Source organism: Eutrigla gurnardus (genome assembly GCF_963514095.1).
Source record: "Eutrigla gurnardus genome assembly, chromosome: 7".
In the NCBI taxonomy this organism is placed as follows: Eukaryota; Metazoa; Chordata; class Actinopteri; order Perciformes; family Triglidae; genus Eutrigla; species Eutrigla gurnardus.
Window position 1 is genome coordinate 18,911,836 of NC_139921.1, and position 72,089 is coordinate 18,983,924.

At 41.7% G+C, this 72,089-nt stretch overlaps 2 protein-coding genes across 3 annotated transcripts; one reads left to right on the forward strand and one right to left on the reverse strand.

Annotated features, from left to right (window-relative positions):
* Window positions 1–1,945: 1,945 nt before the first annotated feature.
* itpka (inositol-trisphosphate 3-kinase A) lies at window positions 1,946–9,882 on the forward strand. The gene is made up of 7 exons (XM_084014237.1): window positions 1,946–2,589; window positions 6,388–6,484; window positions 6,656–6,869; window positions 7,847–8,051; window positions 8,273–8,374; window positions 8,770–8,841; window positions 8,986–9,882. Exons 1-7 carry the CDS (start codon window positions 2,350–2,352, stop codon window positions 9,247–9,249), a joined length of 1,194 nt encoding a protein of 397 aa, XP_083870363.1. The 5' UTR covers window positions 1,946–2,349; the 3' UTR covers window positions 9,250–9,882.
* A 99-nt stretch (window positions 9,883–9,981) lies between these two features.
* On the reverse strand, window positions 9,982–53,546 carry ltk (leukocyte receptor tyrosine kinase). 2 transcript variants are annotated; one of them, XM_084014233.1, is made up of 29 exons: window positions 53,346–53,546; window positions 35,237–35,335; window positions 34,150–34,299; window positions 33,624–33,852; window positions 32,146–32,285; window positions 30,997–31,134; window positions 29,885–30,034; window positions 28,536–28,636; window positions 28,243–28,403; window positions 27,975–28,069; window positions 26,783–26,854; window positions 26,306–26,480; window positions 25,250–25,400; window positions 24,960–25,088; window positions 24,544–24,700; window positions 22,113–22,298; window positions 21,656–21,754; window positions 20,221–20,385; window positions 19,944–20,054; window positions 16,720–16,906; window positions 16,500–16,590; window positions 15,978–16,042; window positions 15,136–15,265; window positions 14,956–15,053; window positions 14,644–14,736; window positions 14,419–14,520; window positions 13,437–13,571; window positions 13,117–13,207; window positions 9,982–12,994 (listed from the first exon to the last, which is right to left on the reverse strand). In XM_084014233.1, exons 1-29 carry the CDS (start codon window positions 53,395–53,397, stop codon window positions 11,957–11,959), a joined length of 4,590 nt encoding a protein of 1,529 aa, XP_083870359.1. In that variant the 5' UTR covers window positions 53,398–53,546; the 3' UTR covers window positions 9,982–11,956. The 2 variants fall into 2 exon arrangements, with proteins under 2 accessions (XP_083870359.1, XP_083870358.1); XM_084014232.1 differs by having other exon boundaries at window positions 19,944–20,057.
* Between the last annotated feature and the right edge of the window lie 18,543 nt (window positions 53,547–72,089).

A 72,089-nucleotide genomic window follows, 5' to 3' on the forward strand; every position in this document is an offset into this window, starting at 1 on the left:
GTGTAGTGGGTGTATTTTAACGTTTCTTCATGGAGCAAATAAATCAACTAACAGATTCCCATTCACATTGAAAACCAGATAAAAGGTATAACAATACAAATATTGAAATAAGTCTATTCTAGTCTGTAAAAGTATATAGGCATTGTAATGAATACTTTAAAACAATGAGTTGTGTCAATTAATAATGGATGGATGTGTGTTAATAAACAAACCTGTTTTCAAACAAGAGGGGGTTTAAGAGAATGTGGCAACCTCAGTTTATACACCACAGAGAGCATGAAGAGAGATGGGGAAAGGGAAGGGCAACTCTGATGGAGATGGAGATGGAGACTGTGTGTGTGTGTGTGTGTGTGTGTGTGTGTGTGTGTGTGTGTGTGTGTGTGTGTGTGTGTGTGTGGTGATTTGTATATATTTAGACTCCTTAACTTAAAGAGTAGGCTACAAGGCTTTTAAGGTAATATACAGGATATACTTGGGACTTGACTCATTTCATATAATGTTCTGTTAAGATCACTCTTTTAAAAAAACACTCAACTGGTACAGGCTCGTGCAAAACCACGTTTTAAACTGTTGTTTTTAAAGGTGCTTTATAAATAACGTTTTTATTTTTATTATTATTATGATGATGATGATTATTATTATTATTATTATTATTATTATTATTATTATTATTATTATTATTATTATTATTATTATGTCAGTGTATGGTGGTGGTGTGCATCAAATAGGGGCAGCATATTCCTTAAATGCACTTAAAACAAGTGTTTTAATGAGGGCGTCTGATGTGCTTAATACATGCTTCTCTGGCTTCTTCTGAATAATTAAAAGAGAAGCTCAAATTCTGTAGGGACGAACCCCCAAGTGGGGAAATGGAGCCGCCTCCTGGCCCCCTTTGGTATTACAATAGAAATCTACAGTTAAGTCACCGATGAAAATGAGGGGGTATACGACTGTGTTCAACATAAATGCGCATGATATTCTTTCTACATAGAACACATATCTCACGTTTGCATATACTTAATATGCAATAATATGCTAATTTCATGACTTCTCTTCCTTCATTTGATAATTACTTGATCATTGATTATAACCCGAACCTTTACCCGCCCCTCTGCTGTAGGAGAAAGGTTTGTGTAGCTGATGTAATGTGCTCATCACAACAAAGTGATTCTGCTCCCCTTCTCTCCACCTGTCTCTCTCCTTCTGCATGAACATGTGTTTGCTCGTCTCTCTCTCTCTCTTGTCAATCTAAGTGCAGCATAGAGAAGACGAAGACTTGATTGATTTTCGGATCGTTTTGCTAACGTCAATAAACGTCGAGCTTCTTTTAGCAGGGACTTGAGTTCTCCTATTCTTTTTGTTACCCATGGGTATCTTTGCGTCTTTCTGCCCCACCGTTTTGTTATTAAAATAATCAAATATAATAGGCAATACATACAGTCACGGTGCAGTGATAATTTGGGAGTTACTAAAAGTCAATTAGAGGCACAGGAGAGTAACGGAGTGTTTGATACAACACGCCCTCTCGTGGCCATTTAGGGGCGCAACATCTCTTAGTAACAGTAACAGTAGGCCACCTGGTTCCTAATCAGTTCACTTAAAACTAACTCACATTAACAGCCGAACTATTCAAGTTCTCATTTAAATAAACCAAACGTCCACCTTTGCTGCTAGATTTCAATAATAATCCTATAAAATGTCCAAATCTGGTATTTCCTTTTGAAATCACGCACATCGGCAGCACTGATCATAAACATATAGACTCCAACTGAGCGCTGCACGTCTTTTCCACCTCGCCTCTACAGGAGGAGAAGGAAAGTGTGTCATTGTTAGAAAAACTGAAGCTGTCAGCTGGTTTGATTTTGGGGTCAGGAAGCGAGGAAGCCAATGCGGAAGATAACAAGCCTCGCACAGACGTGTGAGTGCGCCGGCGCGCTCGTGTCAACCGCGTAGAAGCGCGAGCCACGCCACCAGCAGAGAGGGGTTCCCCTTTCCGCGCGCGCGGAGCAGAGAGGCTGACGGAGGCTCTTTTTAAACTCGGACAACAGACAAAGAGGAAGTACCGCAGAGGGCTGAGTGAACAGCACGGAACTCCAACTGAACTTAGTTCGAGTTTAGCGACCAGATTTGAAGTTTAAAGCGAGTCGGCGTGGCGCCTCTCCCGGTGCGCCCTCACGACGGATCTACGTCTCCAGTGCCCAAAGAGTGCAGGGGGGGAAGAGCTCCAAGGACCTGGTGCGTTTTCTGGGACCGGAATAAACGCTGGGAAGGGGTTCCCACATTTGCGATGATCTCATTTAGACAGCCGCTCGAATCGCCCCGTCGTACGCAAGCGGAGCCCCGACTGTGATGGATGCGCCCCGGGTACCGCAGGTCACCATCACCCCGGAGGGGGGCGGCTCCTCCCGGGAGATGCAGCAGGAGGACTGGGATGATGCTGCGGACGGCGCCCTGCGCAGGAAACTGTCCAACTCGTCCATCTCCTCCACGGGCTCCTCGGCTGTGGAGTCCGAGGACGATTTACTGAGCGACAACGAGAGCAAAAGCAAAGGCCTCATCACTCTGGAGCACCTGGTGGACGCTGGGGAGGTGAGTCCAGGTTGGATTACAGTGTAAAGAACCATTCAAAAACAATACTCCTGTATCCATTACTGTGCATGACGAATAGACTGCAGCGTGTGGCTTCGTAGATGGAGCATCCTCAAGTTCTTTATCGTCTATGAACAACAATTACATTGAAGCAGTCATTGGAAATTCTTAGTTTTCAGACTCCCTCAAACAATCCTCATGCAAATATGTATCAAGAAGAAAATCACACGATTAAAAAATGAGAATCAAAGACGTTGCGCACTTCACAGGAATAGTATAATGTATATAAAGTATAATAATATCTTTTTATAATTATACTATTCCTGTGATTACAGTGACAGTTTTACAGAATAAAGTGCAACTTAAACAGGTTTTGCAGTAAATGCATTAGATGTCTTTGCGTAATGAGAGTTGTCTGTTTAGACGTTTACTGACCAAAACAGTTGCTCTACCCTCCTGCGTATCTTTCCCAACCTGCGCCTGTGGTCAGGCTGCCCAGTTACAGTAAAGAGCTGATGTTTTGGAAACAAGAAACAGCCAAGCACAGCAATTAGCAAACTACTTCCTCACAGAGGATCACTGGGATCTGTGCCCTCAGAGAGGATCCGATTACACCGTTTCATTTTGAAGGTATTTTTCTAGTTTCTCTGCACTTATGTAGTTTCAGATCTGTGAGATTTCAGTTTTCCAGATGATTAGATGATTTCCAGTAGTGATTAGATTCATGCTACTTTCCCCTCGTTGCTAAAGATCATGTGCAAAAAACAATCCCAGCCAGAGAGCCCAGGATGATCTTGGATGAAATTTGATTGAAATCACATTATCCGTCCTTATGTTTAATGACTTATCAGCTCCTTATTGATTCCAGGCGCCTCTTAAACCTACGTGGAGAAGTTGTGTTTAATTCACTGCGTATTCAACAATAGTAAACATGAATTTGTGGCGTGTTTAATGTCAGATGACGCTGTGGAACTGTAAGTCCTGACCTTTCTCACTGCACGGCCCTCCTTCAGCACACAGGCTGGTGTTAAAGGATCGGCCGTTACTTCAATAGACGCTGAGGGTGGAAATTTGTTTGACATTCTTGGCTGATAAAGCTTTCTGCTTGTGGCTGATGACGCCTCAGTCTCAGTGGACGTGTTTGTGTGTGAAAAGAGTCCAGTTTTATACCTTTCAGAAGCAGAAACTCTCATATGATCGTATAGATTTGAACCTGCATTTGCACCAAAGGAAATAAGTGTGATTAGTGAGCCCTGCCTTTTGGTTCTAACAACATAATCTGCCTTTTGTCTAAACTGTCACCCCATTAGAAGGTATTTATATTGCCTCTCTTTGCCTTCTCCATACAAGGACTGTAGCTGTCACTTTATTTCAAACACACTGAATACACACTGCCCGTTAAACCAGTGTGTTTATGTGCGAGTGCTTGTTTGAGGCTCAGCATGAAGTTTTTCCCCAAATAAAATTCACTTTGAGCTCTTTATTGGCCCTTTAAGGCATCATAATGTCAAAAGGAAATATATTTTTTTCTTCTTCATGTCACCTCTGAAAATAGCCACTCTGCTGCTTCTGCCCCCTCGGCCCACACACCCGCCAATGTGACATTGTGTAATGTTGTTCTGTGGTCAGTAGCCAGTGTGAGCCTTGGTCCTTTGACATTTAACAAAGAACAACTTCAGGAAGTCAAAAACACGTGCGTATCGTCACTTAGCTTTTGGTTGCTGCGTGTGTAATAAAGTGCACAGCAAAGTGCCTTTTTTTTTTTTAATCCAAATGCAGCAGAGGAGAGACAGGTGGACAGACAGGCTCTCCGTGGTGACATGATTCATATGATCAGCAGCAGTTAACGTCTCCAGCGGCACTTGAAGGCGACGATGCAGCGTGACAAACAAGGCATGAGTAACAGTGGCTGGCTGAGTGACTCACCTCGTCTCACTCCTTGGAACTGAATGGATGGAAACGGGTGGAGTTTGCTGTCGGGGGGTCTGTGTATAAAAGGACAGGGCTTAGATTGTTGAAGAAAACCAAGCGGAAAGCAAACATTAGCCTGATAGATCCCTTTCATCTGTGGGAGTAAACAACACGGTATATCTTTGTATAAACTTCTACAAGCGGTGCAAAGTAACTCTAAGTTCTCTGCTTCAGTACAATTTGAGGTACTTCTATTTTATTTTTGTATTTCCTTCTGCTTACCTACGATTGCAAATAAGATTTTACACATAAAATACATATAATAAGCTTATTAAACCAGTGTTTCCCAAACATTATGGCTCGTAATGCCTCATAAATAAACAGTGTCAGCTGTCTGAGTAGAGACGAGGTCAAATTATGCAAAATTCCACCATGGATGATGAGTATTGATGCACTCAGTTTATACAGTAAGCAGACCTGTTATTTCTAGTTCTTAATTGAGTGTGAAAGCAATATTATCAGTGCAAACTCTTGTGGCTGGCCGGGACCGTGTTTTTGCGTGAATTAAATGACGTGAAATAATGTGTCAAATGTAAATATTGGATGAAGAGCTGCGGAGGGTCATCGTGTTTACATCAAAACTCAAGTTGAGATGACAGTTTCCATCCTCTCTGAGTGTGAGGTTCAGACTTTACACCGCAGACTTGTGTGTGATAAATACACACCATTTGATTTGATTGTTTTAATTCAAACATCATCAGCTGGTAACAAGTATTCAGTAGGAAGGCGTAATGGCGTCTCCGATGGTGTTAAAGACTGGATGAACAAATGCCCGCCTGTGGAAGTCTGGCACCTTCACAGTGTGATATTATCAGTAAACACATTACAGTAAGTGAAGCATATCGCCTGACATTTAAGTGTTTCACTAGCACGAGTCCCTGTTTCATTTCCTGTTTCAATCAGAACGCACAGAATAAAATAACCTCTCCAAAGGACAAAAACGCTACATTTTCTCCTCAACGCTCCGGGATCTAATATGCATTCAGTGTATTTTCCTTATGATTTATATGTGAGACGATGGTTCAGAAATATGATCCTTCTCCGTGTTAAAGTGAGTGTTGTTGGAGATGCGGCCGGTTTTTCTGGGAGGGAATAAAACAGTCAGTTCTCCACAAGTGTGAAGAAATGCTGCGTCTCTGTGAAATACGCAAGCTGTCACTGTGTGTGTGTGTGTGTGTGTGTGTGTGTGTGTGTGTGTGTGTGTGTGTGTGTGTGTGTGTGTGTGTGTGAGACAGGCAGAGAAAGGAGGACAAAGCGAGGGTGGTATGAGAAGTCCTTAAACAAACAACCACAGAAAATTAAACGTTTCTGCCAAGAAAAGATAATTCACGCGTCAATAATCATTTTTTTATTGTTGTCGTTCAGGATTCAGTTCATACTTTGATTTGTTGCAAACATTCATACGGCGGCAAATAAAAGTTGAATCGAGATCGTTCAGATTTTCCAATTTTCCAACAGATGATGTTTTATTCAGCGTGACATTCTGAAAATATCAGCAACGCAAGCAGAAAACGTCTTGAGCTGTAAATTGATATTAGCTAGTCCATTTGTTTCTGTCTACGTCTCAAAGCCCAATCCGCCATCACAACACGCTGGAGATGCTGAATAGAGATGTCGAGGGCAGATACGATGTTTCCACAGAAATGGCATTTAACTGACCTAGATTGGTTTCACGCAGGCCTGGCATCAGATTGACTGGGTATCAGGCCATGGTCAGCACTTCTTCCTGTTCTCAGATCATTTATGTGAACAGATCAACAGAGCGATCTGTGGCCTCGGTTCTATTCTGTTCTCTTATGTTGGGTTTTTCCCCGTCGTCTTCTCCAGAGCAAGCCGTGGTGGAAGCTGAAGACGATCGTCCACTGGCCCTTCAGCGTTACTCAGAGGAGGAAACTCAACTGGGTTCAGCTCGCCGGCCATAAAGGTATGACCTGCTCCGATCAGTGGTTTCCTTTCACACCACCTTCCTGCCACAAACACAGAAATATAACCTTGGCCGAGCTGCATGTTCTTATGAGGGTGTATCTTTAAATCCCTCATCCTTCCTGTTTGTGAATGCGTGAAATCCAAAGCGTTGGCCTTCATCTCATCTCAGGTAACTTCAAGGCGGCAGACGAGGGCAACATCCTGAAGAAGTTCTCGGAAAACGAGGTGCGTTGTTTCGAGGAGCTGAGGGAAGACGCCCTGCTCCCGTTTGTGCCTTGTTACCACGGCACCGTGGAAAAAGATGGAGAGTCTTTCCTTCATATGACCGACCTGCTGGCTAACTTTGACCTTCCCAACGTCATGGACTGCAAGATGGGAGTAAGGTAATCACGCGAGGATTTCATTTGATTCCTTATCATCGATATTTCGTCATCGATTTTTGTAATTAGACCCAGATTTTTAGTCCCCATACAACTGTTGTTTATTTCCGCTATGTCAGATAATGTCCTTGTTTGTTTCCGTATGGGATGTGTATGTTGATACTTCACGCTCATGTTGTGTTGAATGGGCTAACAGGACGTGCAGCCTGGTGACAGTATGTGTTGTTGCTCTACAAGGGAACACCTGTTGTTACTGCAGGCTATATGCTTGGCTTCCTGTCACAGCGGGCGGGATGCTTCACTGTGCACACACACACACACACACACACACACACACACACACACGTCCATATGCATGAATGCACATATGCATTTATACATGCGCATGCACGTACAGGCGTGCAGGTGTCTGGTCGGTTCAACCTACACATGTGCACTGAACGTACAGACAACAGCGAATCGTTTTGCGTATCTGTCTGTATTTCTGAGCTACGTGCACACACACACACACACACACACACACACACACACGCACACACACACACTCAGGGTGTCCCTGGAGTCTCCCCCTTCATCATAAACATTCACAACCACAGAGTCGCAAACCGCTAAGCTGCACTCAGACTTTCACACAGTTGAACGCTGCTTGCTTGCTGGAGTCTCCTCTCAGCTTCCCTCCTCCACACAGAGGAAGTGCGGCTCGCAAAGAGAAACTGAAATTCACATCTTTTCGCACATAACCCGTCTGACACGAATGCAACAAGTGTGCATGGGCTGCTGCGCTGTAGCAGAATGTAGCACTTACACTGTATATACAATATGATCCTGGGTAGCAGAAACCCCTTTGTAAGCACCCATGCTGATGTAAGACAAACCCTGAAGTTAAACAACCATTTGCTTACATGAAGAGGACACTTTTGACAGCTTTGTGTAAACATGCAATGACCGCACCTGAAGGCGCTCGCTCCCGCCTGTTTCAGGACGTACTTGGAGGAGGAGCTCGTTCGGGCGCGGGAGCGGCCCAAGCCGAGGGAAGACCTGTACAAGAAGATGATGGAGGTGGACAGCGAAGGCCCGACTTCCCAGGAGCATTCCCAACGGGGCGTCACCAAACCTCGCTACATGCAGTGGAGGGAGACCATGAGCTCCACCAACACCCTGGGCTTCAGGATAGAAGGGATCAAGGTAGAGGGAGGGATATGGACGATATGCCAATACACTTACACAGTTGAACAATACACTAAAAAAAGGAGAATTGCACATGAGAAATCATTTGAAGGAAGTAAAACAGCTAAAAGAAGAGTGAAAATTGGAATTTAAGTCAATTAAATGAGGCAGGTTTAAAGAATGCACTTAAATTCACAGGTCAAAATAAATGTTATTGTGTGATATCCCCCTCCTTTCAGAAATGTGACGGGACATGTCGGACCGACTTCAAGAAAACCCGATCGAAGCAGGACGTCGTCCAGGTGTTGAGGGACTTTGTCGGACCGAACGTCAACATCATAGTATGTTCGCTTCTGTCCACATATTTGCTTTTCATTCGTGCGTGGAAGGACACACACAAAACATACTTTACTGTGCAAATACACGAGGCAGTATCTTTCATATCCGCGTTCAGTGTTTGGACAAATGTCTGGTATTTTGCATGCTCTATCCTTCCTTGGAATACAAAAAGCTTTGTGTTTGAGCCGCACATAGCAAATAGTAACTGCAATTAAGGCTGTTTGAGTGGGAGGTTCCCAAATAGACGCTGAGTCGGCAGTCACTTGTGTAACAACTGTAAGTTTCTAATTCGTGGATTGTGATTTAAGTAGATTTGAAATTAAATGCTGGGATTTGGGTGATGTTAGTATTTTACGATCCACCCGTCACGTTGTTTTTTTTCTTTCTTGAAACACAGACTTCTTACCTGAGCAGACTGGCGGAGATCCGGCAGGCCCTGAACACATCGCAGTTCTTCAAGCAGCACGAGGTGATGACGATCTACACACAAGAAAAACACACTTTTCTGTAACTTATGTGAGAGATGGAACAAAATTTATCAAATTGTTATTCATGCACGGATGAATCGAAGCAGACAAAGGAAACAGCTAACATGAAACCCTTCATTTTGTAGGTCATCGGCAGCTCTCTCCTCTTTATCCATGACCACACTGGCAACGCACAGGTCTGGATCATTGACTTTGGCAAGACCACAGCGTTACCAGAGGGCCAGACATTAAACCACGACATTCCCTGGCAGGAGGGAAACCGGGAGGATGGCTACCTCTGGGGGCTGGAAAACCTCATCCACACACTGGAGTCCGTCAGCAATGAAGGCACCAGCGACCGCTCAGTTACCAAAGGAAAGAATCAAACTACCGACACAGATGATCAGTGACATTCGACTTGTAGATTGGTGAAGGAAACGCAAACTATTTTAATGGACATCACAGGGAGACCTTCGGGGAGGGTTTCTTGTGTCGATCTGCTTTGGGTGCTGGATAATAAATGTGATTTTGTGTAACTGAAGAAGAGTTTTATGAAGCCACTGACGGTGATACTGAACAGAGAGAAGCAGAATTAATTTGTCATAAGTTACTGAATGAGTGAACAAATTAATTGACACTAATTCAACTTCCTCCAAAATGAACAGAAGTGAAAGTGTAGGGATTCTGCATTTTTGTTTCAGAGTAACGTGTGAAGGAAACGCAACAAGGAGACTCCACCGACTTCCTTATTACCGCCCAGCCCTGATGTTATCAGCCAAGTGTAATATTCTGTGTATGGAGATCAAAGACATAACTACAACACATAACGTACTGTCAACATAGTACAGCATACTGTATAATGATTACCTGTGTCACCTTTAGGACAAACTCTTATTGTACATACATTTATATTTGCATCACTGATTTTATTCCTGTAATCAAACATGTAATTCTTTTCATTTCTTTGTTAAAGCGCCGTTTTTTTTGTTGTGCAAATGAAATGAGTGAAAATGTGCATGGAATTAAAAGGGGGACGTAGTTTACATTTTTTTTAAACTTGAATAGTTAAAATACATTTGTGGTATGTTAAAATGCATTGACTGAGTTCACCCCGTGCAACTGACCACACTAACGCAAATACGATCAATATATGTTGATTTATTTGGGGCACAGTTAGGTTAGAGGGACGTGTGAAAGACAGTATATTGCATAGAAGGTCTTTGCATTTTTGGTTGATAACATCCTCAGCTACATAAAGAATACAGGGGGAAAAAAACAACCTTTTCAATGGGTGTGAAATAAAATACACCAGGCCATAAAAAAATACATATACAACGTGAGCAAGACACGGATGATGTTTTCTTTCTCTGTAAAAGAAATTCCACAACAGCCATTATTTCTCAATGGCTCTTTCTATAATGAGTCTTTGGGGGGAAAAAAAGTCAGCATTTCTAAAAGATGTTATTTCCAAATGGACTTCTCAACCAAAATCATACTCACTAATATCAGCATAACAACATACAGTAAAGCCTGTAGAACCCTTAGATAAGTGTAACTATTCATTCAACATACTAAAAAATAAACTATCCACATGTTTAGGCTCAAAAACGACGGACATGTATCGGATAAAACTACCAAATCGATTAAATAAGAATAACCTGAAAACATTAATACTGAATAGATCTCTTAACGATTGAATCTTTGATTAAATGTATTAACTGAGATACCTGCAGCAGCATGTTTGGTATATCAGCTCTCAATACCTCCCCCTGCTGAGTAAACATAGGTACTACTAGCGCTACACCAGTAGACACTGTTGTATTTAATGGCAGTGATCAACTACAAATACAGATCCATCATTAACATAAATGAATACAAATAAATGATAAAACAGCTACAATGGGTTAGTCAAGTGAACGGAGTGTAAGTGAGTACAAAAATAGCTAATATTTTCACAGCTGCTTGGTCATCAAATTCAACACGCTTATACATTTATTTATGAGACCTCCCGCAGTCCAGTTACATACTGTGATATGGGGAAAGAAAAATGTCAAAAATATATGCAAAGCCAAATCAAGATATATGTGGTTTGGCAAAAAAAAAAAAAAATCTCAGCACAGACCATACAGTGATTTTCACACGGGCTAATCACTAGAAACGATTTTAGCCAACCATAAGTGGACTGTTTTTAAGGGAAATATATGTGTATCTTTCTTTCAGATTTAGATGAGAAAAATCAATAGAAAATTTAAGTTAACAGCCGGTGAGCTTATCTGCCTGCTTGCATCGCTAAAGCTCACCAATAAACAGATTTTCAGAGTCAGAGTCTTCGTGAGTGTGAGGTTTCCTGGAAATGAGCTGTGACTCCGTGAACACCAGACCAATACTAGCAGCATGGACTGGGAAGAGGTCAAGGTCAGCGACCTTGTTGTCACGTGGCTGAAATTGCATTCTTAAAGCTTAATCCACCTCCATGCTGCACATGTGTTTTCACATTATTTGGGTCGAAAGCCAATCAGTAGTGTAGCACGTACCGTTAATTGCTAAAGGGTGCATATGATTACAAATTAAACTGCTTTGGTAACTCTTTATCTTTTACTGAATTTCAAACATTTAAAATGAACAATTCTAAAATAAAAAAAACATACGCTTGGCGATTCTCTTCCCACAGGCTCAATATTTCCAGCTTGTTATGGTCCTACTGTACACAGATGACTACAAGTCCCACAAATTGTTTGCGATAATGCAACATATGCTACTTCCAAATCTTCTGAAAACCAAAAAAAAGGTAGAAAAGGAGTCAAACGACAGCAGTGATTTCGTGTGGAGTGTCGTCCAGTGTTTCCAGCTTCAGTGTTTCAGCTACCGGTGTACCAGAGGGCCCAGGACGGAGCCCTGAGGCCAGCGTCGGCTCTCTGTATCACAGTGCAGAATAGTGTTTGTGTTTTTCCAGCATTCCAGGAGCTCTAATAATACGATGACGTGGCACTCTGTAACTGAGCCTCCGTCGTCATGCTTGTTGTTCCAATAATCCAGCCTCAGGTCGTGAGAAAAAGGGGCTTCGGGTGACATTCGATTCTCGTATCGATCAAAATCCCTGTTACAGTGAGCCGCTTCTTAGATGGGAGTCACACTGAGGTCTTCAGACAGAGAAAAGCCTGAGTCTCTGTCGCGCGTGGGTTTCTCGGCTTTGGCGTGTCTCCTCACGTCCTCGTGTCCGTAGCTGGCGTGGCGTTTCAGCAGCAGCTTGGGCATACAAGACGAGGAGCTATGTAGGCCCAAGGCCAGGCCCAGGCTGGTCCCCGAGGAGACGCTAGGGGCAGAGCTGGTGTTTGTGACAGCATTTGGGGCTTTTGGCATGACCAAGGGTAGGCTCTCTGCCTCGTAGCTTTGCTCATCATAGGCATAGTTGACGTTGCCACAGGGGAAACTCTGGAGCTTAGCGAGGTCCATACCCGTTTTTGTGGCGCCACCTGTCGTCTTATGGGAGGATGTGCTCAGGGCAGTTTGAGACGGGCAGGACGGGGATGAGGTTGAGGAAGTGCAGAGGCTGGAAGGGCTGTTGATGCCGTCGCACCCAGCCTCACTGCTTTCTCCTGGCTGTTGTTGGCCCGTCGTTCCTGCGGTGGAGGTGGAAGCAGCAGAGCTCGACAGTGGCATGGACTGAGTGTGAGCAAGTGTTTTCTTCCCCCGGAAGTTTTCCAAAACCCAGGAACCGTACGTGGGGTTCCACAGGTTCTTTGTCTTGTTCTTCAGCCTCTGGCTCCCTGAGGAGGAGCTGTTCCTGGAGCAAGGTCGGTGATGAGGAGGCTCCGGGTGGAGCCAGTGGCCTCCCGCTGACGAGCAAGGGGCAGGAACAGACTCGGCCCAGGACGGCTCCAAGGCCTCGCGGCACGATGTCACCTCGTGGTGGACAGGTTGGGTCCTCTGGGGGAGTAGACGGGGTTTAGTGGGCTGTGGAGGGAGAGGGGAGGGAACAAGGCTCAGAGAGGAGAGACCCGGCTGTGAGGAGGGAGCCTGGGAAACGGGATGGGAAACCAGGAGCGGAGTGAGGCTGCTGGAGGTGTGGTCAGAGGGACGGATTATCGTGCCGCCATCGTCCTCTGCGGTGGGGGTATATTCCACTGGTAGGGGTGTGTTGATCACATCAGGGTCCTGATGGAGGGTAGTGAAGGGGAAAGGGAATCAAATAAACAGAATGAAGGAAGGAAAAGTAAATATTACACTTATTTAAACACAAATGGCAAAGTTATGTAGACGTGAGCCGTAGAGTTTACCTGAGAGCAGTAGTTAATTCTCTCCAGGATACTGGAGAAGTTGGGTCGATGCTCGGGACAGTGCTGCCAACACTGGGTCATGATCCGATAGCTACATGCAAACCAGCAGACACAAAGCTCAGTTATGGTGTTTAAGCTGCACTTTTATATACAATCTCAATGCTATTAGACGAATGATATTTATCATTTAACACATCAATCGTCACCGCGTGCTGATCACTTTTATGAGAGAAAAGAACCCGAGAAAAGGTGCAGAAATTCAATCAATTCCATGTATTTACTGTATATTATATATATATATATTTCCAGCCAGTACTCACACAGGCCCCGGGCAGCTCTTGGGAGGATCCATCCTGCCTCCGCTGGTGACAAACTCCAGCACCTCTTGGTTGGTTTTACACGGATACGGCATGAAACCCAGAGAGAGGATCTCCCACAGCAGCACTCCGAATGACCTGCAGGGGGAGAGACAGATCAACAACTGAGCCACGGACTTGGTCGTGTTCCTCAGACTGAGGACACCAGAATACATCTGAAGGCCCTGCCTCTCTTTATAACATTCGTAAAAACATGTACGGTATAAAAATGCCGTCTCACATTAACACTCTAATTGCATGAATTAAGTTCAAGCCTTTTATGAACGTGATCTGTACAAAAACATTTCTTCTCGTCTCCAAAACAGAAATGTTGACGTTGTTTGGCCTATGGTGGATGTTAAACCTCTTTTGTCATCGTAATAAAGCGGTTTGGACACGCGTCACTGCCTTCTTTTTGCAAGTGGCTTGGTGATCTTGAATACAGATGCCGAAGCTGTCTTTTAAACTGACGTCAGTCTCTCCAGCTGTGTAGTGCTGACTTCACCGATGCTTTTTGGATTAGCTGCAATCAGGTGCTGGGAAATAATTTGGCTGTGACGTACACAACAAAACAAATCTTCAATGCAAACCTATTTGTGACAGTTCAAAGTAACTCCGAGCTAAAAGGTCTTAAACCAAGAAAAAAGGGAACTGTGACTGAAAACAGTTCCTCTTTGTGGATTCATAACTACTATTGTGTACAGCAGAGATCTTCAACAGGGGGCTTCAACACGGCTTGTATACATACATGATTACAAAGTTCTTTAATACCTGGCACTATAAGCTGCACTACACATTATTATTGACCGGTTTAATAAGCAACAACATTTTATATGATATGTAATAGGAGGTCACACCACTTTGTCACTATAGGCTGAGGGGTCCTTGGCCTGAAAGACGTTGAAGACCCCGGGTGTACTGTATATTACCTGCTCAGTATTCATACCATGTATCAGTCTTGCAGGTGAAAATCCCCTCCATGAAGGCCTCTGGTGGCATCCATTTAACTGGCAGCATCGCACGACCACCTTTCCTGTAATAGCTGGCTCTGGAAAACAAAGAAAAATCTGATTTAGGGATGTCCTTTTATCATCAGTACAGAAGAGATGGTGAATACCTCGAAGGCCATGAACTCAGAGAGTGTGAGATGATGCAGATTCAGCAAACAAACCTGTATATGTCTCGTGCCATGCCAAAGTCCCCAATTTTGGCCACTCTGTCTGGTCCAAGGCAGGTCAGCAGGCAATTTCTAGCAGCAATGTCTCTGAAAAACAATGATTTGTTACTAAATGTACCTCCTTTATGGCACTAAACTCTGGAATCACAGTGTATTTTAGTTAAGCAAGGCTCATTGTTTCTAATTATGCAACAAGTGTCCAAGTATACTGTATATGAAAAAATTACAGAATTCGATTTTTTAAAAAGGTTAACAAAACAATATCCCTCAATCAAACAAAACACTATTTGCATTGCAGATCTGAACCTGTGTATGAAGTGGTTCTCCTCCAGGTAGCGACAGCCGAAGGCGATGTCTCTGGCCATTTGCAGCAGCTCCTGCATGGTGAGAGAGGAGGTCTGGCCCTGGATACACCACAGCTCAGTTTAGTGTACCAAACAAACAAACACACCCACACACACACAGAAAGGTGTAGTGCAGACGTACAGCTCGTGGCCTGTTCTGTCTCAGGAAGCTCTTCATGTCTCCACCGGTCATCAGCTCCAGCAGGATGAAACGAGGCAGGATGTTCAGACTGACGCCGATGCAGCGCACGATGTTGTCATGGCTGAACTTGCTGCGTGGACAAACAGTGGACTCAAAATATAGAATGTGCTGGTTGTTAATGTATTTTTCATGCAGGATACAAAGGGGCGGAAGAAAGACATCATAATGGAGACGAGATAGAGGACATGGGTTCAAGCTGGATTTGAGACTGCAGATTTTTCTACACTTAAATCTTAAGTGCAGTTTTTATTGGCTTGTGTTAATTCACCCTAATCGGTCTATTGTCCTGTTCTGTTTGTTTGTTTGTTTTTCTGGTTTGGTTTTAATTCCCTGTTATTATATATCGCACACAGGTTTTTGCAAATCCTGTAAGGAGAGGAATGATAATAAAGTCAAGCTTGATTTTTGCGGCTGAATAACTTCCATACGTGTGTCATATGTATCTCAGCGGTATTATTTAGAGGGGCATCTGGTCCAATCCTGGATTTCTAAAAAAAAAAATGCCTCTAATAAAAGCAAAATGCCTGACAGATGTTTGGAAAGGAGACTGGTTACACACAGGTCATCAACTGGAACTTTATCTGTATTATAGTTATTATACGGACGTAAAAAAAAATATCCCTGCTGACATTGTCCTCAAATAAATGTCCTCTCAAATAATAAAGATGAAAAACAGCTCATTACATCTGGCTCCAGCTGACACACATGCTGCATTACACATCAGGTTTGCTGTACAAAGGATGTAACGGGTCAATCAATGTGTGAACTGCAACATGGTTTACCTCATAATCAAGGCCTCCATCAGGAAATCCATTTCGTCCTGCTCGGAACAGATTTCTGGAAGAGTCTGAAAGAACCAGCGGAGCAATTTCAGGTGTGTTTGTGTGTTGTTGTCAAGAGGACGGATATTCTTAGACCTAATCAGCAGACTATTGAAAAAGCAAACCCATGTGAACTCACTCAGCTTGTATATTTTGTACGTTTCTGTAGTTTTAAAGTGATCTGAGGGCATTGAGTGACTTCTTTTTTTTGGCCACCAATCATTTTTTTTTACACAACAAACCATTTGTAATGGAAAATGTTCATTATATGTAGTTCCCTTCTCTAAATAATCAAATAACAAAAACCTTGTCTTTTCAGTTCTATCATGCGTGTGTGACCTTTAGATCCAAGAGGCAGGGAAGCTCCCCCTGTGGGATGCTGCTGAATCGATTATATGTAATGAACGTAAATCCCATCGAGGTGCTATCATCTGACACTTAGGTGCAACTTGTCTTCATGTGCCCCGCGGCGTGTGCGCTGACCTTTATGGCCACCTGCATGGGGCCGTTATCGCTGCTCATCCCCAGAACTTGTCCTTCATAGACTTCGCCAAATGCGCCGTGGCCGAGAGCCCTGAACAAAACAAACAAGGTGAACAATGGAAGTGAAACCGTCTGTTAAAAGACGATCTTTAGTTAAGGACATCAGCACAGATCACAACCTCCAACGGATATTTGGACATGGTGTCCAGGTGTGCTGTACCTGAGAAGTGTGATGTTCTTGCGCGGTACTTCCTTCAGTTCATTGAGCGAGGCAGCCTTCCCTGCGAAGCAGTAGTTGGGGTTGTAGTCCGTCATGATGGTGGAGGAGCGGATCTTACTCAGCTTGTACTCTGGACTCTGCAGACGCCCCCTCACTGCATGCAGGTAGTTCTTCCTGCGGTACCACACTGAAGACAGAGACACAATAAAACCAGCTTCTTTTACTTCAAAGTCGAAGAACGTTCTTTTTTCTTTTTGTTTGCTGTTTTTTTTCCACACCACTAACTGGACCCCAAACTTGCATTTAAGTTGTAGGAGCAACTTCCTGACTGTCTGCTAACTGTAGGAGCGGTAACACAAGGAGCGGTCAGACCACATCTCAATAGTCGATGCTCATCAATGTAAAAGCAACATCCTTAGGGCCAGTGGGGGGGAAAGCAAGACTGTAAAAAAAAAGTGGGATGACAGAAAAATTCCCCTTTAAGAAGACGAATCCATCCAAACACAGTGTTTTGCAGGATACATGTGGGATGTCCTCTCCTTGGTTACTGCTCCTAGACTGTCTGTGCCAGTGAGTTTGGACTCACCCGACATGGAGGCAGCCCACATCCCTGATGCAGGTTGGTAGTCTGCCAGGGAGGGGGTGTTGCGTGCAGGTAAGAGGTGCCGTCGAGCCATCGCCCGGTGCAGATGCTAGGGACTCGGGGAGGGTTGGGATGAGGGGTGGGTGGAGGAGGAGGGGAAGGAGGAGGAGGAGGAGCAGATGGGGCACCCAGGGGAACAGACTACCTCCCTGCATGGGGGAGAGCTCAGGTGAAGAGACACTGTTAACCTGAAGGATGCGTGGAGGTGGGCTTTTTGCAACGGAAAGCAACATGAATATGCACAAATGTTTTTTTGTTTTAATATTTCATTTATTCACTTGCACATTCACACAATTACACACAGTGCAGTTAGTGAGGAAGTCACTAAATAGCTCATCCACTATTCATAAAGAAGTTGTGCATAGAAGTCAGCTTAGTTTGCACTTTGTTTGGTTATTATAGGAGTACAAGGTCATGCAGTTTCACTCCACAGCTCTTTGTTCATGACTGGTAAGAATTAACAAAACAACCATCTGCAATTCATATCTGTGTGATTATACAGAATGCATCTATGTAGCTATACCAAACCCCTTTTTTCCCCCCACATACCAACATTTTCATTTATTTCCCCACCTTTTCTGTTCAAAACTCCCGTCTTTTCAGTAAAAATACCATTTATCCAGCTGTCTGCTGGCCTCTACTTCCACGATCCTACTTCCACTTTAATGTATTTCTTATTTTTTTTAATAAAATATAAGCACCATATAAACATTGTGAAATCTCCTGAAAGGATGATGTTCCCCAAAAGGAAGAATCAATCCATCCTATATTCTCAACATGCATTTCTCTGGTTTACTGTGAAGAAAACCAATAGTTGACTTCCAATGTGCCTTCCACACATTTACATTTGCATCTATTATCAGAGGGTTTGCCACTAGAACATATTATTATCACATGATGGAGAACAAGAATAAAGCTCATGAATTGTCCAAAATTAAAAGGGGATCCTCTGGGAAGCTCAGGAAATATTATAAAATATATATTTCAAAAATGATTCTCCTTTAGTGGCTTTACATTTAAGTCCATCAGAACGGGCCTCACTAGAATCAACAGGAATCTTACAAGATATTTTGATTAAGGGCTGGTTAGAAAACATTAACCTGCTCAGGTTTCACTCAAAATTTTTTTTTCCCATTTTGCTCCTTTAATCCTTCAGATTTACTTTATATCCATCACTTTCGTCACAGGAGGTGTGTATTGTATGCACTAGTTCAGTCAAAACACCAAAATTATTTTGGCACCTGGTTGTCTTGTCAGACCGCATGAAAGCCCAGGGAGATGAAAACGTGATTGATATTTTACAGGAAATCCGTGCTGTGCAGATTTCTCCAGAGGCCCTGACGCAAAGTTCACACAGACTTCCCTGTTGGGCTGAAGTTAATATCCAGCCCTTCCAGTGAGGTTATTGAGAGGACGAGAGAGAATCTTCTGTATTCAACAGCAGTCAGTGACGGGGGTTTATGGGTCGACCGAAATGTCAAAATTCCCTTCCTAATTATCTGCAGCACATGGTTGTCAAAAAAGGTGACAAAAGGTGCAAGAAAGTGTTATTCGCTGTATAATCCCTCACTGTCCTATATTACTGCTCGTTGTCACAACTGCATCTGTATAGTGTCTGTCGTTAATAAAGCTAGATTTAGTATACAAGTCAACGTCAAACAGTATATATTGCATAGCAGCTTTTAAGATAAATAATAAAAACAACATTAGTGGCATTAGGTAATGTAAGAATGATAATTCATATCAAATTTTAGATTGTTTTCATTCCTCAGTTGTCTCGTTAGAGCGTTCATTGTTAATTCCCTAATAATTCCTATAAGCAGTTTATTTGCACAAGAAGCATCATAAAGGCTGTTGCTGCACGTCTGACTGTCATATCCTAATACTCCTATCACAGAGTCAATGCCCGTGGGTAGAGATGAACTGTGTGCTTCTCAAAACCACTATCACTTATCACAGTTCTACATTTTACCCATATTGTTATGTAATCCTCGTGTCTCATAGTCGTGATTGTGTCTTTTCTTTTCTTTTTCTCCGGCCATTGGATCATGGCGCCTCACCTTTTGCCACTGTCTAATCTCACTAATCAGTACACGTTTCCAGCTGAGATAAACATCCTCGTTAAATGTCATGTTGATGATGATGATGATGTATGTTTATAGTAAAGTCAAACAGTGAGATGCTTACAGTGCATCTGCTGTTTCGTATTTCCGTGTAAGTAATCACACTGTAGGCAATAAATACAACATATTATCTCATCTGCCGATAATCTTGTTTAACACTCGTTGGTGGCACAAAAAAAAAAGAAAAGAAAAGAAAGCCATAAAAAGATTTAACCTGAAATAAGTGTTTGTATTAAAAGTTTCCATATGTGCTCTGCAACATTAAATTCAGAGCCCCGTCTCCCCGTGACTCCCTTTCATCAACCGTTTCACAGCCAGGAGGGCACTTTAAACCGACGCTATGCCTGTTTCTGTTGTGAGCAACATCTGGAAGCATAATTAGATGGATCCAGTGGCTGCTCACAGCCGGTGGAAGGTGGTTGAAACAGACTGCACACAGAACTGGGAGAGTCTCTTACTGAGGATGACGCCGGTGCAGATCAGCGCGATGCCGCTCGCGATGGTGGAGACCACGACTGCCAGGATCAAAGAGGTCGACATCTGGCCCTGCAGAGCTGGGCCGTGTGGAGCTGCTTGGATAGAGGGGGGCCCCCGATTAATAAACTTCACAACGGGGGGTTTAGTTTAGATGCTCTGTGTTTCGTTGTAAATACTTGTTAGGGGTATGTGCATCGTTGGACATTAACAACATTATGGCTGTCATCAAAGAGAAAAAGCAGAAAAAGGATCACGTACCTACGGCGCTGACACATGTGACATTATCGCTGGCCAGGACTTCGTCGTCGTCGTCGCAGAGACAGAGGATGAGGTGGGTGTCCTCGTCCCGTTTGCAGCTCTGTGTTTGACAGTGGCTGCAGTTCAGCTGCACCTTGATCTCGCACTCACCGTGACTCTCCATGGCTACAGGAAACAACACACACACGTAGTATCACAAACACACAAACCACCCCACTACTGTAAATACTGGCTAGAGCATTGTGGCTGAAAATAGTCCCCAACATATGTACTGTATGAGCAGTGTTCCGTTTCTAACACTCGCACCGAGGGTTTTGGTGTTTTCGTGAGAGTTGTTGATGATGAGGAAAAACAGAACATCACTGGCCTTGTACTTTAATCTCCGAACACATCACATGTTGTGCAATTCTGTCCGTGTTTTTGTCAAACACGACATGTGCTTGTAATAAAATCTTTTCCATTATTAAATTAACTCTAATCTGTGACCTAAACTGTCGGTATGAATACAAGAGGAATATGTCAGACCTCATCCATCACTTCAAAAGATGATTAAAGCCACTCGAGGAACTTTCATTTTTGTGTTGATTTTGGTGGCCCCTGTAGACACCAGCGCACCTCTTACATTTATTGCAGTATGGTCCGACAGTCTTCCCCTCACAGTCCTGGTTCTCCTGGTTCTCTCAACACTCACCATTTAAAAGTCAATATCTTTATTTCAATTTTTGCTGGATAACAACAGCGTCTTTCATGCGAGGATGGAGGGCAACGAGCTGCACGAGGCTTTGAATTAACCGGCTGCCCTCATCTTTGCTCCCGCTGAACAAATCAGACCGTCGTCTCACCAACAAAACAACATATATCCGTGCGCATGTGTGAGGCCTGACTGTTCACACGGATAGTCTGACACACACACACACACACACACACACACACACACACACACACACACACACACACACACACACACACACACACACACACACACACACACACACACACACACACACACACACACACACACACACACACACACACACACACACACACACACACACACACACACACACACACACACACACACACACAGGTATACCCAGAGGCATAAGATCAATTGCTTGCAGAAACCCAGGAGGTTCGGATTTAATCACCACATCAGCAGCGTGTCTTTACCGTGTGTAATGTTGTCTGTTTCTGAAGGACCAAAGATGTCCTTTTCATATTACTAATTATGTGATCACATGCACTTTGTTTTTCTTGACTGTTCTTTTCTAGTTGAATTAAGAAATACATCTGTTTTTCTTCCAGTGATGCCTTTTTTCCTCTCCTCTACTCAATCTAGCCCTCCTCCATTTCCACCCCTCCACTCTGGCAGAGTCATCGTCGGATTTATCGCCATCACTGTCTTCACAACATTAACATATGATGTCAGTCTCACCTGCCAGAGGCTGCAGGAAAATCTCTCCCATCGGATGAATGAATGAGATTCCATTCTGACCGTCGGCTGTTATCTCATCTGTCAGCGCCGAGTCGCCTCCTGTCACAAGATGCATGTTGTGAACTCTCTCTCTCTCCAATCAGTCAGCATTAAACATACCCTTAATCCCTTCTCAGCCAACTATGAGTTTTTTCTGGACAGATAAAAACACAATGTTGCACGGCACCCATCATTTTCCCTCCGTGACAAAGAGCTGAAAGAATGTGAGATTAGAGTGCAAAGCTCTTATAATTAACCTCCTCTGTCCTGCTGGTTCTGACAAACTGTTCAGCCACTCAAGGACAAAAGCATTGAAATATGTATAATTAGTACGCATGATTACCATGGCAACAAATCAACAATCACACAGGTCAGAAATGGTAAAGCAACCTAAGGGTAGCTGACAGAATAATGCTACCTCTGTAACCTCCTCCGCCACCTCCGGCAGTGCAGGCCCCTCCTCCACCTCCAAATCCCCCAAAGGTGGACCAGCTGAGCTTGGACAGGGCCAGGGGACATGGGGACCCCCCCTCAGCACCGTCCACCAGAGACTTTCCCGCCCTCAGGTGTGAACTAGGACTGTCTTTCCAGCCTCCACCTCCACCTTTAGGGGCACAAACACAGAAACAAACAGTATTTCTTATCATACCTATTACGTCATTCATATTTTGTCAGGGGAAAAAAATATGATTACAGCTCAGGAGAAAAATGTTGCAATGTTAGACCGCAGTAGATCACTGCATTGCATGTCCACACAGTTGGGGGACGGTAAAGACATAAATTTTTTCTTTTAAATTACGTTTTGATGACATGTTATGTGCACGGAAAGTAAGATAGAAAGCAGATATTTGCATATGGATGCAGAATCTGTAGGCATTGGGACGTACCTAGACTCAACATAAAACTGACGTTTCTAAATGTTTAGACTTGCTCTTGTATTGCATGCTCTTGTTTTTACCAATGTTATGTATAGTGAGTTGACCACAACATTTCATTGCGTCTGCTGGCTACACTGGAAGCCCAGAATTATTGTCCCCCTTAATGCTTAATCATCGTGGGTTCAGAGATTGAATCAGATGGAAATTCTTGATCTGGCTGAGCAAATAGTAGCAGAGGAATTCAGATATTCGTCTGACTGGATGTGGAGCCAGAAAATCGGGCTCTGCTCGGTGAATTAGGGACTATAAATCTAAAGAGGGTAAGATTTTATGGGTAAAGAGCTCAGTGTTGTTGTGACTTAGTTTGAGTAAAGCATTAGAGATACGCAGCATAGAAACTAGACACAAAGCTCTTCGTCTGTCCACCGCTGGTTGTCGCGTTTCTTCGTTTCCATTTACAGGATTGAGACTTCACCCAACACAGGCTTCTGTTGCTTCTGGCTTTCGTCCATCACTTTACACCCTTCCACACCGATGTCGCCGACAGCCACACACTTTTTTTTTTTTAAATATTGATATGCAAAGTTGGAATTTAACTTGAAGAAGATCAGAAGGCCCTCTAAACCAATTCGATGCATGGCGGTGTGTGACATCAGGGTGACCACTTCCCCCCCAGTTCAACACGCAGCTCACACGAATGCACAAACACACACACACACACACACACACACACACACACACACACACACACACACACACACACACACACACACACACACACACACACACACACACACACACACACACACACACACACACACACACACACACACACACACACACACACACACACACACACACACACCTCCTCTACACACTACTAAGAGCCACTTATTTCTGCTGACACTCCTGATCTTTATCTAAACATACCCACAGAGGTTTCAATAAGATGAGCTGATAGACTGTCTGTGTTGAGACTCTGCCGGTCAGAGGGGATTTACTGAGAACGTTCCAGCAGGAATTTCCAGGAGGAAAGAGTGACCTCTCGGCCATATATGTCTTGCTTCAACCTGTCAGGGAACTAAAAATACCATCCACATAGATCCCATTATCCACAGGAAAACACACCCTGGTGTGTGAGAGCATGCGTGCCTAATGTGTGCTGCGTCTGTGTGTCTACAGAACAAACATCAGCCAACAGGTCTCTATGGGCAGCTCCTTCCTGAGACATCAACCTGTCATATGAGGCTCGCACGTTCTTAACTAGGCCATGTTGTTTCTCCGTGATCATCAAGTATGCACCCGAGCCTGCAACAGTGTCATCAGAAATAATGTTTTATATTGATTTTATACGGTATAACCCATGTTAATGTTTTATTCTGTCCTTTCTCTGGTGTTGTCCTCAAACAATAATGTGGAAGTGAAGAAAAATGTTTCAGTAATTAGGGTTTACAAGTACAGAAAAAAATATTCTTTGTGCATTTGTCATCACCTCTGGAATACGTTTATTTTCGGACATTTTTGAACGCATTTCAAAGCTCAGGAACTATAAGCGTGATAATTAAAACTAACCAGAACATTCCTGGCCCGCATCACATGTTGACAATATCTCTGTCTCCAACTGTCAACCGCCTAAAAAAAAAAAAGACGACAAACCAACCCCCCAAATGACTTACAGACTTCGCTGTCAGGTTTTAATTGAAACTGCTTTCGATTAGATATATTTGCTATGCAGACTGTTGATGGCACGGTCTGTGGATTATCCAGAAAAACAGGAACTATAATTCTGGAAAGACATTTTTTTTCCAATGTGATCGTCACAATGTCCGGAGGGAGTAACCTCACCTTCAGATATTTTAAAACCTGGGCAAATGAAACCAAAAGTGTTTATTTTCTTTGTATAGTTTGGTTGAGATGGCTCTTTAACTAAACAGTACATCCACATTAGTAGTAAGGACTATAATATAGTACCTGCTGCACCAGTTTGACCGTTGGTACTGGAAGCTATGGTGCTGTTTTCATACTGCTCCAGTTGTATCAGGTCCAGACTGGACTCCGGGTCCTCCAAGTAGGCATTTCCTCCTCCGCCAGCTGCAATCAGCAAGGGAACCAGCTCGCCTCCCTCCATCTGTCAAGGCAGCGTCACTCATTTGAGGCATTGACAACTTTTATCATGACCCAGGAAATGTATTACAGATGGGAGATCATAATAAAAGAGACGACTGGACATTTTTCTTGTGCTGATTTGATCCATGTTAACCCCGTGGATTAGTGAGCCACACTGCTGAATCGTTTCAATATGTCTCCAGAGATGTATTATGCCGAGCATTGTCCTACACTTAATCCTCACAACAAACAAAGAGAAAGGACACAGAATGATGCATCACCTTAAAGATGTAGGTGGCTCCCCCTCCTCCGCCTCCTCCCCCGGCCCACTCGGCCCCGGCCTCTCCCCCGAGGTTGTCTTCAATCACCGAAGACTCGCCCAGGCAGATCTTCTGGGTGTGGGGATTTCTCTACACCACGTGGAGAGAGAGAGGCAGAGAGGGAGGTTTGAGTCCCATAGAAGGCAAGTCCCTTTCTTGTCTCCTCTCTCCCTCACAAGATATATCCCAGTGGGACAGCACACACTTCAATAAATCCTCCCAGCTTGTGTCCTCGGGTTCAGCCGACTCACCCCTGGGCACGCATCCTCTCCCTGGTGGCCCACCAAGATGTAAAGGGTATCTCCTTTCTCCAAAGGAAATATGGCAGATATGAAGACCCCGTGGTTGCGTTTGTTGTGATTTTTGGCTCCCTTCCCTCCTGCAGCCCCATAAGCAGAGATCCTGAGGGAAATCATTGAACCACAAGTACACCACAAGTAAATACAAGGCCTGAAATGAATTGCTCTCTAACTAAGGCTCAACAGTATATTACAAACTAGATAGAAAACATGCACTTTCCTGTAGTGTATGCGGTAATGAGGTCCCATGACTGGCTGTGCAAAGACAACCTAAATGCTTGAGGTCTTGATCTGGCAGGAATATCAGCTACAGCGATGGCCAGGACCGTTTAGATCCCAAGCACACAGGCAGACACACCACTAAACTGTTGCTGAGGTCTCATCTCAATCATTTCTGATTTCCCCACTCAGTCTTTGACTCTGAACCAAGCCCATTACTTGTTACTTGTCTTTTTTCCCGGAGTTAATCATGCATTTCCTGGAGACTTTTCCGCTGTTGTACTTGAAGCAGCAGGCCAGTAGATTGACTCAAAATAAAATAGGGTGGGTTCAGTGTATTAAAAGCTGTGTCCAGTATGGCACACATGAGGCTTTGACGACACAGAGTCAAGGTTTTTGGTCTTTTAATGGGATTTGTTGACAATAGGGGAAAATATAGAATATCATCCGACATACACTTGAGAAAATAACTGACCAGACTGTTGATTTCCACCCTAAAGCTCAGGTAGTTTTTCTGCTTGTTTTTAAAGCCTGGTTCCTGCCTTTATCTGTGCTTTTCTTACTCCCCATGAGCTTGATCACTGCTTGAGATCCTCCAGCGGGGCCCTACTAATGGTCCCAAAATCCCAACTTGTCAGCTAAGGTGACATGAAGGATCTCAACTCACTATCCTCCTTTAAATCTCTTCTGAAGACTCACTTTAATATAATACCCTTTTCTTACCTGATGGTACGTTGTTATATATTTGATTTTGTAAAGCACTCTGTAACGTTGTTTCCCATCACTTACAGGTATCTGTTAGTAGCAGGTACCCTCCACATTTGGACTCCTTTCAAGGCGTCTTCCTTCCCCACGGTAACGCTGACATTTTTGTTCCTGTAAGTGCTGTCACACTGGGCCTGGGTCGGGCCGTGGGGACCACTGGCCCCGCATGAGTTAAACCACCAGGTCATCAAAGAAACTTCTGGAACAATGGAGACGAAAAGAAACACTGGCGTGAGATAAACAGTTGGAAAATTCAGAATACAGAAACACAAATCAGCACAAGATCTAGGCGAGTCACTGGAAATTGCATTTAGCACGTGGTATATGAATAATGCAGAATTATTAAAGAGATTAAAAGCTTCTGGTCAGCTGATATGGTAGATGAAGCAAGATAAATTGTGAGGGTACAATCTCTACTTGGGATGTAAATTCTACAAGTAGAATAGATTAAAAATCACAGGGTCAACCATGCTTTGGAAAATGCACAATGTGTCCTGGTACCTGAGGCGGAAGGCTCTGGAAGGGGGCTCAAGAAATCCTCCAAGTCCACCATGGGCAGGAGAGAGTTCAGATCTAAGGAGAGGCAGGAGGCCAAAGAAGGGAAAGGTGGGGAGTAAGAGACAATGAGTCACAGGCGAACATCTGCACATCACGGAAACTTAAATTACATTCAGACAGAAAGCCACACAGATCAAAGGACATGAAAACAATTCTAAGATGGGTATTTTTGGACAAATATGGACACATTTCTTGAGACCAATTTCTGAACTGGAAAACATCATGAATATATTTATCACTTAGCCCTCCACACTATGTGGCATACAGACAGCCAATTGTAAAAGTCAGAAAGGAGGCTGGTTTGGTGAGGCTGAAGCACCGCCGTGATTTGATGCCAGTTCCATTAAAGCATAAAAGCATGACAGGATCGCATCGTCGAGTGCGTTCAAAAGAGTAAACAGCCATAATATACTTCTGTTAGCACTGTGCCTCCCCGCAGGCTTAAAGCCATATTCCTTTAATCATACGCACACAAAATCACATCCCTTTAATCAATGCACCAAAGTCAAACATCACATCTGTGTTTCAAGTTTGTACCCAGTCAATTAATTCACCCCAGGAACCTTTGAATAGAGAAGAAAGAGTTCTTAAGGAAATGTGCTTTCATATGATACTGAACAAGAAGGGACCAACTCTTATTACTGACACAGGAAGGTTTTGTATTGTGGTGCGTTTCACTGAACCAAGCATTTACATTCCATTTCATTCGGTGAGATTTTGATTTCATAAAGTGTGCAGATCATTTTAACAGTAACCAGGAGAGAGGCAGTGACATTTACAAGACGGACAGACAAACTAGCTTTACAATAAGACTCGTAACATTTGCTGAACAGTGGCCACAAGTTTAAAGACGCCCTACAGTTTTCATATGACAAATCAAAGTTATGTTTTCAATCCACATCTAGAGAAAAACTCGGCAAATCCTAGCTGTAGATAACTTGTGCAGCATGTGCACGTACAGTGGATATTTCTTCATTCAGAGACTCCCTTTATCAAAGAGAAACCACCTGGAACTTACATGTTTACATCCCCTGGCAGATGCAACTCTTTGTCTTAAAATCAACACATCTTTTATCGGTACTGGTTTCGCATGGTTTCTGTTAAAGTCTGTAGCAAGATATTAGCAACAGCTTACCCGTGTCAAAGCAGGCCGCTCCGATTGCAATATCATCGAGAGCGACATCCGCATTGGAGCCTTTCCCCCACACAGCAGTCAACTTAACGTGGAACCTGGAACCAGACCAACGTATTAGGGAAATCCAGATGTCTTTACGAGAAAGGCAACAGTAATGCAATCCCATTATGTCTACAATAGCATGTAGTAAAGGTTCTTTTGATTCTTTTGCTGTAGCACGTCAGACTTCCATAATAAATCTACCCTTATCGTTTTCATTTTTACACACCCATGATGAAGGCCAGTCAGCTGCAGGGCAACGTCCTCCCAGTCGTCTGACCACTGGTCATTTCTCTCCCAGACCAGTGGTGCGGTGGTGCTCCCATTCTCCTCTATGGACACCAGCAGTGAACCATTAAAGCTCCCGTACAGGTACAGAGAGAAACGCATCTGTACAGAAAATAGACACAACCTCAGCAAGCAGTTAGCATTGTTGCCAAAGAGCAGCCTTGTAAGGAGAAGGGAATACAAATACTGTGCATCAACAAAATGGTGAAACTATTCTCTGTTTAAATCACTGACCTGGCAGGCAGTAGAGGAGACCGGAGGAGGGAAAGAGGAGCTCTGAATGGATGCCTCTCGGAGGGAATTACTCTCTCTTACCTGCAGAAACAGGAAGTGACCTGGGGAGCACAATAATTGTAACGCAGCAGTTAATTATAATAGGGCTAATAGGGCCCTGTGATTGATTGTGCAGAAAAGAATTACATAAAAATGGAAGCAGCTATAAAATGCAGATCAGCAAGTTTTCAAAAATATGGATGCAATTTATAAAAATCAGGATTTAAGTTTTTTTTTTAACAGCAGCCAAGCCGAATTAAGGGAAAAAATGATGACACTATGTTTTGGGATCATTTCTCCTCCTTCTCCAGCTCACTCAGATTGGGAGATAGGATGGCCTAGTTCACACTACACGACTTCAGCCCCAATTTTCCACTGGTTTTTGAAGCCTCCCGGCAAAAGCCGCAGATCAGAAGCTAATTGGCGTTAACTTGGTGCTCGCTGTTCAGCACAAGACACGTGTTGAGGAGAAACTTGGGGGAGGGGTCGCCTACATCATCCCAAAAAAATGTGAAACTCAAAGCTAAATTTATAGGACTTTTTTTTTTACTAAAAAGGATGGAATGTTTTTTTTATAACCCTAATAAAAAAAATGTGTGATGTGTGCTACATCAAATGAATTGATGTTCCTTCAATTTTGAATATTTCTTATGGATTTTTGGAAATGTAAGACGCTTTTTCTGATGACAATGTACTTGGATCATACAAAATATTGGATCATGAAACAAAGTGGTTTTCAAAAATAATGAGCAACAGAAAATGCAGAAACTTAATTTTTGTTGTATTCTTTACAGCCACGCATTTTTAACATGTTTTTATAGCAAGACGAGAACCAGCAGCCTATAAAATAAAAACTCAGACGATTGAAAACAGCTTGAAGCTTTTACGGATTAAATATAAATCAATTTAGCGCTCTGTTAGCACAAACACGTTGAAGTCTGGTCACCTCTTATAACAATTAGGCATTCTTATCTGGGTCTACGCAAAGCAACATGTGGGGGTTTAGCTCAGGAGGTAGAGCGGGTTGGCTGGCAACCGCAAGATTGCTGGTTTGATCCCTGGCTCCTCCTAGCTGAGTGCCTGGTGTCCCTGAGCAAGACGCCTCATCCTAATTGCTCCTGACGAGCTGGCTGTCGCCCTGCGTGGATGACTCCACCGTCGGTGTGTGAATGTGTGCGTGAATGGGTGAATGTCAGTCATTACTGTAAAGCACTTTGGACAAAAGCGCTATATAAATGAGGCCATTTAACATGACATGTGTTGTGACAAGAACACACACACACACACACACACACACACAGAGAGCCAACCTGGGGTACTCTGCAGTGCGACACCCTGCATGTCTTCTTTTTCCAGAAGTTCGTCTCCAGCTATCCTTCTCCAGGCCGAGTGCTGATTGGACACAGACCAGCCACAGGCATCCTGCTCAAATGAACAGTGGGAGCCAAACGGGAGAGCACCTGGGGAAGACGAAGGTTGTAATGGCGAAAAGGGAGATCACTGTTAAAAAATGCAAAAACTCTTTCCCCCTTGATCCCTCTTTTAAATTCAGAAGAAGTCGGTAAGCACACATACTTCAAGGGGTGTCATTTTCATGTGTTAAGAATCGATGACCAAAATAAAGGCCATTTATAAAATGTCCAATTGCTCCATTCACAGAGTATTTCATGAACACTCATGCAGGACCGATTTTACTGGCGGGCGAAAACAATTACACTAGCACGCCACCCAGCTCCTCTCCTCACATCCTAAGTCCGTCAATAGCTGTGGCTACCATTGATTTAGTTACCGAGTAAAGTGAGTCCATTCTTTGTGCTAAATGATTCATGTATCAAAGATGGGGAGGAAGCTACAAAGTGGAAGGAAATTAAAAAGTATTAAAGAACTGAAAACAGTTCCTGCAGCATATTTTTCAAATCTGGGTTTTCAAAACACCAATTAATCCACAATGGATGTTTGATTTTAAAACATCCTATAAGAGACCGTTTTTAAGCCCTGATTTCGAGATGAAAACGTAAAAAAAGTAAAGCATATCAAATGTCTAACAATAAAGGAATTTCAATCTAAAGACTAGCGCTTGCTATGATATGATCTAGTTCCTCCAGACATAGGATTTAGACTTTTTCATGGATTCAAACCTTAATATGGCTAATGCAAATGCTGGCCTCACTTAACCCTTCACCCACAATCACACAAACTTTTACTCACACACACACACAACATATTTTCCTCTGCATGTCGTTTTCACACGCCGACTCTCAGAATCACTCCAGTGGTGTGGATAAAAGTCGAATTGTAAAATGTTTCACAGCATAAGTGTCTTCTTAAGTGTTTACTAATAAAAACTAAAGACCACAATTTCCCTCAAAACAACACCCCTTTCTGCACGCTGTGACTTTATTAAGAAAACAGTAAAGCTCACCACAGATGAAGCCCTCGTCCTCTCCTAAAGGACAGTCGGTGTGGAAGTTGCACACCTGGCTCTGGTCGATGCAGCCTCCGGAGTTTTCACAGTGGAAAGATTCCCCACAATCCACATCCAAGCCGATGGCCGGGTGTTCTGCATCCCAGGAACCACACAACAATTAAAATACAACAACAACACATCTTTTACATCATCGAGAACTATGCCTTATTAGCCATTAAGTGGTAAAAGTGACATTTTTGTCTCCGCTGGTTGCGTGACAGTGGTTTTTCCAACAACTCTCCGCCAGAAGGCCAATAAGCGCATTTTTACACATGCTGAAAATTGATTTTCAGTGCCTGGTTTTGATTGTCAAAATAACTATCATTGAACATGTTTTTATTTAATTATGTGGTAAATACAAATAATGAATGTGACTTGTTTTCATTGAGGCATCATAAATCTTACATGTTGAAATCTTAATAAACAAACCATTCCGCAAACTTTGCAGTGTCATTCAGATGTGGAAACTTTAAAAAAAGGATGTTGTGCCATTGTGAATTGTCAACAGGTTTCCAGTTTAAATTAAGGCCACATTCAGACCACAGGCAAATCTGATTTGTTTGTCCAATCTTAAGACCGTCCACACTTTTATTTGGGATCATATCAGATTTGTATGTATATATATCACCAACCTATCTGCATGTGTTGCTTTAGTTACAATGCAGGTCTTTTAAAGTCAGAATGCTGACTTTTAAACAAATGACCCTCACCCTCTCCCATAGTTTTGTGAGGGTTAAGTAGCAGAAAGTGACAGAAAGTTCAGTAAAAGTGAAAGTGCCAGCAGGCAATTTATTTCAGCGTCTCTCCTGTGTTGTCCTCCATCTCCATAGCATTCTGCTAGAAGAAGCATGAAATCCAATTTGAACAGCCAGAGCGTCCGGACTGAGACCTATCTGTAGAAATCCGATTGAAATTGAATTTCAAACCACTTCCAAATGTGGTTTGGATCTGATATGTAAACATCGCAGTCCATGTGTTTAATTCTGCCAAAATCGATGTGGATATGCCAAAAAAAAACAACAAAGCTGGCAAGATAAAGCCAAACTGAGGATACAACTGTAGAAATCAGTAAATCACTGCTCTTATAGAACATGATGAACTCACCTGATCCACAGTCTGTGAGCTGCAGAGAGTCCAGAGCCACAGTTCCTCCATCTTTCCCCAAACAGGAAGTGTAGAGCAGGATCACATGAAAGGGCTCATCCACCTGACCAATTACAGTCTCCAGAACCTCCCACTCAGCCCTGCAGCGACCAATCACAGAGTAGTGTCTTTTAAAGTCATGCTGTAGGAACCCACAACTTCCTTCTTTGATTACTGGCTTGGAATACATTTCAGTGCAACAAAAATAATCCAGATTTCCTTCTTCAAAACATTTACTCCTTGAAAAGTTTATATCAAAACAAACACTGTAGCTCATGAATCAGTCTAAGCACTTTGTTTAAACAATTCTCATTTTTCACTACAAAGGCCGACTGCGAAGGCTTTTTTGAAACCTGCAGTCTGAATCCGTTTGCGACCTTCATTTGCTCTTTCAACGGCACAATAATGCAGCCACTGACCTGCAGTCAGCAGAAACATCTACAACAACACTCCCGTAGCGGTGGCAAGTATAGGAGGTGAATCTTTGTGCAGATCAACAACAAATAATAGAGCTCTCCAAATCACGTATCTACTGGTTAAAAGCACCACCTCTCAGAGTCCATCTTCAAAAACAGAGCCACGGTGTCACACTTTCATCCGTGCTGTGCATTTAGTTGAGTGAATGATGTTCCACTGCTGGGAACATGAAGTAAATGAAGATAATGCGTACAATCAAGGGGGCCATTTCTAGACAGGGCAAGCCTGTTTTGCAGGAAAAAGGTTCAGTTAGGAGAGCTGCTTAATTCGGACACACAAAGCACCACGGCAAAAGATGCATCGCATTGAATTTAAAAGGGAGTCCAGAACTTCCATCTACAGGTTAGCATGCGGTGAATAGTGGGCAGAATAAATGAAAGCACTGTCTCTGTGGTTCATAATGGAATTGCTCAGTCCATTACTGCACAGACACTAACAAAGCCAATGTACAAACGTATTGCATATGCTCATCCATCTCTCTTCTGTCCTAGCCAATTATATATAAATTCATTTCCAGGGTCTGCATCTAGACACATGAATGCTTTTAGCTGCTCTAAAGACGGTTGTACTTCAGAATTAGATCAATAGGAAATACCTGTCCCCATTTCCCAAACAATACACAGGGGACCGCTGTGTCCCCGCACAGTCCCAATTCTACAGCTGTCCCACACGTCAACCGAGAAACAGTTAACTTTAGAACCGCAAAAGTAAAAGAAATTGGTTCCTGTGCCCTTGCTCTGTCTAAAAGCCTGCGTCTCCTTTCATTGTTGTGGATCTAAGCTCCCTTTTTATTTATTTCAGAAGCTAAACCTCAACTTGACATGCACTTCAATCAGTAAAGAGGGTTTGGCTTTTTTGACACTAATTAAATGGACATGCTGTGCTACATAAATAATGAATATCCCTCTACACATATGGCATTGCAGAGGCACGGACAGCCCGCTCAGAGTGCGTTTGCTGACCTGCGGTCGTCACGTCTCCCGTGGTTCAGAACCACAGAGTGAACAGCTGAACTGGACTGGACTGGCTTGATCAGGAGCGTGAGGTTCCCCGCCGCTGGACCGGACTCATACAGAGCCACCTGCAAGAAGCAATGCCTGTTGTTTCCTGGCAAGACTGGGCTGGTCATGTGGTACTCACATCTCCCAGAGGCCTCGGTGGCAGGGGAGGAGCTTAGGAGGAGGAAATGCCCTGGAGTGATAAAACAGGAGGGTATAAATATCATTGATGACAGCTCTATAAGTAGCCTCATAATACTGTCACTCCCATAAATCATTTCCTGAATGTTTCACATTAAGACAAATTTCACTCCAGGCTTTTTGGATCAAGCACAAAATCAAAATGAATGCAAAGGGAGATGCACTGATTCAAAAGATCAAAGATCCTTTACTGGGTTTTCTATCCTCCAAATATGTTTCATACAAGCAAAAGACACAAACAGTATCCTCCAGCACTCATTTCATTTCTTTTTTTAATTTGCACTCTCACCGTCAGGGCTTCCCACTGAGTGGTCAGTCACAGGCATCATCCCCGCCTGAGCGCTTTCTGGTTGCTGTGGCGACACCACTGACCAGTCACTTTGGTCGCTGTGATTCGATGGAGTCCAGTGGCACAGTGACTCAAAATCACAGGACGCAACTGAAAGATAGAAAGACAAATGTAGTTAAAAACGTAGTGTTTGTTTGGGTCAGATTTATTAAACAAGAAGACAATTAAGTGAGATTTTTGTCTTCCATCCTATATTTTACATTATAAAATGTTTGAAGAGGGAAAAAAGGAGGACCAAATGTGCCTGCTGTAGGAAAGATATGATTATAAGAAAATTTTGCAAAGAAAAATAGATAAATAAATGTGTTATTCCCCCCCAAAATGTGCCAAAATTGTTCAAATGAACGCCAGAGTGAGGATAATCAAAGAAGATGTTTTTACTTTGTTTTGTTGCGTACATGAGACATTTATTTCATGATGTAAATGTAAAAAATTTAAAAAAAAAAGTAAACGCCATTCACCAAGACTACAAAACCCTATGTCCCTTGTGTAGTGATAAACAGATGCTTCCCATTACAATCGTCACTGTAGTTCATAAATAAACAGAAAGTTTTGGGGTGATTTGATGAGCAGGACAAAAACAGATGAGGCACTGGAGACATCATGTGATAGTTAGAGAGGAAACTGCCACTACAGCCATGGGAACCCCTCTGGGGATAAAAGACGGAGTTGTGAGGTACATAAATCATTATTTCATTAAAAGCTCACTTTCTTCACTTTCATTGCTCTCCCGCCATAAATCAACTAAAAATATGCTTCCTTTCAAAAATAACCTAAAGCATGTTTCTTGGTGTCAGCATGCTGTTGCATTTTTTTCCACCTCAACTTCACACGGAGTCGTTTTCTGTTCCTCATGTTTCAACAGTAATTCCCGTCCTGATTTCAAGCTTTCAGGTCGTGTATGTGCACTTATAACAAAGTTTCCTCACTCAGCCTCCAGTTTAGCCAATTTCACTTAAATCACATGCACTAACATTGATACAGGTAATGATGTTATCCGTTTGTGTCACACATTATATATGCTTACTTTGACTGTCATCCTCGGAGTCCACATGATGAGCAAACAGCTGATCTGAGAGCTGATCCTCCAGAAATCTGTCCAAAAGAGCATGGCAGGTACTGCTAACTGAGGAGAGACAGACAGACAAAGAGTGGTTACAGCACTTCTTAATGCAAGTGAGTCATACATACACAAAGTAATTCAAAACGGCTATACAATGCATTTCACTCATTACTCTGCCTGAGATGGGGTCCAGTACAGAAGATTTTTAATGTCTAAATTAAAAAGATATAAGAAATACAGCACAAATTTGTATTTTCCTTTTTATGTAGACATTAACTGTATCATATAATAAACCTTAGCCTTATCCCTCAGGAAAGAATGCCTAAAGTATGATACCCAAAATTAATCAGGAATAACTCCTCTCCCATAAGGCTTATATAACTCCTTTGAAAGGTAAGGAATACGAATCAATCGTAAGTCAACCTATTTCAACTACATTAAAGGAAAACATACAATTTGTTTTATCCTCGCCATGTATATAATCTAAATTGCAAATGGCAATATCACCATTTCAAGTGTATACAATGTCCAGCTGGTGACAATAGTATAGCCAGCTGGGAACCTAAGCAGGTTTCATTTTAACCCAGCTGAGCTAACAGATGCAGGCATGATCTTCTCTTCCCCACACTTCTCACTGGGACAGGTTGTACCGAGTGAGCCCTGACACTCACACAGAAGAGGAAATGACCCAGCTGTTGGGATCAAAAAAAGAGAAAACAAAGAAAAAGGAGTCCAGACACCTCATTATAATGCAATGGCTGGGCATATGGAAGACAAAACAGACAGGAACAGATTCTATTGACGCAGCATTCAGGGAGATGTTCACCGCTTGTTCATATTGCCCTGAACGCCAGTTGGTTAACCAAGCTGCCATCCCAAGAGTGCCTTCACACCCATTGCCACGCCGTTTGAGCATATTGACATGGACCCTCATTGGGCCGTTTCACACATGGACATCGCTGTGCGTTAGTACTGATGGATTACACAACACCATATCCCATTTGTGCACAATGAAGGCTACAATTGAAATAGATGGCTAGATCCTCTGTTGTTTTGCAGTCTGAAAACTCTGCTGTTGGATAGGAAACTATGGGGTTCTGTATCTATATAGAGAGCTGGGAGGGAGTAAACATGAAGTAAAGTGTGTCATAGGCCCGAGAGCGAAACTTCACACATTGGGGTAGTTGTCATTGGGCCCAGGAGCGTCAACAGCACCTGTACAACAGACATCTAGATTTAGACAATTTGCACCAGGAGATAAAGTGCTGGTGTTACTTCCTTCTTCCAGCTCCAACCAGAGTTACTGTTGGTACTGGAGCAGGGTGATTAGACACAGGTGGAAGAGCATGGATGGAGGCCTAATCATTTTTACAACACATTTGTAAGCAAGCCGGCTTGATTTTTTATTTATTTATTTATTTTTTGTACAGAAAATGTACAGACATCACATTGCGATATTTCAGAATGAGACTTCTCCTTGAGTGAGACTCCAAAATGTCACACACTTAAAACAACATTACTGCCTATAGGTTTTAAAAATAAGCACTTTTAGTGGACATAAATGACGAGAGTCCAGGTTGAATCAATAGTTACCCTTGTATGCTCTCCACACCTATGATCCACAATTTGTGTAACTCTAAAAAATGGTCCGTCCGACATTCATGCATCGATCAGCCAGATGTGTGGAGATGACACAGTGTGCCGTTCAAAGACGTTGGATGACACATTGTACAAACTAGGATAGCCCTGTCTGAGAAAAGTAGCTGCACACACTATTCAGGGCTTTACAGACAGGAACCCCCTGCAATGTGTAATTTTAATATTCTTCTCAAAAGACATTTAAATTGAACATAAATCAAGATGAGGCAGGGAAAGAGTTAAATGTCTCTATCAATTAAAGTAAATGTGATTTAAATTTGAGTTTCTACATTAATAATACAGCAATTTACTAAACACTGCACTTGTAATTCTTTTGTTAGACGACTACTGTGGAAAGTACAAAAAACGATTTAATCACAGTGTATTATAGGCTTATCTATTTATTTTTTTAACTCTTTGGAAAAGTCCTTCTAGTTCCCATGACTAAAAAACAAACCTTAATCCTTGGTTGTGAGTCTTTCCTCACCCCATTGCATGCTGGGAATGGCCTCAGTCTCCATAACCCTGAACAGGACGAGCTGAGAATAGACCAGTGGATGTATGAACCACAGAGTTTATCCAGAAATAGTGCGATTGCAGACTGACCCACTAATAAAACACAGCAACAGACATGGTCTTGTTCTGGAGGATGATGAGAGGGAGGACATTTTACACGTGACATGACTTTGAACATACTAACTAGCATGACCAGTAGACACTGAGCGAGATGATCATGTCCAAGTGGGTCATCGCAACTTAACCCATTTAATGCCCTCTGAACAGTGACGGTACTGTTCCCGAGAGCCTGTAAGGCAAGGTCACATGGGTCGAGCAGGACAAATTGAGGTATTGAAAAGCCCGTTTATAAAAAGCTGTTAGTGATGATAATGAAGGGTGGTGTGGAGGGGTCATGTATTTGAAAGACTAGCAGGCCAGCTGTTGATCTGAAATTATGGAATAAAAGCAGCTATGGATAGATTTCTAAAAAACGGAAACCGGAAATATCATTTTAATAGTCCTTAAAGAGGGCGATTCAGCCAAATAACAAATATTACATTTCTATTATTAACATAGAATAGCAAACAATTTGGGGGGAATTCCCCTAGAAATCACATTTACATTCATCCAACACCCTTTTCCACATGTCAAGTTTGGATAAGTGCGGCCCAACAGAACTTGTTGGCTGGAAAAAGAAATATGGAAGAGTTGGATGACATGGGAATAAAATAAAGTAAAAACTTGTAAGGTTGTTTCCACTTACAACTTAAAATACTTAGCTTATCAAAGATCAGGAGAGCCACGCCAGCATAGATGCTATCTTTGCAGCAGTTGTTAAAAGCAAAAAGAAATGACCCTGAACACATTACATTCACATTTGTAATGGCAGGCAGACACGCTGAGCTTTGAGACGTGTATTAAATGTTGTGAAATCCGAAGCAGTCCTTCAAATCTTTTTAACAATTTTTTCAGACGGCAATAAAGATGAACAGTATATCACAAGAAACTCAAAACCTTACGTATTCAACTCAGAATTTATTGTAAAAGTAATTCTGTTAATAACATAGCTAAGCCTTTGTAATTGCTTGCAAGTGTGCGCTTCCATTTTCAAACAGATGATGGGCAGCAATCAACAATTCTTCTCCACATTGTCAGTCTACTATAGATAATAACATACGCATGAAGCTGCTGATTGATTTACGACCACCGTAATCATTCACTGCTTTGTCAGAGAAGTGCGGCGAAGCCTCTGATGCACCGTTTCACACAGAGTAGGCCACTCACTGTTTAACTGCTCCTGAAACCTGGCACCTCTCAGCCATCACAACTGCAACGATATTAGGTGTCAAATCCTGAGCGGTTGCCAACTTCAAAATATCATTTAAGTGTGCGAGTCTGGAACAGGGTCTTGTTTCATTGGTGTTCATCATAACAATCCCCAAATCCTCCCTGAAATGTGGCACACACATTTGTTGCGACGGGGAAAATGAGCCCGGCTAATATTCGACAGCTGCGTCTCCCGCAATGTCAGCTTTAACTGGAAAGCGTTTGTGCTGTCATAATACTGAGTGACATCTTTGTTTTGGCCTCACACCATTTTGGTCAGATTCTTCAACTGGTCTGTAATAGCCACGCACGGTCCTGCAGTCATTTTCACTTATGCTCCAAAAAACATCTCGCGGTTCAGAAATCGGTACGGCTGCTCGGCTTACACACCTTACGTACGGCACATCATTGGCAATGTTTTTGTCAGTTCGAAGGCACTCAAACCGATGACGACGATTCAGACCTCTGGCTCGGCTGACATTAATGGTTACGACAACCACTCCCATGATGTGATCCATCCTTCACGATGTTGTGCTTAATTTGGCTGTCAAAATCTCCAGCGAGATCAAAAAGATCCTTTCAGCCACGGTTCATTCTCAGGTTGATGTTGGCAAAGAGGCCGTTGCCTGTCGGGGGAACTCGCTTTTCGGCCGCCTTCAACATGCAAGTCAGAGCAGGGCTTTGACGCTGATGCTATTTTGCTAGAAATAAGGTAGATAACTTTCACAGCTGCATCGCTGATCTCTCGGCAACGATTATGAACAGATGCTGTTTCCTCAAACCCGCCCAAAAACTTTCCTTGTATTTTTGCCATGATGAGTATCATAGTTCTGTCAATATGATATTCATTGAGTAAAGAAACGTGTTGCAAACAGACCGAGAACACTGCCTGAACTCTCCCGTTCTGTGAGACGCTGTGTCGACTTTGACAGAGATTTGACGAGACGAGACCCAGTGGATGAATAGGAATAGCAGGGCTTTAAAATGAAGATCTATGTGCTACGTTAATCATAAAGGATCCTTTGTTTCTTTACGTGGTTTTGTAAACTGTGTGAATTAAATTGTATTTTCTCATTTAATTAAGAACTTTAGTGCAAAATTATCAGATTTCCTAAAAGTTAGTGGGGTTTATATGTTCATTTTGCATCCTTTGTATTCTCAGAAAAAAATTTTTTTTCATTGACCAATCAAACTCAAATTATAAATGTCCTCTAAATAAGACAGTCACAGTTACTAAAGAACAACATTCCTGTCCTTTACGTTGTCATGAGGTAATCGTTGTGATTTGTTGCTATAGAACTAAAACTGATTAGACTGGAAAGCAGGATACACGGTGGATTAATGAACACGGCCATCTCTTTTTTTGTGTATGATCTCAAAATACAAGAGAGGGTAAATGTCAGTGCAACATCTGGAATGCAATAATAATGTGACAAACAACAAAAATGTACTTTCTCTGCACGCACATCTGACGTCAGGTCCGTTCAAATCTCTGTTGCAAATCAATTTATCAATAAGTTACAGGGACTTCAAATCTTTCCAGGAACATTTTTTGCACACTCTATTAACTGCCTTTTGACCTTAAACCATATACATATTTTTTGACCGAATAATCATACAGTCTAAATTAAATTTCCTCTCTAGGATAAATGAGGTTTAAAATAATGTTATTTAATTATTGAATTGTTAAAGCCATTTGTTTTAAATGAGTTAGTTCTTATTGGATTAAAAAAAATATATATATGTCACAAACGGCACTAGTTTTTTTTAAGTACAGTTTTTTTTAAGTACAGATTTGGAGGAATTAGTTAAGAATAGCATTTGAAAAACAAAAATGAATATCCCTATTTATGGTTGTATGTGCAACACAGATCTCCCTTTATGTCTTGAATAATTGGGTTGCAGTTGAGAACGTGTACAGAACTTTGTCCAGTCTTAGTGGTGCATTCATACAACTTTCTCAGTCCCGATACCAGAACTGATCCCTCGGCATCCAATGCCGAGTACTGATCTGAAACCAGTGTTTAATTAATAACCTGTAATAACCTTGTTTCACTGTGTGGAGGTGATCATTCTTTCACATGTAAGGCAACATCAGGCTTGACCTAAATGTTGCTTTCCCAACTCTAAGACAAAGGTTACAAAAAATATGAATATACTGAATTGTTATTTATTAAACATAATGGAATACCAGATCGGCCCATTGTCACCAAAATCCAATCAAACTATGTATTATTTAGACCAATATCCAATATCAGATTGTTTTTTGGTATTGGTGCCTCTCTATCCAATCTGCAGGGAGTTGAACATTTTTTGAAAACATAATATGATCATTCACCCAGAAGCGATCAGCATGTTTATGCTGGTGTTTGATAAATAATAAGTCAGAAAAGATTAGTATCAGGGAGCTTTTACTGTAAAAACGTAATTTCACCCATTATATCAGTTTGCGGGTTAATTTTTTTAATGCACATGCAATGTGTAGCCCTTTAAAGCTGAACTAAACCTCAAACCTTAGCTTTAAACACACGGTCTTGCATTTATTATTCCATCTCTCAACTACCTGTCTCAAACCGCACACACACCAGTGCTGCTGTCTGTGCTCAGAGGCTCGTCCAAAAGAAGCAAACATCGCTGTAACCTCCCAAAACGTAATCTTTTAAGCTCAACACACACACACACACGCACACACACAAAAATGTGGAGTCTTGGGAACAAGTGCCAACAGCCTTCTTTAGTACTGTAAAAACAAACTAATGAAAGACTTTGCAAGCCAACCTCCCTCTAAATGATGCAACATACCCTTCATTCATCAGATAATAACAGGGAGCTCATTGACACTGTTGTTAAAAAGACAAAGTCAACGGTGGTATGGTATTCTTTCCCTCTTCTAATTAAACTTGCTAAATTGCTTTTCTAAACAACATATTAAGGTTTTTCTCAGATTTTCTTCCAAAACCCTTTTTTTTTTTATATCTTTTGCTTTCTTAAGATAAGAATGAAAATGAGTTAACGAGGTGTTTTGGGAGGAAACGCCCATGCCCATAATGTAAATGTTATGTGTTAATTCTGTGTAAGTTGCTTTGTAACAGCCAAGTTTTCATGTTTGGATCTCAGCAATAAAGAATATTTGCAACAACAACAAAAAAACACTTTGGTTGTTTTCGCCATCACTGACATTTTTTTTCAGCTTATTTTTCAACTGTTTTCTCCACAGCGAAAATGGGAGTTACATTACACATGAACAAATGTATGACTCAGCAGGCATTAAAGGCCTTTACTTTTAACATCTTCGCCCACTTGCAGAAGGAGTTTGAGAATACGCAGAATAGATGTGACGAAACAGAACCAGACGGTAGAAACGGTGTGGGAGTAGCATAACGGGTGTTGTATCGCTCGTGTCCTTGTATATGTGCTAATCCAAAACATGTATGTTTATCATGGTAAGGACTGCATTGTAAAATCCAGTGGGCCTGCATGCCACTGTCGATGGCAATGACACGGGTAAACCGCTCTCCCCGACCAAACTGTCGGTCATTTCAGGCCTTTCAACAGAAAGACAGATGCTGTTGTTTACGTGAGGAAAGCGGACACAACCCATGACGAAAACGTTTCATCTGGAACAACGAGAGGTTCCTTTTTTTCCTTTCCCATCGCTCAATTCACAGAGGGCTTCTCTTACAGAACGCCTACATCCACAGCCTAAACACAGCCAGGCTGCAGGGGAGTGCAGAACATTATAAGACATTTTGGTACAATAATGCAACAACTTGGAAACGTCCAACGCGGATTAAATATGTTAACTGAATCTGATTCAGCTCCTAAAAACAGTAGAAAAAACAAGTTACACTATTCAAGCAAAATAAAAATATGTCTTCATGCTGGACACTTCAAAACAATGTTTGTTCTCAAAACACTGCCTTGTTTGAGTTGTGAAAATGTTTTCAGATGGGAATAACTTTTGCACGCTTTTCAGTAAGGATTTTTTTTTAATGTGACGTCCAAGATTCACAAAGAGCCAGTGGGGGAAAAAATGTTTTAAAAAAAATGTATTTAAGATTTGGGGCTTGGAGGAGCGCCTCAGACCATCACAGCGCTCAGTGTCCCAGTCCTGATCGTGCTTCAGTAATTCATAAAAGTTTGTTGTGATCTGGGTGCAGTGGATATTAACTCACTTTGACAGGCCTTGATTGTGATAATATTAGAATTGTCATATTTCAATATGATTGGTCTAATTACCCTGTTTTTTATAATATAACTACTTCCCCTCATGAGAGCGCGTCCTGTTTTCATATCAATCATATCAATATGAGCTGGTCGATTTAAAAAAAGTCAAAATAATAAGTATGCTGTTCCCACCCCCCACCGTCGACCAAAACTTTTGTTGGTTGACTAAATCACCCTGTTCTCTTGATGAACGCCGATGGCTGTGCACGTCCAATGCCAAAATATGAGCTTCTTTGCTGAGACCCTTGAATGTCTATCTGCATCCACACACAGTTCTGAAGACCCATTCATCTGCAGTGAATCCGGCTTTCGGTAATTCCAAAAGAATTACGTGCTATAACTCAATATCTGATTTAATTGGTTGCAGCTTGGCTTCAGTTAGCTGGTATATCATACTGGTATGCAGTTTCTTCTCAGAGGGTCCTTTATCAACAAAAAGATAACCAGACTCCCAGACACACCATGTCTGTTTTCTCTGACAACCAGTTATGAATATGAAGATAAAATGCTGCACATAGCTAATATGCGTTTTAATCCCAAGTGATGTGGGACAAGGGAGCTGACATGGAAACAGAACATTTTGATGGGAGTAAATGGTTGATGTTGATCGCGTAAAGCTTTCATTGCATGAATGCGATGTGATTTTGCAACTCCCGCTTCGCTTCTTGCATGAAGTCATGAAACAGCGTGTTTGTGAAGGTTCAAGGTTTACATGTTTACAACCTTCTCTGCTGCAACACGTGTCCATGTCCAATCCACAATCCAAATAGCATGACTTGTATCTGGTATCACTCTCGTGTTGATAGATAGGTCATGCGATGTTGTTTACATCAGTAAGGTTTGTTGAAAACATCGTTTAGAGCCAAGATTGGACTAAAACAGCGATCCGTTTACATTGTGTGGGTTTCCTGAGCAATCTGAAAAAACTACCTATTTCCAAATTCATCCAGATAACTCAGTAGATAACTTCTCGGAACAGCCAAAGTGGGATTGTACTCACTTTAAAAAAATAAATAAATACAAATTCTAATTACTTAAATTTTTCCTGACGGGAACCTCTTTTGGCCAACCACATAATGACGTTAAATATCGCCTGGAGATTTGGTGGAAGAGAAACCAAAACCAACGCTTAAAGAAAAGGTTCAACATTTTCATTTGCTCTCTTGCCAAGAATTCAGATCTATAACCATTACCGTTTTAAAAAGGGTAAATCTTTGTAACATCATATGTTCTCCAAGGCACCCAATTCTCCAGACGTTCTGTAAATGTAGCCCAACGTTTATATAGTGTATATACACAGGAAAAGCTAATTTACTTGATCATTTAATTGAGAAAGCAAGTCCATACACGAATAGAAACACATTTACAATGTACAAATTAGTTCTGGGCTCACAAGCCCTTTAATTAACTCCAACTAACAGTGTCTGTATTGTGGTCGCCTGACAGCCGTCTGGTTAACATCCTGAGTCGGTGGGAAACTCAAAGAACTTGAACGGCAAAGTCTGGCTGCCAGTCGCTCTGAATGTGTTGGCCTCTCTTCACAGAGGCCAAGCAGCAGTATCTATGAAAAGTGTGCGTACACTTATACACTCATAACCATGTGTCATTCAGCACTGAGGCGTAAATTAGGCCAACAATCACCGTGACCAATGAGAGCCATGGCAGCCTCCTGAATGACTCACTGTGTCCTGGTGGACTTAAATCACTGGGCAGCAGATATTCATGTCATACACAGTCTGTGTGTTGAAGCAGGTTTCCAGCAATATGGAGAAAATTTAAAACGCAAATGCTTCCAAGTAAAAAAAAAAAATAGGTTTGCCTGTTTGAGCAAAACATTGACCACCAGAAAAGTTGCTGGTTCTGATTTCCTTGATAGACAGATGCAAAGAATTAAGAGCAGCCTGGGTTTGTTGCCGTTCCAGCCGGTACCTCTTTATGATGACCAAAGAATTATAGATCTTTTTTGATTTGTCATCTTTAGCCGTGAGTAAGAACGCCGCTGTGTGACGGGTGGGAACCAAGCAGCTTAATCAAGCATAATGCAGCAAAATATGTATTCTCATGAGAAATTAGCATGTGACCTCGAGTCCATAACACTGGACATTCTGTTGTTCTGTATCATGCTTTTGCTTACTCTGACGGCGGCCTGTTTTCATTCAACAATGTCAAAGTCACTGGTTATTTTTCACCAGATGGGAGTTTGTAGCCTGTGTAATGTAAAGCAGTGTTTTCCTATAAAAATCGAAAATCACCTCCATAAATAAAGAAAAAACTGCAGAAATATTATTATTTTGTAATATTTCCAAAGACTTGCAGTTGGAACTGCAGCTAGAACACAGCGGTGCAGTCAGTCCTTGTCTCTGTCCTCAACCCTGACAATTACTCTACTATAATGCATAAAGTTGGCGGTTTGTGGGTCGGCTTCGGGTCATTAAATAAGGCAAATTTTTGCGGGTTGGTTGTTACAGATTTGCTCTTGGAATGCATTGGGTGGTCATGGTATTTAAAAAAATAACAGCGCATCTCTTGCAGCCACTGTAACAATTATTTTATTATATTCTTAAATCTTAACATCACTGTTTAGTCAAAAATGCTAATATGCAAAGAAGATTTATTAATTAGTACTAATTTCTCAGAGCCTGAGGTGATGCTTGTTACATTTGACCAACAGACCAAAACCAAATTTTTTATTTGATTTGTTTGAAAAATGACAAGAAATTATGAATAATCAGTCCAGGGTGTCTGTAAAGGGTTTATCAAGGTGATCTGAACTGTGAAGAGGATTGTCATCGTCAACCTGCTGCTGCTTTAACACTAAATCAAACAGTAATAATGATAAAATACCATCATCATCTGCATTCACTTTCTCACATAATGCCTGCTTATAAATATAAGAACATAATTCTGAAGTATTATCTTACTGACTGCGTCCCCCAGTTTCTCTTAGCGTCTGCCGTGAATAAATTGGAGGAAAGATCACTTGCCATCGCTAGTCTTTTCCTTGAAGCAGTGTTCACGTTACAGCCCATTTCACCTGACGGAAAGCCACGTTTGAACTCCACTTGGCACAGTCTGAGCTTTAACATATTACTTCTCCCCAAAAATGGTTTTGCAATACACTGCATTCTTCCTGATAGTATTCCACGGGGAGTCATCCTGTTACAATTGTGTCCATTTATCAGATAATTGTGGTCTACTTCACGTCTGGAGTGTATTATCTCTATATTGCTTTAGGGGGCTAAGAATGAATTTGAAAAACTCAACTGCAACGTCTCTTTGTAGACTCAACAACTTTTTTTTTTTTTTTGGTGTGTTATTAGCTCAGCTGCTATTATGAACAGACAGAAGTGAGTAGACATGAATCTCCACTTAAGATACTTTCATCTTTTATGTCGTTTTTCTTTTTGGTATTTGAATTAAGCCTTTACGAAAATAGCCACAGATTTTTCAGCCAAAAGACTGTGAATTTAATTACTTTTTATTATATTTAAGTCATAAAATATGTGCGACAAATGTTGTAATGCTATATAATTGTTATATCTGTGAAGTGGGATGACGTGGAATTTCAAACCCTTTACACAAAGCAGAATCAATGAAACCATCATTCTGTGTCTGTTTTTCATGGCTTCAGTTTCTTTTCAGTGTTGCTTCAATGTTAAATGCCAAGTCTCAAATCTCTTGCCAACAGTCAGCTTCATGTCATGTTTTATCTCTAAATATTGCTCCCTTTCTCCACTGTTTCTGATGACAAGAATAATAATTAAAGAAAATAATATCTGACTGGTTTCGCCTCGACCCATGATTGCCCTTGAACAAGAGTTTAATTTGTGCCGGATCCTGTTGGAACATGATCCAGGACCTCTGAGGCTAGGCCGGCACTGATTGGATTTGACACCTCCTTTCTCAAAATCTCAAAATCTGTAAATACATTTTGTGCCATATTTAACCTGTCCGTTTCGTCATTCTTTAACGTCCCATTGAAGTTACTCTTACACACATGCCTCTGTCTGCGATCAGCATTTCTACTCATCCCTCTGTGTGCATGAGACCACAAGTCACAATGAGACCACGAAGTCACGTTTGCGGGGCCTTTCCCCCTAAACAGAGGCATTGTGAGTCTGATTTCTCGGCGCATTACACAGCCTGCTGCAGCCAGGCTGCAAACCCCACGCATAATGCAGCCTTTGGGGACTTATGTGCAGCCCGTCCGACCCAAGCCCCCATGGCTTGGGTCGGAAAAAGCTTTGACACAAGCAACAGTGGCAAGGATCTCCACGACACGACTGACATGACTGAGATGGATGGCGTCACAACACGCGTATTTTGGTTCAATTAAAGGATTCTGTTGAAAATTGCAGCCAGCACTCGTGGCCTACAGTATAGAGCCCTATTTTGTTAGTTTCTCACGATAAGGACAGTTAGTCACTCTGAAGGACCGCGAGTGTTGTTGGAGAGAGTTAAAGAAGAAATCCGGTCATTTTTGACCCCATTTTTGTTGTGCCCAGTATCATCCCGACTTATTAGAAGCAAAAAACCAGACAAAAATTGATTTGAGCTAGCCTGAGATCTGTACCTGCCTGCCACCCTTCCAGAATAGCTCCAATGGTAACCCATAGGGGCAAGTGTTATCTGCTTTTCTGGGCCTCAGAAAATAATTCCAAGAACTATGTAACACAGGTTGGGTCCATACAAGACACGACAGCGCTCGTTTAGTTCAAAAAGTGTGGCGAAACGACATAGATTTGAGTTACTCACCTCAAATCACCCTGTAGACATAAGCAGTAGAGTGCCGGGCGCACACTTGTCCCTCCCACTCACCGCAGAAACGAAAATGTTTTCCTCGTAGTTTTGATCCTCACTCTGGAGCTGTTTTAAAGCCAGTACAGTGACGTCAGGCGGGAACCTGCCCGAGACTTGAATTGTTTTGGCTATGGGCTGCTGTTTAGCTGTAAGCAATCGTTGCTATGTTGTAACAAAGTCATACATATGGACATAAGAGCTTCATGGATTTATTATGGACATGACGACTGCACTGCTCGATCGTTTCTTTATGGATACAAAATCAAAACTACGAGGAAAACATTTTCGTTTCTGCGGTGAGTGGGAGGGACGAGCTTGCGCCCGGCACTCTACTGCTTATGGCTACGGGGTGATTTGAGGTGAGTAGCTCCATGCAAAAACACATATTTACGTCGTTCCGCCACACTATTTGAGCTAAACGAGCGCTGTCGTGTCTCGTACGGACCCAACCTGTGTTACATAGGTCTTGAAATTATTTTCTGAGGCCCAGGAAAGCAGATAACACTTGCCCCTATGGGTTACCATTGGCGCTATTCTGGAAGGCTGGCAGGCAGGTACAGATCTGGGCTAGGTCAAGTCAATAGGCTATTTGTCAGGTTTTTTGCTTCTAAGTCGGGATGACCCTGGGGACAACGAAAATGGGATAAAAAATGACCGGATTTCTCCTTTAACATTATCTAACGGCCTGCAGTGTTGCCAGTGTAACGTTAGCATGGACGCGTGCTGGAATAAGAAAGGTTGCAGGCTAGACAACTCTATGCTTGACACACACACACACACACACACACACGTCACACACGTCACACACGTCACAGCGTAGGAAAGCACGTTGCTTTGACCACAAAAATGACAACTTTTAGTCATTTTCATTGTTGCATGGAAGCATGGTGGAATAAGCAGGCTGGCTAAGAAGGCAGGCAGCACTGGTTGCAGAACTAGTGGGATATCTCTCCATTGATCTATTATCTTAGTAAACACTTAGGGTAATGTAGAGAAGAAGGAAGTCATAGTTGTGCACATGAACTTTTCTGCCTCTTACAGATTTTTTTCCGATTGCTTCATCACAGTGCTCTTTTATTCAAAAGACTACTCACAACTCACAGAATCATACACCCCATTTGCAGCATACCTATTGGCATAATGACACACTCTTCTAAAAACCATACACTTCTTCATAAAAGCCATACTTTGTTACCATGGAAACACATGTTTCATATGACTATATTCTGCTTGAGCTAGTTACATACTGCTGTGATAAACCTAAAAAGCTTTTAGTACTTCTACTTCCCAATGATTAGATAAGGCTATTATAAACAACGTATACAGAGAAAGTACAAATGTACTGTTCTACTGTAAATTCACCAAACACTACACAAGACCAAAGTTGCAGACTATCCATCCATCCATCCATTTTCTACCGCTTATCCTGTATACAGGGTCACGGGGGGGCTGGAGCCGATCCCAGCTGTCATTGGGCGAAGGCAGGGTACACCCTGGACAGGTAGCCAGTCCATCACAGGGCCGACATGTAGAGACAAACAACCACTCACACTCACATTCACACCTACGGACAATTTAGAGTGATCAATGAACCTATCCCCATCCTGCATGTCTTTGGACTGTGGGAGGAAGCCGGAGAACCCGGAGAGAACCCACGCTTACACGGGGAGAACATGCAAACTCCACACAGAAGGAACCTGGGCCCGACCCGGGGATCGAACCCACTACCCACTACACCACCGTGCAGCCCATAGTTGCAGACTAATGAAAATCAAATGTATTTCTCTACATGCCCAACATGTCAACATGAAGATTCATAAAACATGTCAGATTGCTGCTTTTTATAGTGCTTATAAAACGGATTGGTGTGTATAGGTTGATTATGTGCTGTGTGATGTTAATACTTATTATTACACAATACTTGTGTGTAAGCACACGAAACAAAACTGTAATATCAGGGTACATTTCATAAATAAATTAAACCAAAAGGATTAATCTGTAGGAGGGTTTGTTATTGTCTGGAAATATATCAAGCATGGACTCTAAAGTTTCCAGACTGGAATCTCTCAAGTGTTGAACTGTCTTTGACTGTCAGAACTAATGAGATGAATGAGATTCAAACTGCTGATTAAGTGCAGCTCAGACTTTCAAACATGCATATGTGAACAGAGGACCCCCCCCCCCCCACACACACACACACACACACAGTTACAACTGTTTGAGAGTCACTGCTGTTCAATCAACAATCAAATCAAAATAATCTTCAGTTATTACCCAAGCCAGTGTGATATTTACCTCTGAAGCGCACATCTTCACTGCAGTCATACCTCCACTGTTATTAGTAAGAGCTTGTTTCAGTATGAATTAGTAATGGAAGGTAACCAAAAATCCATTTATGTAAGTGTCTGTTGCAGTCAGCCAATATCTTCAATAACACATAAAAAAAAAAAAACCTGACCCTAAATCTGGATGTAATGCGTCTGCTTACATATCTCCCATTATGTGAATGTTCTAGATTTTGTATGTGGTGGGGTACCTGCAGCTATTAGACCATCTGACCAGCTGTTCTAATGGACTACTAAGGTACTAAAAGTATCCTCAGTGGATTTTACATTTTTTAAAGTCCACTGCCTGCACAAGAAATGCCAGAAATTAACTACTTTCATGCAAAACAAAAAGGGCCCCATCTGTATGTTTATACACTACTAATTTGTTTTAACGGACACATGTTGTGGGAAATGTAATTGTTTATATGGCAACAAATTTCCTTTGAGTGAGGGGTTGAGATAATTGTTTCAAGTCATTTCCCTCAAGTGCTTTAAGCGCCTAAACATGACTAAAGTAAGGTCTGCATTAGTTGCAACCAGCATAGTTATGGCAACAGTAAATATATCCTTAAGGCAGAGGTTCAGAGTGTATGTTTTGCACTGACTGTAATGACGATACATTAATTGAAAACATTCCCTCATTTAGTTGATAAGAAATAACTTAATTTCAGCATTATGTTTCTCTTACTGACATATTTGTCGTCGCTAATTAGTAGCAAATGAACGTTATGTCAAGGAGATGTATGAAAAAACACTGTGCCTAACTCGCTGCTAAACTTGACCGCATGCTGGAGACGCCTCAGGACCAGAGAGGGAGGGCTGTCTGACATAATACTGTAAATTTTGGCAAAAGCTCACCCTGGGTTTTCTCCTGGTCCTGGGATTGACTGCAGTATGAGCCACTTACACTGCAGCCTCTCTGCTGCTGAAGCCAAAGAGAAGACGAGCCAAGAATAGGGCTGAGGGATACGGCCACAGTCTTCCATCATCATATAGGTTATCTCTAAACCGACATATATCAGGATACGCCACATTTACTGGTAACTCAATATATAGTCTATATAATAACCACATGGTGAAGCCTATGATGTATGACTCCTGTATGTTTCTCATCTTTTTAAAGAAGAAGGAAATTAAATATCAAGAACAACAAGTGCATTTTACTGGACAGGTGGCAGACATTAAGGCCTATGATCATATAAAACATACACATCTTGGTCTAAATCAAGTGCATGTAAGGTATATAAAGCCTCCATAACCTCACTGATTACTATATCATCATCAGTAGTGAACATAGCCGAATTGCTTGTCCGTGATTATATTTATCTTTCATACAACAGCTAATACCATTCCTTAATTTCTGTGTACCGTAGGCTTTAGTCCGGTTAGAGTGAAGAAGAAAAAAGGCACGTGGTGCCATTTCATGAGAACGGATAGCCTGTACGTACTCCAAATATGCCTCGAGGCCCAGCGTTTGGCAAACTCCGCAGAAGATTGTTTTCTTACATGCTCTGCTTGTTTTGGTTGGGCTCAGTCGGAGAAGGTTTCTGCAGGTTGTGCCCTCTCGAAGCAAAACAGCTGTTCGCTCCAGCATGCAAGGAACGTAAAGAGTCATATATAAACGACATAGAAAATACAGAAACAACAGACATTCATTATATTGTTTCAAGCTTTATATCATCATATCGCCCAGGCGGAGCAAAGAGACACTCTACTTCCACTGTTTTATAACAGAAAAAGTGGTGTTGCTGAAATATGTAATATAAGGAATTCGCTGCCATCTTATCTCATCTAATCATATAATCAGCAGACACAAGACAACGGCCCCAGTGAAAAGCAGGTGATCCATTTCAGGCATTAAGATGTGAAAAGGTGAACTCATGTGCTCCATGGGAACATTTAAGTCACAGAGATATCAAAAAGCCAGTTGAATCCAAGTAAGCTCATCATTATTTCTATGCCCATATCCCAATAAACACTCTATTCATACGTCATTAAGCCTGGTCAGAGCCGGCTCACTGAAACACAAATAAACATCTGGTTTCAGTGAAAAGTCATTTAGATTCCATAGGTGATTTCAGAGTGAACAGAAATTAAATAATAAATAATAATATTTATTAATTTCATGTACTTCAGTCAGGCTATGAATTTATTAATGAAAGGTGAACAAAGTCACATCTGACCATGAACCTTCACTGCCACCTTAACCTTTTTACCAAAAATGGTAACAGTTTCCTCTTTTATTTTTGTTTCTGTTATCAATAAAAACCGACTCCAGGCGATATCCTGCTCCTGCAAACCCACTAACTGTTATGAGAGCAGTTGCAGAGCCAGTTTCTTTGCCAAGTCTGGCAACCGTGCTGCAGTGTAAATGAGCGTAAATCAAACTCCCTGAAGTGTGCCTCAAGAGAATATGACACCTGAGAGAGAGAGAGAGAGAGAGAGAGAGAGAGAGAGAGAGAGAGAGAGAGAGAGAGAGAATTGCTGTAAGAGTTTAAATCAAACTGCAACGGGCTCAGGCTAATAACTGACCAAATGGTGATCCCTTTTCACTGGAATGAGTCACACGGAGTAGCAGCATACGTATGATGAACAACAGCAGCAAGTCCAACGTTAATTAATTTGATGCACACCAGGTGTGATTGCATCCACGAAACAATTTCCTTACGGGCATTTGTTTCTACCATGAACACTTAAGAAGAAAGGCCTCAACCTCTGGAAAAAATATCTGGAAATCAATATCTCAAAAAAGTTTCTGGCTGAGGAAATGTGACATAGCCGTGACTGTCCATGGAAACTTCCAATTCACCGACAAAAGAGTTGAAAAATGGAAGCAGATGAAAAGATCGGATACATGTGGAGCGATGAGGAGATTGTAATTAATTGAATTAATACTTATTATTTGAAGTTCGACCAAAGACTGAATAAGATTAATTGATTTCATCATCTCATGAGGCTATGTCTTCTTCTGTAATAGTATAATTGAACCCGACTGGAGAATTAGCGCCACCTAGCGCGTATCCCATGAACCAACTCCTAACGTTAGCATAAGTGTGGTGGATGGAAGTTACGGTACATTTCTGAAAATTTACGCTACATTGGAATAGAAACCTCTACATTGTTGGCAACCTGGCTTTTAATTTAAAGAAACAGTAAAGTAGCTGACAAAGAAAGAATGGGACGCTTCGTAGTGGTTAAACATTTGCTCTTGCTTTCTAAAAACATTGAGGTAAAAGTGAGTCATGCAGCCTGCTTACCTATCAAAACGACGATGGACAGATAAGTATTTAAGTTTTTAATATAATCCATGGTTCCAGTTTCTCGGCAGGTCCACAGGCAGTCCGTGTAATATGTTTTGTTGGCACCTTTAGGTCCTCATGAATACTTGTACAAACAGGCTCGTGAAGCAAGCAGGAAACGGACACACACGCGCGCGCTCCTCCGGACAGTCTAGTTGTTTCTCCAAGTTGCGCACTGTTACTCATTCCAGTGATGCTGATGCTGCTGCAGCTCCCAGTGACGACACCCCCCCCCCTCTCTCTCTCTCTCTCTCTCTCTCTCTCTCTCTCGGTGCAGCACATTAAGCAGTCACACAGGCTCGAGGTCCTAAAGACAATCATTTTATTTTTGCTCTCAAAAGAGTTGTATCTATGTGCTGCAGGTTGTGATGCCGGTTTGTTCATTCATTCTCGTTCATTACAACAAAAAGCAAATATCATAAATGAAATATCAGTAAATGTAGCGTTTTATTGTATTTGTGTGGTCAGGGATGTGACGACCCCTCCTATCCAGTAGGGCTCTTCCTTCTCCTTGTCTTGGAGGACACTAACAGCCGATGAGCAACACCGGAGCCTGATGTGGCTCCAGGTATAAAAGCTCCCTTCTCTCCTCCCGTGTGACACAGCTGATGTTTTATTTGGTTCAGACGTTTCCACGCATCCACCCAATGCATATCGCTGCTCCCTGACTCATTCACATTAGTTTGGTTCTTTGAGTGTGGAGAGTAGACTCTCTATGGTTGATGTGTGCAGCTGTGTCACCGAGCTGTTCGGCTGGTGCTTTTATGGCAGAGATGGGTGGTTCTGTATTCACGGTGAGTAAAATGCTCTTTGTTGTTCTGGGGGTTGATAGTGTGCTGATGAAAGTTATCTCGGGGGCACAAATCCGAGGTGAGTTCAATCAAACTTTATTTATATAACGCCTTTTCGTGCAAAATTGCAATGCAATGCTTGGTTGCCCACCACAAGTAGCACATGAAGACTAGGGGGATCTTAGGGAGTTCTCTGGCTATGAGTGTAATGATTTCATTCTGTACGCAATTTATTGGGGTTTGTGTGTTCAGGCAGTGTTTTTCCCTCATTACTTCTGTGGTGGAAGATTGGAGCTCCTATTGAAAGTGCAGTTCATTAGGTGTCAAACATGAGCTGCTGGTCCTAAGCTGGAAACTGTTGTTTCTGGTTTGGTGTTTTTCCTGCAAACAGCATGTTTGCTTCACCTTCAAATGAATGTCTTCTGTTTTCTGTGACCGTGGTCGTGCTCTCAATGTCTCTGGGTTGTTGGGCCCAGTTAAAAGAGCTCTGCACAGCCTGTGTTGTTTTGTTTTTTACCCAAGAATCAGGACGACCCCTCCTCTCCAGTAGGAGCGGTTTCTTTTCCTTGGAAGACATTAACAGCTGATTAGCCACACTTGAGCCTGATGTGGTTCCTGGTTTAAAAGCTCACCACAGGAACACGGACCTCTCCTCCTCTCATTCAACTTGGCTGGGTCTAAATAGCCAAATAGCTGCTGTTTTATCTCTAATTTATTAACAGATAATCATATTGATGTATTGTGTCTTACTGAAAACCTGGCTGTGTGATGGAGACTATCAATTTAAATGAAGCTAGTCCTCCCAGTCATATTAATACTCATATTTCTGGAGGCAGCAGACGAGGAGGAGTTGGAGCCATTTTTTTTTATTCAAGCATATCAATCAATCCGAAACCAAAACAAAATTATAATTTGAAAATCTTTTTCTTAGTCTTTCACACCCAACCCAGAAAAACAACACAGCCAACTGTATTTGTTATAGTGTATCACTCTCCTGGTCTATATTATGCATTTTTATCTGTGTTCTCTGAGTGTCGATCAGGTTAAATCAGTTAAAGTTATTATTGTGGGAGATTTGAATGTCCATATGGACATATGCACTGCATTCACCTCATTACTAGATTGATTTCCATCAGGCTTCAGAGTTGTATATAAACCCACTCACTGTCGTATTCACATCTTAGAACTAATAGACTATGCTATTCAAAAGCTACTACACTAGCTGTCTATCGGATAGTGCTGTAGCTAAGTTAGGGAAGTGATGCCATCTATGGTTCAATAGATAATAATAAGACATCATTATTATCAATGTGTTTTTATTAACAGGCTATATGCCACAGTCCCTTAAAGTAGCTATAATTTAACCTTTTCTTAAAAAGCCCACACTTCGTCCAGGTGTTTTAAGAAGCTACAGATGAAACCTTCCTTTTCTCTCTCCCTTTGAAAGGAGTCATCAATCAGCGGTGTGACTTTCTAAATACCAACAGTCGCTACTTGAGGACTTCCAGTCAGGATTTAGAGCATCAGAGACAGCAAATAAGAAATGGCCTTCTAATTGCTTCTGACAAAGGACTGGTGTCTGTACTTGTCCTGCTGGATCTTCTTGCTGTGTTTGACACCATTAACCATGACATCCGACTGGAAAATTAATTGCCATTGTTTTGCAGGCAATACTCAATTATATCTATTGATCAAGCCAGAAAAAAACAATAAGTTAGTTAAACTCCAAGCATGTATTTACTTCATCTAGAGGGATAAAGTAGTATTAAAGGGAAATACACCACCGTCTTAATATCAACATCAATACCACTAAAAACTGACCAGATGGTATTCAAGTGTAAATGGCTGGTGTTTAACTCATTAACTGGTCAGATGCACATAAATGGGATCTATATTTGCGCTCAGTTTTCACAAAGCAGATGTTGATGCAGAAAATGTTTTACTAAATTGTACCATCGTATTATTTTCAACCATATAATAAACGTTTTGTGAAGTCTAACCATACAGCAGTGTTTGTTTGAAGATATGCTTCTCACAAAGAATCCCTTGATAAACACATGAAAGAGAGACTGGAAACATTTGAAGTTTTTTTTTGCCTTAGAACATCTTCCAGACTTATGAGACAAGAGTTTACTGTCAATTTATCAATTTACTTAATTACTAAATCAAATTGGTTGATGAATATTGATGAATAAACCAGGTAACAGTCTGTGCTTGCATTTCTTGGATTTCATGTGTTTTTGTATACTTTTAATATTTCTGTGTATTTATGTGCCAGGCTGAAGGCACATGTCATCCTCTTTCTTTATCTTTTTCATATCTCTGGGGTTCACCTAGTCCCTGTGTTTGCCGTTACAATGCCATGAATTGTGTGTAATTCCCTCAGGCAAATTGTGCAGAAATGCAGACTTTCTAAAAGTACACAAAAAGGACTCAAAACATCTGCATGATAGCCCCATCAGATTTTACGGGAATTCACCCCAAAGTCTGCGTGTGGATGGTGGGAGTGAGCTCAGGCCAACAGAGACCAGAACCAGAGCAGAGCGGGATCAGTATTAGGCTGGGGTTAAACTCAGACTAACTGAACAGAAGCTGTTCAAGGTGGATCTGGCAGACCTGAGTAGCCTTGATTGCAGGATGGGATGCAGCTGGTGAAGCTCTGCTCAGGCACATCTGTCTCCAATCAGCAATCAGAGACAGACAGACGGCCAGAGAGAGAGGGAGAGAGAGAGAGAGAGAGAGAGAGAGTGAACTTATGCTATGCTTCATTTAACATGCAAGCTAATTCACACAGACAGAGAGAGGGAGAGAGAGGCTGACTCAACTAATGCTTTGCTTCATTTAACAGGCAAGCGAATTCATAAAAATAATACCGAGTTACAAGCTGTAACAACATGTCTGTCGTTTGTATTAGTGAACTTATGAACCACCAGCTTCCTGCTGCCCTGAATAAACTCCCCTGACATTTCCTTGAAGACCGTTATGTAATACAAATACGTCATTATTGCAAAGGAGCGACTCCTGTTTTAATTTTGAAAGGCTGAGGTGAGTGTCCCAGAGGTGTTACACTAAACAAGGGTTGTGTACCTGGAATGTGCCTCTGTAAACATCCCATTGGCACAATACGATCACCTCCCTATACAATATTCCCGCTCTCTCAATCTCTTTTTGTCCTTAAACCACCCAGAACCTAGAACTGGCCTTGTAATAGAGATTATTAGTGGTATACGTCTCATAACCTCTTTAACGCGGCTGCCAAAACCTCAACCAAATCTGACCAATGAATCATCTCCAACATGATGCTACATGTTGAAGGAGAATTCTCCATTTTCCAAATAAAAGGCCCATGTGGCCTTTTCAGCATCCAGTGTCTCCACATCCGTTCGACCAAGAATGTGAAAGCTGTCCAAATAAGCACACTGCCACCTCTGCTCAGTGTGCTATTGTCAGAATCACTTCATCACAATCTCCTTAAATGCATTTGGGGGAAAAAAAGAAGAAACTAAATCAGTTGGGATCAAGATTTAGTTTGCATCCGTGGTTCTTTTCTTCGTGTGTGCCAGAAAATGTGATTGTTGCACAGCGATTTATGGTGAACGGAAAGGCCAACTGCTGCCAGTGAAATTGCAACCCTGCTGTGTAAACATGCAAGTTACAATTACACTGATGAGAATGGAAACATCTTCAAGGAGAAAAGACGAATAGATTTAAAATGATGATGATGATGATGATTCACTACAAGGTTTTATATCTCAAAAGACTAGAAAACAATGCGGCCACAACTTGCACAATCAGTGATTATATGATATACAATATAAACTAACAGACATAAAGTGAGGGATGACTGATAAATAAATATGAAAGAGTTGTACAGGAATGCGCAAAAGATAGAAAAAATAAAGGATTTTACATGCAATGTTCCTGTAACTTAATGACAATACTTTTTAATATTAATGGTATGAATGAAGCTGTGAAACTTCCATCTGTTTGATGCAGCATTATTTCTTAGTTATATTCAACCAGAGTGACTTGTGTAAGTGCAGCTGCTGTTTATATGTGGGGCATGCCGCTGTAAAACTAATTTAGCAAATTCAATTTAGCCTATTCATTTCATAATAATTATTGGGAAAACAAGCCAAGATCATCATCTATCGGCACAATCCTACAGAGTACGACTGAAGCAAATTGGAAGCAGCTGAGCTCCTGGGAGGGGCGGGTCAGGTGGGGTTATCAGGGGGCAGGTGGTGTGGCTGGAAAATTAAGTTTCTTATTTGATATTTCCTCACTCCTCACTTCTGCCAGGTTAAAGACCATCGAAAAGCTCTAAATTTCACTCTGAGGAGTGAAGAGCTAACACTTTAGTTAAACATCTGTGTTAATTGTATATCTGAACATAAGAACCAGAAATAATTGAATCCAGTTTTAAGAAAGCTGATGTTATTTCCCTCATTATCTTTTATTATGCAATTAAAGTCAGATAGAGACTGTATGTCTGCCAGCAAGAAACACTTTTTCATCAACATCATTTTCTCATCACTGTCTCGGTCCCACCTATGGGAGATGCAAGGAGGCGAGAGGAGGCAAGGCAACAAGCTTGCCATGTATGGACATCCTTGTTTTTCCAAAACCATCACACCATCACACCATCACACCATCACACCATCACACACACACACACACACACACACACACACACACACACACACACACACACACACACACACACACACACACACACACACACACACACACACACACACACGTAAGAGGGAGTCCACAGACAAAATACAAAAAGTAAAAAATCAGAACTGGGCAGTAAAACTTACAGGGCTTAGGCAGTCTCAGAAACAAAAACAGGCAATGTTGATACACAGAAGGTCTGCACATGAACTACTAGGACAACCTGGCAGGGAAATGGCATGTGAGCAGGTGGATCCTGGAGGACTGATCGGCGATGAGGTGCAGGTGAGTCCCTGAACAGAGTGAGTGAAAAACTAAATGAAGCAGGATGTGAGCGTTCAGTCTGTAGGCTACAGCTCACATCTGTCGGCGTCCACAACAACTTTATTCATCTATAAATCTATATTTATTTGGAATGTTTAATACTTTACAGGGTCTCCCTCCTCCAACATCCTCCAGGACATAGTTGTAAACAGTAAAGCCCATCTGGAGGTCCTTCCTTCAGGTAACTGGATTTAGTTATTACATGCTTCCAATGTGGGCATTTCACAGTCTTCCTCAAACCTCGTGCCGGCTGTAGGTTGTGTAGACAGTGGCCAAGCTGGAGTCGTCCGGCATGAGGGCACCTAGCTCTCTCCCACCATGTTCCCCTGACCTTTGTTGGAAGACGTATACCATCCCAAAGGATGATCTCAAATCTAATCATGTAATTCAGTTAGAAGAACCTCATTCCTTTGAACGGCCAGCAGAAGTAAAGCTTTGTCTCAGGTCTCATTACATGACATTTCTACTTCCCTGAACAAAGTATGGTTTGTTGGTGATGGAGGACGAGGTGGACAAAAGTACGCAGTCCTTCTTTTATTAGTAGAGGAAGTTCCATCCGAAAGCTGCCAGGCATTTCATAACTTAGAGTACAAAGTCTCTAAAGGCTCCTTTTCAAACCAATATTTATTTCCAATGTTGAGTTGATACAGTGTCAGTTAAATGTGTTGATGTTGCCCATTGTCTTTATGTTTTTGTTTGAGACAATTGCATTTCACCTGAGAATGCTGAGAATGTGTTTTCCACTGTGAGTCACATCTGATTAGCCTCCAGAACAATGATGAAACATGTTTTCTTGTTACCCAATTAAGCATTGTTTAGACAAAAACTTCTGGAAACACAGCTTGTGTTTTTTGGAAAGGTTTTCACCGTTACCGCTTGCCAGAAAAGAAAAAAAAACACCCAACCACTCCTTTTTTTGTTGGTCACATTGTCTGCTTTTGCTTAAGTGTTAAATGTATAATACACATATGAGAGGACATGAACCACTTGATCCTTTAATTGCAGGACTGAAGCCAACAAAACATGTGCTACAGTCCATCTAATTAACTGTATGTGACTGGAATTCCAGTGCCAGACTTCAACTTGAGTCATCCAGAAATACTTTCCAATTTATGTTGCTGCAGTCACCATGCAGAATAGCAGCTAATATTCCTGAGATATTCAGGCTGCTACTCAACAACATTTGTGTAGCTGATGACATGAGCTGAAGACAGAAAGCAATATAGTTTATTATGGCTTACATGTTCATAACGTCATTTACAGTAGGATGACAAATGTTTTCTGATATTTCTAGATTTATAGGGGTAGCTAACCTGAGTTATTTACATATTGGGTCTTCTGTGTTTGTATACTTTATCTTTTCACCATATATTAATGACTGTATAACAAGACTGTTATGACTACCAGGTATTTACTTACTTTTAAATGATTAGCTTTCAACTTAAAAAACGATGTATTCATAATATCACTGGTTGCAGGGGAATAAAAGCAAAAAAAGTCATATGCAATGCACACTCAACTCCAGTTGACAATCACACCAGGAGCCTCGTTTCTCCCTCCACATGAAGAGCGGGCAAAACGAGTCCACATCCCAGCATCCAGTCAGCGATGGAGAGGTAACAGGGAATCCACAGGGGAAAATCACAAAATCCAAAAAAACAGAACAGCAAAACGTAGAAGGGAAAAAACAAGTCTTCTACAGGGCTACACGAGGAAAGACTGCTGGAAAGCTTAACATTCAGAGATAAAGTGGTAAGCAGGTGGATACATCCTGGGCGAGTGATCAGTGACACGGTGCAGGTGTGGGTGCAGTGACGAGAAACCCAACTATGGCAGGAAGTGAAGCTGGAGTCAATGCACAGAGTGTGGCGGGCCCACCCAGGCTGTAATTAATTGGAAATACTGAATTAGTCATGGAAAATAAGAATCATGGGAGTTTTCCAATAAATAAAGCAACACAATTGTTGGTGGTGTGAAGTGTTGGACTTTGTCCTGCAATGTGACAAATGGCAATGTCAATGCTGAACCAATACATAGTGCAGCCGAACCCCCCATTACTACAGGCTCATAAGTGATTATTGAGAAAGTCAGTCAACGCTGACTTTCCCATTCCTTTAAAAGTTTACAATACACTAGGCTTCTTTTATGGTTTTATAAGCTAAGCAACTGATGCAATGAAAGATGTTTTAATGCCGCAGTAAACATGTTTATCTCCACAATCAGCAGGAAACAACTTGCTGTTGCTTTCTAATGTAATAAAATATGAAAAACAAAGTATCTGGTTCTATTGGAATGCGTTTCCTCCAACGTTACGATGTTTGTATGTGTGTAAGACCCATCAGGAAGCGTGTCCTGATAAACAAGTTGCCCTAGACTTCAAAGCCAAAATGCCAAATGAGATTGAATTCATTTCTTTCTTCTCTTTTCCGCTTACTCTCCATCTCTTTTTCTGTCAAACATCAAACTAGAGGCAGATTTTTAAACTGTTGGAAGCAATCTCACGAATGGAAAAAGGCAAGGAAGTCTGAAGTGAGTATAAAAACTGGAGAAGAGACGATTAGAGAAAATGATAAAGAACAGAACGACAGAGGTAAAACAACAGAAAGACATGAAGGGTTTGTCCTCATTTTAGTAATTAAATGTAAAGCCGACATTACGCTGTACATTAAAAACCTGCCGTTTTGCCAAATGTTAATCTTGGCTCAAATAGCAGTTCCAGTTGGATATTACAGGAGGCGGACTTGGCACAGATGTAGAGTGGCCTAACCTGGCACTGAGAAGTGCATTATGCAGCATTTTCATGAGCATGTTTGTTATTGCTTTTCTGCCACAGTTCAGCAGATTAAATTGTCTTCTCAGAATGACATCCATCCTCTTCAGATCTACACAACAGAAAATGTACACATATGTGTCCTGCTCATTGAAACATATTGGCCTGATTATTGTGTCTTTGGAGTTTCCAATAATAACATTCCAGATAGCTGCGCTGCCACTGTAGGGATACAATCGTTCTCTAATAAAATTTAATATTTCCCTTAGTCCAAATCATATGAATATTTATTGTCTCAGCTGGGAAGCCTGTTTTGCCGTCTGATTAACAGAACAATGGTTAAACCCCCCCATGATATTAAGAAACGTGTTTGCTTACTGGCGAAGATTACGATTTCAAGCTTTCCTGTCTACCACAATAATTTCCTACACACTTGGGACACGTGAGACGTTTCAATATGGAACGTCACCACCAAATCCTACACACTTCACCTTTACTAGCAATTTAGACACACAATATAACATGTAAAGATGAAGAAATTTTAAACTGAATGAGCTGTAATGTTTATGCCAAAATCACAGGTGAATTAATCAGTCACCATTGAAGCTTTTCATTCTGTTTTATATGTGTATCACATAAAAGCCAGGTTTTTGGCATCAGTACGGTATATAATATATATCTAAACTTATTTTATTGTGTTTTCCAGATGGTGTGCGAGGACTTGGCAATAACATGCTACGAAACGCACCGTAGCCTCTCACAGACAGATACCCTGGTAGAAACAACTGGCTTCAGGATGCCACCTGATCAATGTTTATTGCAGCTATGTCTCAGGTGTCATAGCAACAGTCCCCAGGACATTTCTGTAAATGAGGCCACAAACTCTGTTGCAGACTTTTGGAAAGTGTGACACCAGATTTTCTAACTTTTTTTAAGAAATGTAGAGAGAGAGTTGCTTGCCAAGTGTATTTCCTTCACCAAAACCGGTACTAAGATTTGCTAATCCTGGTCAACAGTTGTGCAACTGTCATGAGCCAGAAGAAGGGAACATGTCCATCTGGTTATCAGGGTCTAGTTCAGTTAAAGGTTTAGATTTCCTAAACAGTGTTAATGACCCAGCTGGTACCGTTTTTTGGCCTCAACAAAAATGTATATTTTTAGGTCCAATGATGCACATGAGTTTCAGGTTCTTCTGAAATCAGTTCAATGTTGTTTGGTGAATGTAGTCACTTGAAACAACATGAATTGTTGTGCATTACAATGAATAAGAAAGCAGATTTTTGTTCTTCATGCACCTGCTTCCTTACTGGCCCCAAGCAACAGTAAACTCACTACAAGGTACCATTCCTTCATAGACGGTCAATGAGGTGTGAATTTAATTGTTGTTAAGCATTTAACTTAATTACTTTACCGGAAGGGACTTGGCAGATCTACTACTCATACAAATGCTGGTGTTAGGATGACATTCTTTACACAAAACAGAAGAAAAAAGGGCAGGATAAGTTGAACCCAGAAGGCTTTTTAAAAATAAACTACATCCACAAATTCATCCACAAATACACATCCACAAAATACAGGTGTGAGCACAATGTTGGTCCCGTTTTAATCATCCTAGTCACCCTTAAAAATGACACCTTAGTCTCTGGCAGTGGGCTTTACATTAACACATAATGGACCAGGGCTGATGGGACGGCTGATGCTGTTGGGCAGATTGAAGAGCATTATTTTGGATGTGGAGTTGCTTAGTTGGAGAAAGTGTTAGGCCATCCAACGGTTTACATATTTGAGGCAGTCTGAGACAGCTGCGAGGCTTCTTTGGTTGTCGGGTCTTTAAGGTATATGTGTGTATCGTCGGCATAGCAGTAAAAGGAAACGTTGTGCATAGTGGAAGCATATAAATAGAATTGGGACTAAAATTGCTCCTATTTGAGTTGTAGAGGAAGCGTAGTTGCCAATACTTACCGCATAGGTTCTGTTTGAAAGAAAAGAAAGAAACCCATGCTCCACCTCTTTGTGTGGCCGCTCCAAGCACTTCAACTTGAAAATCTATGAACTTTTCAGAAAATCGCTGCAGACGTCAATGTAGAAAATGGAGGAGAAGCTTGTTTTGGCTGTGCCTGACAGACAGATACTATCATAAATGAAAAGCACATTTGTGGGAGCAGATTGGCCGCGCAGACACTGAATGTTCCTGGTGAGCGCCGTTGCGTCGCCGGCCATGTTATCTCTGACAGATTGTCTGTCACATTGAGAGGTGACAGGTCTTACAATGAAGCAATCTCCCTCCGGTGCTCATGGTGAAAAAAACTAAGATAAAAATACAACAAATCGAGTAGCTCAAATAGAAAAATCTTTGACACAACAGTTAGAGTGCCGATAGATTGTCAAAATATTGTTGTCATAGAAACATTTGTGGAAATATACGTATTATGTACACTCCATTTGTTCTTACACTTCACAATAAAAGCCCTAGACATACACAGTACACACTTATTCTCTTATTTTTTTTCAGTTTTCATTCGACTGTCATAAAAGACAGAAAGTTACCTTTTCATTCCTGACATTCGCCAACAGCAGGAACGAAAAACAGAGCTCACAGTCAGCACCCAGTCGCTCAGACGGAGTTACTGATTCAACCAATCTGGGGCTTGGGCCACGGGAACATAGACTGTAGCGACAGTCAAAGTCAGCAGCTTTACTGATTTCAGACCAGGCTTCACTTCAAGCTCCAAGTGACCCACTTAACACAGCGTGCCTCAGATAAAGTGGACTGCGGGCTGATAAAGCTGAAAACTAATGAGAGAGAGAAACTGAGGTGACACATACAGACGGATGAGTGCTGTGTTACTTCAGTGTTTGTTAATAAAGGGCACCTCTGTGGTTCTCTGTAGGTTGTTGTTCACAGCCAGGCTTTGACGTAATTGCCAAAGTTGAAAACAGGTCAAATACACTTACCGACCTGTTAGAGCCTCTGCAATTTGCAACAAACAGCTCCATTAAAACATGAATGGAAAGCCATGCAGACGCTTCACATCTCCCATTGTAGACAAATGGATTATGATTCATTCACAACTATATTTACTTTTATGACGATCATTTATTCAAGGCTCTTTTTATACTTTTAGTTTGTATAATTTCTTTAAATATTATATGTGAAAGGTGGCATTGTGTGGCATTACTTTATAGATCAAAACAAAACAAAAAGGTTTAGTTTACAGAGATTCATCAGATTTAAGGAGTGTAATTTTCATGATCGATGTTGCATTTAACTGCAATAAACACAAAAGATTTTCGCCAGTGCTGTCTGGTGTCAATTTGTTATGTGCAAAATCAATGTCTACACAAATTTGGATGTTTTATGAAGTAGTACTATTGATAAATGACCAGGTAAATCAATACTGAATGAATGATTCTGGTTGGATTTGTTTTCATCTTTAGCTCCTGCTTTAGTCTTAATGCAGTATCTCCTGTTTACCACTCACTGCTGCTCACAGTCAGCCTTTGACATAATTACTTAAATTAAAAACAGGTCAAATAAGCTTACTGACCTGTTAGAGCCTCTGCAATTTGCAGCAAACAGCTCCATTAAAACATCAATGGAAAGCCTGCAGGCTCTTTACCGCTTCATTTAAGGTTTTCCAACCACGTCAGTGTGTCCTTGTGTGCAAAACAAGACAAAATACTTCCTTTTTATTTTACATAGTAAAACCAGGTTGGAACTTTAGTATCTACCTTTTCTTACTCGAGTCTGTTGTTGTTAATTGCTTTGTTTTTATGTTTGGTTTGTTTTTATTGCTGTGCATCTGTTTTTATTATTGTAAGTACATGTTAGGTGACCTTGTATCCTGAAATTAAATGTAAAGGTCTCTAGATGACTTTCACTTGTTTGCCCCTTCACTGTACAACTAACATGTGTTTATTCATTCATACAATGCGGTTTGTTGTTAAACAAATTATATAGACAAATAGATTTTCAAATGCTTATTTGCTTTCTCACAGACAGTTGTGCAGAGACCATGGGTGTATTAATAGAACTGGCTGTGTGGCAACTGGTAACTCAGTTGGCGTATGAATGTAAAAGTAAAAGCATTAAGTAAAAAAAGTTTGGCTTCAGAGTATAAAATATCAGATCTTCTGCATCCCTGGGGCCCACAGAGCAAAGTGGTCTGTGGATGCTTCATATTAACCGCACTGACATGACAGTGGTCTCAATCTTGCCATTTAATCCTCTGTAAGAAGGCACATAAGCGTAGTTCCTAACATGTCCAACTATCCTTAAATGTCCCTCTTTGTAAAAATGTATGCACATAATCTAAGACCAGTATTCATTTATCCTACTTTCTGCAACAGGGGAGCCAAAATAGTGCAGTGTAACTACTTCAGAAGTGCTGACCGTCTGTTTCCCATCCATTAAAGGAAGTGATGTGGTAATGGAAAAGATAACAACAGCTCTGAATAAAGGCTGAGACTGACCTGTTCGTCCTTCACCTCACCAACCTCTCACTCTACTCCAGCATTTGGCTTTTGAACACTCAGAAGAAGCAAAAATCTGATTTAAGGGAGGAAGATGCTGCTGACTCTCCTGAATCAACACAAACTTTACCACGTGTGTGTGTGTGTGTGTGTGTGTGTGTGTGTGTGTGTGTGTGTGTGTGTGTGTGTGTGTGTGTCTTGCAGATCCAGATCCCCCTATTTATACCAGATTGATTAATCAACCAAACTATTGACATGTTCTGTGACTTATGACCCGTTTCATAAAAGACAACTGCTTGAATAGTTGGGGTCATCTTAGATACGTTCAGTCCTCCTTGGGGAATTGGCCTACCAAAGCATATTTTGAGGCCAACCCATAGGGGGCACCACACAAAACACCTCAAAACTCACAACATCTGGTACACTAAGATCCAATTAACCATATTTTGTTTGATTCATTTGGGCATGGCCTATTAAGCATGCTATTTTCTGCCTTTGCTCAATTTGCTGTGAGCTGGAACGACTGAGAGACATGACACTTGGCACCGTAATTGAAATGATGTGCTAATACAACTATATAAAATATGATTCCAATCAGCCTGATGGTTGCAATGCAATTACCTGCCTCAACGCGAGTCTGGTTGACTTGGTTACTCGACAAAAAGCCTCTTGCATGATAAAGGCCATCTATTATAAATGAGCAAGATTAGAGAGGGTTTGGCTTGGCAATAACTCCAGCATTCTTTGATAAATCCAGATTCTAGTCTGGAGAAATGTACACACAAGTCTTTAGTGTGTACAGTTAAGCTGTAATGATGAAACAAGTGTGACTGGTCTCCCTCGTTCTTAACATTGACTTAAACTAGCGACTCTGAAGCTGAACCTGAAGGAGCCGAGAGACGGTCAAAACATGCAATTGCTGCTTGCAGCGACGTTTTAGTTTTGAGCTGTCAGCTGCAGTTTCTATTTGATGTGGTCTTTTTACGCCGTCACCAAGAACAGATGCTTGGATTTTGAGGTCAAACTGGTTTGGATATTGTTCGTATACATTTGCGTGTGTAATAAGTTGAATTTCAAGCTTACTGGTATGACTTGAGGATATGAGAAACTGCCACATTTACATTACATTTAGGTCATTTAGCAGACGCTTTTGTCCAAAGCGACTTACAATAAGTACATTTGTCAAAAGAAGGAAACAAAGAAACCACAACGTATCATTGCCGATAAAGTAAGAGCTAAAAATAGAACAAGTGTTAGGTCCTCATCTGAGTAAAGTAGTACGTTAAGAGCGACAGTGCTATGATCAGAGTGCTAAAGGTAAGGGTTTTTTTTTTCTTTGGGGGGGGGGGGGGGGGGGGGGGGGGTTAGTGGGTCATGCTATGTAGAGTCGAGGTGAAGTCTGAACAGGTGAGTCTTGAGCCTTTTTCGGAAGATGGCAAATGACTCTGCTGTCCTGACATTAGTCGGGAGTTGGTTCCACCACTGAGGCGCCAGAACAGAGAAGAGTCTGGACTTTGCTGAGCGACATTTGTTTGATTTCAGCGATGGTGGTACCAGCCGGCCACCTGAAGTAGAGGAGCGAAGTGCTCGCTTCGGGGCATGAGGTTTAACCAGTGTTTGAAGGTAGATGGGTGCCGTTCCATTGATGGCCCTGAAGGCCAGTGCCATCATCTTGAATTGGATGCGTGCTGCAACAGGGAGCCAGTGGAGGTCACCATCATCTCTTATAGCGTACTCCATCATATTGTATATCTTATATAAACCTGTCCAGATATTACAGCTTTCTGCTCCAGTGCAACCCTTTGTTGCTTTTGTGCCCATTTTCTTATTTTCCATCATTTTGAAGACCTGAAGCCACATGGATTGTTAATACACGTGTGAGCAGTTTTAAATTCCAAATAAATATTTACTCAAACAGTCTGCAGCAAAGTTCAATCATATCTTATGTGTAATACAGCCAACAAAGACTCTTTGATCAGAAATTGACGAAGCTAAATAAACTGAAAAGATTACATTTATAGAGGAGGAATACACTTGTTCCCGTTTTCTTTTGTGTAGCCCCATACCCTTCTAAAGAGCTTCTTATTCACACTTTTAATAAAAACTCAATATTATTTACAATTATTTCAGATGAGAAATTTTGATATTGGAATTTTTTGTCACTTTTTATTCCTTAATGCAAAATATAAACCTGCATATATACCACCATTATCTTTTGTTTTACAGAAGAAAAAAAAAAACAGTTTACATACACAGAAAAGGAGTTATGGTTTAGGCAGGCAGTCTACATTCTGGAGGCATCGCTCCACCATCAACCTGACGTAACAGTGAAGCTGACCAGTCTGTCCATGAAGAGAGACAAAACTTCCAGTATGATAGAGAACAAGCCGCCCCACAGACATCACAGTAACGGCACATTACAGGGATTAGTAACTGTAATTTAATCACAGGATTTCAAATTTGGAGTACAAACAAAGTAATGAGTTAGCAAGCGGCGACCTCCGGGGCTGGGGCAGCGCCAAAACCTGCAAATCGTCAAATGGGCATGTGGCTCCAAAAGCGAGACATGTGAAAATGTCAGAGTTGTGTCGTCGCACCCAAGATGAAGCCATTCACTCACTCACATCTTCACAACAGCTCTTCCCAAATCTACGTGTGACGTCACAGCCCCACTCCTAAATGAGCATGTTAATAAAGTTTACGAATACAGTTTTCACAACTCCATCAAAACGTGTGAGAACCGGAGCCAAGAGAGCCAAACACATCTCCATACATGATGTACAGCAGGGAACGCCATTCCTTACAGATATCTCCCCCCATGGACTCGGTGTTTGCATAACTATACAGAGGGAAGGAACGAAATCCCAAGAAATGTATGCATCGACTGCCACCGGTTAATCTGACGGCTCACGGTACATAACCAGCGAGCGTGGAGAAGCCATGCCTCGCTGTGTCAGCTTCATGTCAGGGAGGTGGGGGGGGAGGAAAAAGAGGATTTCAATCTAAGAGGGAACAAAGAAGTTCACACAGCTCCTCTGGCATTCAGCTGCACTTGAAGGGATTAATTAAAATAATATTTTTGGCTGCTTTCCTTATTTTTCATGGGCCAGACAGTAAGCTAACAATACAGCGTGCATTATTAATGGTTGTTCAACATTTTTTTATCAGCATGTCATTGTCTCATATCTATTGGGAGAAGATGGATGAATATGGGGATTAATAAGCACGGTGAAGTTCTTTCAAGTCAATCGCTCCACTCGAAAGTTTTGGAGATCACTTGATCGGAGCCAATTGTTGATCTTTGTATTCTGGCAAAATCATGAGTGAAGATTAAAAAGGCGACACGTAGACATCCCCGTTGAGAAGAACTCAAGCCTATTGTTTTTGGGCTGTGAAGGAAGCTGTGCTCCCCAATAAAAAGATTAAATATTGAAAAATGATTAAAAATATTCCGATATTAAACAAGATTATGTGAGGCTGGAAGTTCAGGCAGATGTTAACATCACACCAGCAAATATGCTTAAGTTCAGCAGCTATAATGTTCACCATCATCTTATTCAGTGCATCAATTTTTAATAACCACTCAACAGAAAACACATTTGAGGGTGATGGGAATTTCATTCATTTTTGGTATTGGAAAAATTCTGTTGATGTACTAGCAAAGCTACCATAATTAATTCTGGGAACATTAATGTCAGTAACAAGTGTCGTGGAAATCCAATATTTCAAACATACAAATATGAACGGCATTGTGTTGTGAGAGAAAAAGTCAGTAGGAATGAACATCTGGGGAACAACGAAAGTCTGTACAAATGTTCGGGTCAATCCAAAGTCATTGAGACTCTGAAGGCTGGAGAAAGAAGGCTGTCAAGGGATACAACCCGAATGCAGATACAGTTAAGGGCTTCATTGTAAAAGTAGAAAGAAACAAGTACTTACAGATGATGAGCAGGCATAGTCAAAATAGCACACCGGCAAACAAATCCAAAAAGGGTTAGAGAAATCATGAGTCTATTACTCAGGCAGACACGGGTACAGGTTGAAGTTCAGGTAATAGAAGTCTTGAAAGCCAAAGCACGTGACGGGAAACCTGAACACGCTGCCAAAGAGAGTGTCTAAAACATCGGCAGGGCTGATGAGACGTGGGAACAGGTGGGAGTGGGAGGGGAAAGCCAGGCAGAGCTGATTAGGGAAGTGGGAACAGGTGTGTGGATCAGGTGTTGCAGTGGAGTGATGGTCAGCGGTTGTAGGGTGGGGAGCTGGGAGCGATGGCCGGAGATGAGAGACAAGAGAGACGGAGCTCATTTCAGTCTGTGGAACGAATGACCAACAGAGAGTTGTGACCGTTCAAAATAAAACAAAATAGATATTTTTTTGTTATAACATGAAATGTGAAGTATGTGACGGAAAGCATTTGTGTCATCGAGATAAACCTCACCATTGTGACAGTCGTGATGGTGGCGGATGATTGAGCAGGTAGATTGTGAGGTGTCTCGCTGTGCAATGTGACCACCTGATAAGAACACATGATATGTCGACTGCCCCAAATAATCACACCATGAAATATTATTTGAGAGGAGGAAATGGCAGCATGTGTGAGAAATAAACTACAGGCCAAAGCGTGGAAAGGAATAGCCTTTCGGGCTGAACTTACACTAGAATTTCAATTTAATCGATCCAACACACATGTGTGAGAGTGAGAGGAAACAGAGCAGCAGCCCCGGTGATCCTACCACATCTCCAGTCAATTCACATTCCCGTTCACCAGCACTCTCTCAAGCATGCAGCTCCAAATTACAATTTAATCTGTTCCACGAATTGTTCTTTCTCACTGATGTGAGGGGGCATGTCCTGTGAATGATTATGTACATAATGGAGATGGTACGGTCCTCACACGGCCTGTAATGTTACGGGCGTCTGCACATGTGGAATGTCAACACAGCAGCACACACACACGTCACATACACACACACACCATATCTAATGTGGTCCAAGAAATCCAAGGCAGCAGGAGAGGATGACCACCGCCTGTCCAGAACATTTGTAACATGTGTATAGAATATTGCACATCAATAGGAGTCAGAATGTTTTTGACAGCTTCCAAATTGAAGCAGCTGAGCTGGAAAGCCACAATGAGAGTATGAGTGAAACGGGGACATAATGGCTGTTTCTGTGTCCTATCTCAATACATATGCAAACCAAATGTGCTCAAAAAGGCAGATCTGAGGAAAAGCTCCTATGCCTATGCTCAGTACTGCTGTTTTAAATAGTAAGATTGTGATTCGTGGCGAAAAGGTATGTGTTTTAGAATTAGTGAGCATACTGGATAAACTAGTGTGTGAGATTTTTTTTTTTAATTAATTTTTCTGTTGTTAAACCTGGCCTTTATTATCTTCAATACAAGGTTTGCACTCTGGTTTTTGGCCTATTTTCGTATTCATGCAAGAAGAAAAGAAAGTTTTCTACACTAATGTTATCTTAAGGGTGAAATATTCCTTTAAAGGCTGACCAGCAACTTTAGTTCACTCTCGCCTCTTTCACAGGGACGTTTTCCATCACAACAGCAGTTGCTTGCGATGCAGGAACATCCTACATTTCACAGCAAACAAGCCAGAAAGAACAGAGCCGATTTACAGGCAGGTAACCATAATATGACTCCATAAT

Excerpts from the sequence above, each read along its gene's own strand:
- itpka (XM_084014237.1), top strand. The coding sequence starts at position 2,350 with ATGGATGCGCCCCGGGTACCGCAGGTCACCATCACCCCGGAGGGGGGC. Across the intron at positions 2,590-6,387 it reads ACCTGGTGGACGCTGGGGAG|AGCAAGCCGTGGTGGAAGCT; the intron begins GTGAGTCCAGGT and ends CGTCTTCTCCAG. Across the intron at positions 8,052-8,272 it reads TCAGGATAGAAGGGATCAAG|AAATGTGACGGGACATGTCG; the intron begins GTAGAGGGAGGG and ends CCCTCCTTTCAG.
- ltk (XM_084014232.1), bottom strand. The coding sequence starts at position 53,397 with ATGGATTATATTAAAAACTTAAATACTTATCTGTCCATCGTCGTTTTG. Across the intron at positions 30,035-30,996 it reads GGACGAGGGCTTCATCTGTG|GTGCTCTCCCGTTTGGCTCC; the intron begins GTGAGCTTTACT and ends CGTCTTCCCCAG. Across the intron at positions 15,054-15,135 it reads GACAGAACAGGCCACGAGCT|GGCCAGACCTCCTCTCTCAC; the intron begins GTACGTCTGCAC and ends TGGTGTATCCAG.